The 72,089-nt window shown below is 41.3% G+C and overlaps 3 protein-coding genes and 1 long non-coding RNA gene across 5 annotated transcripts; 3 read left to right on the forward strand and 1 right to left on the reverse strand.

Moving 5' to 3' along the window:
- Positions 1-22,322: 22,322 nt before the first annotated feature.
- LOC121404384 lies at positions 22,323-32,494 on the reverse strand. Its single transcript, XR_005967950.1, has 3 exons — positions 32,245-32,494; positions 22,807-22,824; positions 22,323-22,655 (listed from the first exon to the last, which is right to left on the reverse strand). It is a non-coding gene; the product is annotated as an uncharacterized LOC121404384 (long non-coding RNA).
- LOC111081699 (cytochrome P450 307a1) lies at positions 32,089-38,098 on the forward strand. 2 transcript variants are annotated; one of them, XM_022377834.2, is made up of 2 exons: positions 32,089-32,738; positions 36,557-38,098. In XM_022377834.2, exons 1-2 carry the CDS (start codon positions 32,330-32,332, stop codon positions 37,861-37,863), a joined length of 1,716 nt encoding a protein of 571 aa, XP_022233526.1. In that variant the 5' UTR covers positions 32,089-32,329; the 3' UTR covers positions 37,864-38,098. The 2 variants fall into 2 exon arrangements, with proteins under 2 accessions (XP_022233526.1, XP_022233527.1); XM_022377835.2 differs by lacking the exon at positions 32,089-32,738 and adding an exon at positions 33,694-33,829 and having other exon boundaries at positions 36,557-38,097.
- Positions 38,099-41,034: 2,936 nt separating this feature from the next.
- On the forward strand, positions 41,035-41,586 carry LOC121404376. Its single transcript, XM_041593710.1, has one exon. The coding sequence runs from the start codon at positions 41,035-41,037 to the stop codon at positions 41,584-41,586; it is 552 nt and encodes a 183-aa protein (XP_041449644.1).
- A 5,281-nt stretch (positions 41,587-46,867) lies between these two features.
- Positions 46,868-47,888, forward strand: LOC121404377. The gene is made up of 2 exons (XM_041593711.1): positions 46,868-47,043; positions 47,252-47,888. Exons 1-2 carry the CDS (start codon positions 46,868-46,870, stop codon positions 47,886-47,888), a joined length of 813 nt encoding a protein of 270 aa, XP_041449645.1.
- Positions 47,889-72,089: the final 24,201 nt, after the last annotated feature.

Raw genomic sequence — 72,089 nt, forward strand, 5'->3', positions numbered from 1 at the left:
GTCTCTGTAGCTAGGGGCCTTGGAAACGGGGCGGCAGGAGTGCGGTATTCGGTGGCTGCGGGGACTCGTAGTCCGGTCTTAGGATCCATTTGGCGAGTGTCGGATGGTCCAGGAGTAGTGGGCAGTGGTGACTTGGAACGAGAGCGAGAGGCTGGCTTGGCATAGTGCCTCTCGAACTCTCCTAGGCGGACCCAGGCTTCTTGCGCGGGTGGCCCGGCGACTAGAGCGGCAAATTTCCTTCGGCGTTCATCGACCGTTCCTTCGCTGCCGAATCCGAATTCTTCGGCGAGGACTTCTAGTTCGTCCCGACGGAGTTTGTGGATCCAGCCGGTGCTGACCCCTGGATTGGAAAAGTGTCCCGCAGGGTATGCCTCCTCTGGTTGTTCATCGTCGTGATGTTCCATGTTGATTTCTGTTGATTTTTGGACAATGAGTCACTGTTAAACGGCACTTTTAGGATCGGCACTGCGTACACTTTCACGTTTGTTTTCGCGCCCGGATTATGTAATTTGCTTTTTGATGGCAGTGGGTCTTTAATCCACGAAGTCCCTGATTTCGGTTTTCTTGAAGTTTCCACGAAAAATCCTTTAAAGTCCCTGCTCGGGCGCCACTTGTAATGTCCTATTTCAGGCTGAGGTATGCATCAGCCTGTCCAGGTTCCTGAATCACAAGATATTTCTAATTCACGAGGACTTTATCGGGAAAACCAGGAACTTTGCCAGAAACTGAAATAGAAATCACAACACTTTTTGGTTCTTTTAATTTTAATGGTTTTCTTTATTCTTCCGTATTCTTCCGTATGATTATTCTACCCGGTTATGTTATGTTTTAATTGTGCTACGACGCGTATGGTAGTTTGATTCGACTGCCTCCCTACGATGGCTGGTGGACTGCCTCCCCCGATGGCTGGTGGACTGCCTTTTTATAGATCGGCCGGCCTTCCATAAATGTCTTATAGATATCTTATTTCTACTCCAGACCGTGGGAAGGGTTCTTACATAAATATCTATGGTCGAGGAATAGTCTGCGCGTGTAGACGGGCTAATCGGTAACAGAAGGTTACCTAATCATGTGCCCTGCAGTCAATGTCCAAGTTGGAGACTGCTGACTGGCTTGCGCATGTGGGGGGTTTTGCTCGGTAATCGAGAGTTACCTAAGCAATCGCCTCCCAATAGGTGTCCAATGTCCCCGGTGAGGTGATCGATATGCACCGGTACCGTGGGAAAGGAATGTAACTTTAGGGAAATTTGAGGTTCTTACTTGGCTTTTATTTATATGGTTATACATGTAGAGATATTTAAAGAGGTTTTACTTAGTGTTCAGTTATGCGATTATACTTGTAGAGATATTTAAAGAGGTTTTACTTAGTTGTGACGAACCATGGGGAACCATGGTTCGTTACACTTTGACAATTCCACATGCAACGGGATATCGAACGATACCGAGGAAATCTCTGGACCGGAAGATTTATACGCTAGAAAAGCCGGTAGCAATTCAAAACTGGACCAAAAATCTATGCCCAGATATAAGTCTTGCGCCAAGGATGGGACTATGAACAGCTATGAACGCTACAACTTTTGATCGCTCGCTTTTGCAGATTTGAGCAATCGCTGGCGGGATCGGTTTGGAAAATCGATTTTTCAGTTTTTGGAGGTAGCATACGCGTATGTAAGGCAATGTCTGTGAGTTTGGATACGACAGGGAGTAATGCATCCGTCGAAACGTCCCTTACTTTGCATTCTTACACCTAGGACACGACGGTTTGTAAGTATTCCGTTTGCCACATCAGTAACAATATACCGTTCGATCGCCTACGCAGTCGTGATAGCGATGACCCTGCTCACCACAGTTCCAACAGGAAAGGGTAACTGCAGCGATATCGAACGGATCGGATTCATCGCCATCAGGTTCATGCAATTTCATGCACCTGTCGTCTTATCGGAACACGTTTTGGTTCAGTACTGATACCGGGCTTAGCCACAGACTGCATGAACCTCTCTCGAGTGCGCACTATGTTTCGCAATTGAGCTACGGACAGAACCGAATTATATAAAATTTCATGTTGGATTTACACAGATTCGCCTTCAGCACTTCTAACAATGCCATATCGGACATGGGGTTGACTAATTGTCTGCCAATGCTACGATGACTTCGTAAAAAACGTCAAACAATTCGTTAGCCTTCTGTTTTCGTTGCACTATGGCCGTACGAATTTCTAAATCAGTACGCCCATTAATAAAACGGGTTTTTAAGGCGGTACTTAACTGTGGCCAGTTCACAGAGGGTACACCTTTGTAGTAGCGCCTAAACCACTCGCTGGCAATGCCTTCAAAAAGATAAATGGCATTTCTGGCAACCAGATCAAGATTTCCTTCTAATGTCTTCTAATGGCTTCTATGCGGTAAATAAAATCTTCTACCGGTACAGACGATTGTCCGGAAAAACGCACCTTCCATTCTGAAATGATCTGTCCAATTCTATCGGGTCGTAGTCCGGTAATCTGTTGTGATCCCAAAGGGTTTACCGATACTCTAGAGTCGTTTGCCTGATTAATTTAGGAACCTAAGGACTCTCGAACAGGTATTTGAAACAATTGTTCAAATGATTGGGTTCCTCCACTGGGTTGGGCTGCTCCATTAGCTTGGCTAGTGGGAGGGAATACCGATGGACTTGCCAAACGCTGGAATCCTACTTCCATTCTCTGCGTCATTTTGGTCATGGCTTGTGACATCAAGCTGATTTGAGCCGTGGCGTCTATCAACGCCGAGACATTTGAGCCAAGCCTGGGCTGGCTGCATCCGCTGGTTCACTTCTAGAAGCTGGCATTACGGTTGCGACGGCTTCAGAGAGACCAACAGACAAATTTTCAATCCTAGCAGCTGGATCTGCGCGCAATCCCTGTGAACGGGTTCTCATTAGAGACTGAAATGGATCTACACTGCAGCTTGTGCTATTGCTAAATCCTCCGCTAGGCTAGGACCGGCTGGTTGAAGAGGCTCGATGCAAGCAGGACACACTGTCTTGGCACCTCTTCTCGTATTGAAACACGCCAAGTGAAATACGTGGTTACAGCTAGTTCTTAGAAGCTAAGTATTCTACACGTCGTACGCATATACAACAAATAATATCGGAATTGTCGTTTTGATCGATCTCTTCAAAACTCCAATCTAAAGAAATTATTTTTCTAATTGACTAAAAAAAAATTTTTTTTTCAACTCTCGCTGGTTAACTAAAACGTTTGAGATATTCTAAATATTTTATCCACCAAATTCGGAAACCATGCAACATCTGTCTTACAGAAATGTGTCCCCAACTGACTAGTTGATGTTTTTATGTTATACGCCATACAATGGGTCTGAACCACTGTCGGATATCCGAGCAATCTGAAAAACCCTGACCACCCAATGGCTTTCTCGATCTACTGTGGGTTAACAAAACACAAGAAAGTTCTGGATTGCGGAACACCCGTTATCCAGAACCACGGTATCTGAGGGCCACGTAATCAGTAACCTTGATCAATATCCTAGAACACTCTTGAGACTCTCTCAAGGCAAAGTGGAATACAGTCAACACTGTTTACTACAATCAGAACTTGTAACATTGCAACCCAAATGCTACTTACTGTTGTCACACACAAAAAAAACGGAAAACAAGGATTATGCTAACACTGGGAATGTACCTTCACTGATGCTGTTGCTTTCGTTTGCGGGCAGGTCGTAGATCTAAGCCAATGAAAAACCTGATCCAAGCTTAACTTCAAACAATGATCCGCAAGGTACGAACAAGTTCCTCCCCTCACTAGCACATTCCTCTATTCTTGGGTAGGCAGTAGATCTAGTCCACTTGAAAACCTAAATCCAAACGACCTATTGGAAAACGCCATGGAAGCGGAGTTGCCTATCCTGTTAGATACTACATGTCCTCCATAATGTCCAGGATTGTGGGTGAACACGAGTGCGGGAGTTCCAGTTCTATTAGAAACTGTTACACAATCCAGCGACTCAACCATTTAGACAATAAACAGGCCATGTAGGTCTTTGAGGTATAACAGGATGAGTATAAGTCTCACGACACTGCATGGCTATGCAGCTCGCATAGCGGTTGATGACTTTTTATATTTTATTGGTCGGGGCAAGCCGAAATTGGGCCCCACGTTGGGCGCCAAAAATTTAAAAATTTTTTAAATTTATCAATTTCTCTTTACCTGTAGCATACAACGTACCGGTTGAGGTCGGATGAAAACCTAGACTGGAGGAGAGGTACGCGCTGGCTTCGGCTTTTGTCTCTGGTCGGCGGTGTGTGGGTATAAGGACAAGATACCACCACTCTAGTGCTCAATCAATTTAAGAATTTATTAAATTCGCGTACGAGTTGGGAAAAGGAACAGGAATAGGGATACGAAGGACTAGCGGGAAAGGCCAGCCAAGGTAGAGGGAGGAAGAAGAAAGGTCATCTATAGTCGGGTCATTGTTGGCTGCTTATCGCAAAAGTGCGAGAACGCCCACCCTACCATGATCCTTAAGGGCCGCCTATATTCAAGGATCCCTCCAACAACGACGACGGTGAATCACCTCTCTATCAGCAGACACTGCATGGTTCCGTCCGAAATTATTTAGCCTTGTTTCTTACTAAAACAATATTTATTTATATAATTCATGATGTTTCATTTGACAAACCTAAATCCCCTTAATTAATTAATAACCTAAGAAATCACTTGCAAACCTAGCTCCCGAATCTTCCAAGCTCATGATATGCAAAAGGGTAATATAATATAGGATAAGATATGTACGATATAAGGTAATATATGTATGTATATGGTAAAGAGGTATAGGTAGATAAGGCTAGGTAAGTATAATTTGCGTAAATATATTGAGGAATACGTAGATATGTGTATATATGTATATGTAATACTAATACCTGTATTCAGTAAGGTATTTTTAAATTAAATTATTAATAAGTAGAAATAGGGTAGGCGGAGAATTTCGGGTAATCTGAATGTCAGAGATAATTCAAAATAGTAACGGGCTTCCGCACTAGGCCATTAGGCCGGATAGCCTAAATTAACTTAAGTTACCTAAGATTCATTCTGTCATGTGACCTATCATAGGTACCGAAATCCTTACGGTTGTACACACTTACACATTTTTCTCCCACGCAAAAAGATCTTTCGTTGTGTAGACGGCTGGATGATTGGATGAATAGATGATTAGGTGAACAGATGATAAGATGAATGCGTGGTAGCCTATAAACATGACTGGAAAATTAATCTGAATTAGTACCAATTTACATGAACCCTATCTGACTTAAGCCATGTACAGGCTGATCCCATCTCGGTATATTGTGTTCAACTGTCATACCATATTTAGCCGTATAAAAAATAAATTTTAAGCACAAATCGGATAGACAGAACGGATTCTCATATCTGTCCTAACTTTGCAAAAATAACACGTAAAACTAAAGCAGCTGCTGGGTCGATGTCCCAAGACTGGGTTGTAATAAGGCGAGACTTCTGCAGTCGGCACCAGAGTACTTGGTCCAGGGCGAAGCTAGCAGCAACGGCTGACGGCAACGCCCTCGGCGGCGACGAAGATACTGGCCAAGTGGAACCCGCTTCTGGGAACGTATGCATGCGTAGGTTGGATCCGGACATCTCGACAGGTCCAAAGCTGGTCAAAATGGAGAGATCTCCCTTCTGGCTCACCGCGGGAGGCAATCCAACCTGACGGTCTCTTGGCGTTGCACGATTATGCCGAACGGCAGGGGTTAAATACCCTCAAGCGGTATGAGCACGCTGCCGTTCGAGAAGGGCTTCCGGAACGGTCCACTTAGTCCATCACGGTAAACCCTATGTCAGGTTATACACGCTTTTAACTGGGTTACACTAAATCGGTACTAGTGGTGCTAATCCTATATATAAAAATACACAATTCAGAGAAATCCTATACTGCGAATTAGCTAGATGGATATTTACTCCAGTGGGAATTTGCACCACTGTAATCAATGAAACTTTCGTAATTTCGTTGAATCTTCTTTCTCCAAGTGGGGCTACCAACGTTGGAAATGAGCGCACAGGTGCTGCCGTGGTCCTGGGGTTATGTTCACCCTCGAGCTATATCGAAGAACTCGAAAAATGCACTTGCTCAGAAAACTGGGTATTGACCTTATTCCTGGATCATACTCCCGGGTATGATCAGCTTATAAATGGTTGGCACAACTTATTTCTAACTGACGAGCACACAGAGCGCCAGCAAAACGTACTATTGCACACTTGGACGGTCACGAGGAGAAGAGACAGAATCCCGGAATGGCATGGTGCAGCAGCCCACGTTATCTTCAGGCGGTTATAATAAAATAAACCGTTGAATTTTGAAATATATGCAGCCTAAGGAAAACGCACGGCAAGCTATAGATATTAAAATAAGACTAAATCATAAAGTATTTGGGCTTGACTTCAAGCTGTTTTAATTATTTTTTCAAAATAGCAAATTTCTTTACAACCAGACGTAAGGTACTAGAGTTATGTGAAAAAAAGATGCGCTGAAAAAAGCCTAAAAAAAAATACCAGAATTAAAAAATCAGCCCCAAATCTTTGGGAAAAAGTTGGTTTTGTTCCTTGAGGAAAACTCGTGTCGAGTAGTGTTAGGGGACCAGTTCTGAAGCTTTTTGATCATTTGCTCGAAACGGAGATTCATACGGACGCTTCGAAATTCGGATTCGGGGCAGTGATGCTTCAGCGAGATTCAGATGATAATTTGTGGCATCCAGTTTTCTAAATGAGTCGTAAAACCAAACCGTGCGAGGAGAAGTATCATTCTTATGAACTCGAGGTGCTTGCGGTTATTGGTTCTTTGGTAAAGTAGCGGGTGTACGTCGTAGGGAAAAAGTTCAAGATAATTACGGACTGTAACGCTTTTACCATGACCATGAAGAAGAAGGGGATAACGCTCAGAGTGTCGAGATGGGCAATGTATCTCCAAGATTTCGACTATGAGATAGGGCATAGGTCCGGTTCTAAAATGATACTGATAGTTTGCTACATCGTTTGAGGGAGGTACAGCTGTTAGATGAATGGACGAAGGTGGTCAAAAGTGTTGTCGAGTCCAAAGGGTATGAAGATTTATGCATATTGAACCAAGTTCTGTTCCAAGATCCCAACTAGGAGTTTTTAGTTGTACCTTCGCTCATGGAAAATGAAATCATTAAGATCAACCACTAGCAAGGTAACTTTTCTTCTAAAAAGACTCAAGATTTGATCGTGAAGTCATATTATATTCCCAAGCTCAAGGAGAAAGTAGCGCGAGTAGTGGATAGCTGCGAAGAGTGCATTCTGGTAAATGCAAAGGCAGGTAGGCCAGAAGGGTTCCTCACATTGATAGACAAGGGGGATAAGCCGCTGGTTACCTACCATATTGATCATGTTGGCCCGATGGAGTTAACGAAAAAACGATATAATCACTTTTTTGTGATTTTGGATGGCTTTTCTAAGTACGTGTGGTTGTATCCTACTCGGAGCACAGGAGTTGAAGAAGTTATTAGTTGTTTGGAGCGTCAGGCTATTTGCTTTGGAAACCCGTACAGGATCGTTTCAAATCGCGGAGCTGCGTTCACTTCGCATCTGTTTAAGGCGTATTGCGATAGGGAGAAGATTCAACATTTGCTAATTGCAACAGGCGTACCTAGGGGAAATGGACAGGTCGAGCGTATCCACAAAATAGTTGTCGCAATGCTATCTAAAGAAAGTCATGAAATTCCGGATGCTGGAATAAGCATGTACCGAGCCGAGGAGTACTAAAGTTTCGCCATTTAAACTGCTAACTAGCTTAGATAGGCGTGTTTCAGGTAATGTGCAGCTCAGAGAATTGATACAGGACTGTCTGATTTCAGAATTAGATGATGAGCGTGATAGTTTGAGAAAGAAAGCAAGGGAGAATATGCAAGTATATGCAAGCTGAGAATAAGCGAGCTTTCGATGCCAAAAGAAAGGTAGAAAAGATGTATAAGATCAATGAGCTGGTAGCCATCAAGCGCACCCAGTATGGGACTGGATTAAAATTGAAGGGCAAGTACTTAGAGCCATATAAAATAGTCAAAGTTAATAACCATGGCCGATACGAAGTTAAAAGGGTCGGAAAAGGAGAAGGGCCGTTCAAAACATCGACAGTTGCTGAATATATGAAAGAATTCGGGACGAATCCGGCGTCAGGAGGGCCGATTGTGGGATGCGGTTCGAATTCTAACTCGGCGATCTGCTCGTCAAAGCTGGGATTTGTAGCATAAGTCATAATCCTCAATCTTCTGATTAAGTCTGTTTGAGAGGAATGCTAATGTACTTTTCCTACGCTGGTCTATTTATTTGTCGAACTCATCAACAATTTTTTTAAAGACTATCGCTTATTCTTGGCTCTGTATCTCTCTTCAAAGTCCCTACTGGAACTAACTTTGACATTCCTACTGTCCTCTTCCAATAAGTCTCCAGTAGACTTTAACAGATCATAAGTATACAGAAATGTCCTGAATGTTTTTTACAATTTTTTCCAAATTTATTTTTCGTTAAGTAGTTATGATAAACTACACCATAGGTTACTAAAGTAACATGATCAGCTGTAAACTAATTTTTTGTTTTTCTCCTAGCCTTTGGATTACATCACTGGACAAATGACCACCATCAATCCTTCTTATCTTAGCTACTATCGCTGACTGTACCTCTAACAATTGAATACTTTTTTCCGACAACATCTTGTACTTTATTAAGTTAAAGTAGTTTTAAAAATAAAATACGAGTATATCTGACTTAACTGAGGAATCTTCTTCTGCTGTTTAGGATACTGCTGCCGCTTTTTTCTGGTGTTGCCGCTGCTCTTGTTGTTGCCACCGCTGCTGATGTCACTGTTGACACTGCTGTTGTTACCGCTGCTGACGCTGTTTCCGCTGCTGACGCTGTTTCCGCTGCTGATGTCACTGTGTCCGCTGGTATTGTTGCCGCTGCTAATGCCGCTGCTGCTGTAGTTCCCGCTGCTTATGTCGCTGCTGCTGTAGTTGCCGCTGCTGGTGTCGTTATTGACGCTGTTGTTGATGAAATTGTCAATACTGCTTGTTGGCACTGACGTCGTATAATGGGCAAGAAAATTTGTATTTCGAAGATTATTTTTTTTTTTTCGTGTTTCTTTTTTTTTTAAGCACACAACCTTTTTTAATTTGGCTGCTTGGTTTTTCTTTTCAATTTGCCAACCTCCACTTCACTTAGTACTTTTGATTCTGCGGGATTTTATTTTTCACTTTCGATGTCTCGATGTCGCGTATTAATTTACACGACTACAATATACAATACTAGCAGATCCGCGCGCTTCGCTACTTACTAAAAGCATTTAATGTTTCATCGAAATTAAACAATGATAACACTAGTCAACACGATTTTTCCTCAAGGAACAAAACAAACTTTTTCTTAAAGATTTGGGGCTTAGAAATGGTTTGATGATATTTTTTTTTTTTTCTATGGCAGAACTTTTTTTTGAAAAATTTTTGAAAACTGTTATTTTTTTAAGCTTTTTTCAGAGGTAGCGATAGTTTTTTTCACATAACTTTAGTATCTATCTTTAGTATCTGGTGGCCGCCCAACCGAAGAGGCAGCGCTCTCAAGAGACGCCCGGACCTGTCGCGAAGCGATCCAGGGTTGCACCAAATGTATCCTTCGCGCAGATTGCCAAGGAGAGGACGCTGATAGGCGTTCTCGACAAAGGCAGCGCGGAGGGGAAAATACCCAGAAGCCAGTGGAAGTGGGTGGAAGCGGCACTGGCCGACCGCTGCTTCGAGCTTCTCGAGAAGGATCCCGGGCCACCCCCAGTCTGCAAAGACATGGGATGGTTCCAGGGGAGCATCAAGGTAGTAGCCTGCGAGGATGAGCGCTCCGTAAAGCTATACAAAGCTGCGGTGGCGCAAATCGGTGAGGTCTACGCCAGGGCAAAGCTCGTCGCTGTGGACTGGAGCGAGGTGCCCAGTAGGCCAAGGGCCCGTATATGGGTACCGGCCACTTTCAAGGAGCCCGAGCGGATCCTCACGATGTTGCAGAGATGCAACCCTACACTGCCAACCTCAGACTGGAGGGTGGTCAAAGTGGAGGCATCAAAGGGCCCCACAAATCAGGCAGTGGTAGTCCTAAATAAGGAATCGCTAGCCAAGATCGAGGCAGCCAGGGGAGAGCTTAACTTCGGGTTCAGCTCGGTGACCATGAAGGTCTACAAGTCGGACGCAGCGACCGAGGAGCGTTCTGTCAACAACCCAGTTGAGCAGGACGTTGCCTTGGAGATCGAGGCACCCGAAGTAGACCCGGAGCCGGAGCCGGCCCTGGAGAGCTACTCCTCGGAGACGGAGCTGATGCTCGATTTTGAGGCGTTGTGTCGGGACGAGATACTCGACGACTCTGACGCCGACATAACAGTGGTGGAGAAAGTTTCTAATGAAGTCTCTGAGGCTTCTGCAGATAAATCTCCACCACTGTAAAGCAGCATCCGCTGCCCTGATACTCCGCTTGGTCGCAAGCGGAGGGGATATAGTCCTAATCCAAGAGCCCTGGGTGGTAGGAGGCAGGGTCTGTGGATTAGCGACGAAGGACTACAAGCTGATTGTAGCCCAAACTGAAGGTAAAATTAGAACCTGCATATTAGCAAGGAAGCACCTAAATATCTTTCTGCTCCACAATTTTAGCAATGGCGACAATACGGCAGCTAGCCTAGAGCTAGCTAAGCTAGCTAGAGCTAATTCCCATTGGGAATTGGGATCGCGATCAGGTACCAAATGTACAACCCTTTTTTGTTTGCTTTGTTCCCAATTGGCAGTTGGGCCTGCAACCTTCGAAAAGGTATTTTTGGAACGACGCCAAATTATTGCACCTATACACAAAAAAAAATAGAGGACACAGGATATAATTTTTTTCGACTTTTCCTGAGTTTTTAAAGTCAAAATTTCGTAAAGAATACCGCACAAAAATCATCATTTTTGCATTTCAATGCTTTATATTTCCCAGACGGTAAGCTGTAATCACAAAGTTTTTAGGCTTAACTTCTAGCGGTTTTAATTATCTTTTCAAAATAGCAAAGTCCTTTACAACCAGACGTAAGATACTAGAGTTATGTGAAAAAAACAAGCGCTTCCTCTGAAAAAAGCTTTAAAAAAACATACCAGACTTCAAAAATTTTTCAAAAAAAAAGTTCTGCTATAGAAAAAAAAACCATAATTCTTTAAAAAAATTTAAATCTCCATATCTATCAGAAAAAGTCGGTTTGGATCCTTGAGGAAAAAAAAAGTTCGATTTTGTCGAGTAGTGTAATCAAAAGCAACAAATATACTTACACAAATTGCAATTGCAATGTTCTGTTCTACAGAATGACACAAAATAAAATAAAATGGGCGTTCAAACACACATTTTTAGGCCAAATTTGGGAATTGTTTTTTTCACCCTGTCACCCTGGCCCCTGTTGCTCAGTGGGAACTTTGGTCGGCTACATGATTTAATTTTAAAAAGTGTTGGTCTGACTTGGTCATGTTTAGCTTGCCGGGATATTGAGGCTGAAATGCGTACTTTTATGAGACAGACTCGTACTCGTACTGTCACTCTCAACGAAAAGTTCCTGACCTTATAATCTTAATTTCTTGACCTCAAACTTCTGAGTGAATCTCCTAGACGGAAAATCCCTAACAACGATACCAACAGCTTCTTGCAACCTATTGGAATCGCAACGCCTTCTTCTCACCTACATACATCGGAATCCTTGACTTAGCCGAGTGGTCATGCCTTGCCGAAAATCAATCCGTGCTTCCAGTGTGCGTATGCATGTTGCTGATGATGTCCCCACTGTTCTTGCCACTGTTCCTGTCCACCAGTATTTTCTGACGCTGCTTTCGTTTCTGCCCCGGGACTCACTGTTCCTGCCACCGTTCCTTTTCCATCCATTGCTTCTGCTGCTACCATCGTTTCTTCCCCGGGACTACAACTAAGAGCAGTGGTACCTCAAAAGGCAATCTTTGTCTCTCGCCCCCTCCCAGAAACCACACCGGAAGATATTAAACTACATCTTAGTTATTTCTGCTTCAGGTTGTGCTGATCAGATTATAGTAATGGGCGACTTCAACATACCATTTCTTTCTTGGCAGCAGGATGAATCAAACATGCTGCTACCTGGTAGTCAAAATGATTTTCTTGATGGGATAATGGATGTCTCCCTTGCCCAAATTAATTCCGTCAAAAACAGTAGAAGCAGACTGTTAGATCTCAAACACACGTCAGAGATGCTTCTCGTGCAACTGTTGTCAAAGGTAGTCCTATGTCTTTTCCTGAAGATCCGCACCATCCAACTTTGTCTATAGTTGTCTAGTTTTCGAATATTAATTCCATTAAACGTTCAACTAATCGAATAAAGTGTTTTCGTAAAACGAATTTCACCGATTTAAGTTTACATCTCTTGAAAATTGATTGGTCCTTTCTTCAGTCGGAATCAGATATAAATGGAATAGTCAACTCGTTTTATGACATTTGAAACTCTACTCTCAACACCTATGTTCCTGAAGTTACCGTTCAGGTATCCTCCAAACCGCCCTGGTTCTCCAAGTATCTCTCCTATCTAAAAAATAAAAAATCCCGGCTATATAAAAAGTAGCAGAGAACTGGTTCTTTATCTGACTTTGACTCAATACTCGTCTGTTCGCTCTAAATTTCTTACTGTCAATAGTCAATGTTATAACCTTTATCTTTCCCAATGTAGTACAAATTTCTGTACTGATCCCAAAAAATACTTTTCGTTCGTCAACTCAAAACGTAAGTCTAACGCGTTCCTCCCTTCTCTTCATTTACTGGATAAAACAGAAACTTAGGCTCAAGGAAATGCAAATATATTTGCCCCATTGTTTCAATCGACGTATTCATCAAATACCTACGACTCATCCACCCATTATCCATACAATCTTCCTCAAGTTAACAACGAAGTTCTTCTCTTATTCGAAGAAAGCGCAGGTTTTAAAGGATTGTCATCGATTGACATCTGTTTCTCTGCACGACCTGATAAAGTTCCGAGCTGCATTTTAAAGTCTTGCGCTCGAGCCCTATGCGAACCTTTGACCTTCCTGTTTTCCTCCAAATCTCGTAAATTGGATATAGTCGTATCTGTCAAACCGAACACAGCGTGTTGTGTTCTCCAATGTTTTGTCAAATGTTGTGAATGTAACCTCAGGTGTTCCTCAAGGAAGTCATTTAGGTCCGATGCTGTTCAATCTGTTTGTGAATGACATACCTCAAGTTATTTTGCGCTCAATTACATTAATGTATGTTGATGACGTCAAAATTTGTTTCTCGTATTCCGATTAATACTCGCACACTCGCCTTCCACTTGACCTTGATGAATTAAACAAGTGGTGTCTGTTTTTGAACCATTCTAAGTGCAAACTTATGACGTTTCACCGCCGTGAACCACATTTGGTCTCCTACTCTCTACGACATCATGCTCTGGATCAAATTTCCTCATCAAATGACCTAGGTTCCTGTTTGATCATAAGTTATTCTTTAACAGCCATATTGCTTTAACGGTGAACAAAGCTAAGGGAGTTTTAGCGTTCGTTAAGCGTTGGTCAAAAGAGTTTGATGACCCGTATATAACAAAATCACTGTACGTCTCATTGGTACGCCCGATATTGGAGTACTGTTCTTGTGTATGGAGCCGTCAATACACTGAGCAACAAAATCAAATTGAATCCGTTCAAAAAAATTTGCTATTGGTAGTTTCAGCTAAATTCCATCGGTATTCGCCCTGGGCGGAACGATATTCTGATTACTGATATAAGTCTGAATGTTACTCGGGATGGATTCTCCAACATAAGCTGGGCTGTTCTCTCGCATCCTGTAGCTGACGCTTCTAATTGCAGTTTCGTAAATACCATTCGTAAAATGCTACCGTGGTATATAAAAAGTTCTATAAACTTTTTGGTAGGACGCGTGCCCCTTTGATTGGGCGAGGTATGTGCAGCATAAGCGCGAGTTTACCTTTCTGAGTAAATTTGTTATATATATAATCAGTACATTTCGGCGCTTCGTAAGTTCCAAAAGATCGACGAGCTCTCTTCCTTCTACTATGAGCATGACCGCAAATAGTGATAGTAGGCAAACTTGTTTGCTTCTTTTTTCAGATACAATTTTGAGCCATATGTGGAAATCAGCCAGGCAGAAATAAACCGAAATATAGTCTCATTTTCAAAATATACCGTACATTGTTTAAACCATTCGACGGTAAAAACAAAAAGCCAGTTTCAATTTTTTTATGCAACAAAAAGTCAAGAAAATTTTAGTTTTACAATAAAGCTAAAATAGGCAACATTTATTTCCGAAATATGCTAAACAGCTTATATAAGCTATTTGCTAATTTTATGAGCTAGTCTACTTTTAAATATGATAGATCTAGCCTGAAATAGGCTAAACTGGCAGCACTGCTGAGGAGTTCAGCGCACCGTGGCCTTTGTTAGTCCAGCTTCTCACATCTGGGATGGGACGGTGGATCCACTGGCCGTCTTCCGAGCTGTCCCAGCGACTTTGCCACACACTGAGGTTCTGCGCTCTAGTCTGCTTTCGCGCCGCCTTCCGTTCGACTTCTGCCCAGGTGGCATGTGCTACGTTCTTATCCTCAAAGAAAAGGAGATCAATGTGGGAACTCCTGCTATGACCAGCGCGGCGTCGTCTGATATGGTCCGAAAGATCATCTTATATGCAGCGCGCAAAGACGATGTATCGACTTGACGCCCCTGGCGTAGCTGGCGATTTTGATGCCCATTACGCTCACTTTTAAGAAGGGTGCTAAGAATGTGATCTCCAATGATAGACCAATTGCCAAACTTTGTAATGTGTCGAAGCTTTTTGAGCGAATCATAGACAAAAAGATCACTTTCCTCATTAAGTCGTATATTAACCCATGTCAATACGGGTCTATGGCGGGTAGATCCACGACCACTAATCTTGTCGATTTTAGTAATTTTTGCACTCGTGACTCTGAATTGCATACTCACGCTAACGCTGTGTATACTGACTTTGCCAAGTCCTTTTCTCACTGTTCATATCTTGAGGGACGGGAGTATGTGGTGTTGATAAATAGAAAGCATTTGGACCAATATGTGGCTTCTTCCGGCCTTCCACATGGAAGTGCACTTGGTTCTCTGCTGTTCTTAATATTTATCAATGACATGTGTCTCAGCATTCAAACCTCTGAGTATCTCTTTGCTGATGATTTGAAAATTTTTCGTGCTGTCAAAACCGTAGGCGACAGTATTCTGCTGGATGGAGTTGCTCGTTGGTGCAGACTTAACTCGCTCCCTCTCAACATTAGCATATGTTATTCTGTCTCTTTTAGCCAGTGTGTCTTTAATGTGCTTGCATCAAATTCAATAGATGGCCATCCGCTTTTAAACCAGACGGAGATACTTGACCTATGGGTCTTGTTCGACTCAAAATTTCGCTTTATCGAGCATTTGAATTTTATTTGGCCAATAGCCTACGCCAGCGATGCCCAAAGTCAGCTTACGGCTGGGCACTTACCAATACTCCCAAACAAAAACACAAATAACAATGAGGGAACAATGCAAACTCGAAGAAAAGACAACAACAAAATCATAAAAAAAGTCGGTTTAACACCAATCAGAGAAGAGACAAAACCGGTTTTTGCTGGACGGATCGCATACACACAGAGATGTTTGCATGTGTTGGGCTTTCGGTATGTTGGTAGACAGCACAAACTGTGTATGCAAGTAATGTTTAAATACGACACGGGTATTTGATGTAAAGTATTATTTATTTCATGAATGTAATTAAACTTGCAAAAGAATACAATGAGAGATTAAGTACCCGCAAGGCGAGACGTTGATACGTGAATGCCACTCGGCCGGTAATTAACAACTAACTTAAAAACCTAAACTTCCCAGCTACGGGACCCTTGGTTGCCGGCCACGGCACTCGTCGCTGTCCAGCAAAAGTGCTGACCTTGCGCCTCGTGCGTGGTGTCCAGTAGCGGCCGGCATCCGGCGACCGCGACGACGGCGATCCCACGGTTGACGAAACTGCTTACCTTGCGATATCGCAGAATTCGTCCAACCCAATGGACAATCCAGTTAACTCTTGTTAACTCAGAATTCGTCCAACCCAATGGACAATTCAGTTAACTCTTGTTAACTACTCCCTCCTTCAAGACTTGACCGTCCTCGGTCAAGCCCATGCTCTTCAGCATCTGCTCAATCGCGACGGTGTTACCCTTCTGCTGCCTGCGCCGCATCCACCAGGAAACGCCGATTAAAGTAACGCACACGGCCACGCCCACGACAGCGGCCAGTGCGGAACTGATCACAAGGTTTGTTCGGACTTCGGTCTGGTGCTGCAGATTTTCCTCATTCAGCTTGTGAAGATACGGCAGGCTCAACAGTGTTTGGTGGCGGGTGACATTAATCCTCGCCGAGGTAGCTACGCCCGGGACTCTCTTTGGCGCATTGCTGAAGTTTGTGTATTTTGTCCCGTTGACGTGCGCGACCTGGTCAAAGGTTACCAGGTATGTTCCCGTAACAGTTCGCTCGGGGCCGTCATCGGTGGTCACAATGGCGGTGGCATCGTTGATTACCACAATACCCTCATCTATCTCCAAGATCGGGGGTAGGTTGTTTGGCTGGGTGCCGCAGTGGGCCACGGCGCCAAAATGCAGTTCTTGAGCGCAGCTGTTCGCCGGTGCCTCCTTACAGAAGGCCAATGATGGGGGCCCTATGCATGATGAGACAGCGATGACCTTGCTGCCGCATTCTGCTATGGTGTCCTCGGGCAACCGGATCGTTACCCCTTTGTGTGCGACTGGGAAGATGGTTATTTTCTTACAAATGAGCTTAGGTCATTTAGGCATTTCAATTACAAAGATGATCAATTCCTTATTAGCTAGTGCCCTCACATTTGCAGCGCCCAAAAGTTGGGTTACACTGATATCTGTGGAACCTTTCTTCAGAATCGCCTCTAAGTCATTACTATCGATAATAGCTGGATTTACTATATTTATTTTAGCCAGAGTAGTGGCGATCATTAGGTTCTGCAATTCGAGCGTCAATATCCTGTTTCTAGTTAGGAGGGTTTCATATAGATGGGAAGTGTCAATTTCTTCCTGCTTATTTACTTTCAATAATTGATTAACCGTTTGTGTGAGGGCATTTTTCTGTGTTTGAGTCCTTGAGTTTATGGTTATCTGTCTGTTGTTTGCGTTTATTAAATCATACTCGACCTGTCTCGTTTGTTGTAAGTCATCAAAGTCCGGGGTTCCTGCGATTACCTTCAGTGCAGACCCCAAGATATTCAAACTCCTCGCATGCCTGTGATGAACTCCCAAAGCCGCAGTCAACGTCAGTAGGTGTTTCGTGTCTGTTTCTAATATTTTCCTCATATGTGTCTGAGGGAACACGTCAGTCAAGTCTATTGTTTCCTGAATGTATCGGTCATACTCTGTCAAGTTCGTGGAGTGTTGTACGTAGAAGGTTTCGTTCCATATTACGGTCCGTCCGTCAATTATGGGAATGTAGTCCGCGTGCGTGTAGTCCGTCAGCTTTGAGTCGGTCATGGCTGTCAAGGCCAAGACTGTTAGGAGGCAGAGATACTCAACGGGTGACCTATAAGAAATGAGAGACACATCGGCTTATTAGCTATACCTTCTTTAATCCTACTATAATTTGTCCTAGTGGACCTGAACTTAGTGCTATGAATCCCGGTTTACTACACCTAATTCCTTACTTACCTCAAATTGTCTTTGTGGACCACCCTCCCTTTAATAAGAACGGTGGTTCCCAGGTCTGCCTCTACCTTTTGTTCAGCGCAGAGGGGAGTTAGCTTGTTCCCTAACCTCCTATTGGTTTTCACTAGGACCTGCTCGCCTACATCAAAGGTCCTATTTTGCCTGGTCGGGTTGTTTCTATCGAGCTGCTCTTGTTGGGCTTTTATTAGCTTTTACATAAATTCTTCCCCAAGGTCACAACTTGCGTGGACCACATCCAAGGTGTCCTGTTCGTGACGGAGTGGATGGTTCGATTATATTCGATGGTCGCTAGAATAACTAGTTCAACCGTATCGTCCACCTGGCGTTGCAATTTTAAGCACCTGGCTATTTCTAAGAGGGTGCTGTGGAAGCGTTCCACCTGTCCGTTTGATGTGCTGTGCAAAGGTGGGGCATTCGCTACATCAATCTCGAACTGGTTCTTTAATAAAGACCGAATGGTCTCCGAGTTGAAAGCTGCCTCATTGTCACAGTAGATGGTCCTAATAGCTGGGAAGATGTTTACCAATTGTAAAATAAGTATTTTCACGTCCGTGATCGTGCGTGAAGCAACCTGCTGCGTTATTGCAAACTTTGAAAATTTGTCAATCGCGGTAAGGAAGTACTTCCCTGCGGTGGAAAAGATGTCGATATGAATCAACTCGCCTACTCTTGCCGGAATTGGAGTCACCCCTAACTCTTGCTTCCTAGGGTGCCGGTTATACTTGGCTTTCTGGCATATCCTGCAGTTTATCACCACTTCTGCTGCGATTTTCTCCATTTTCGGGAAATAACAATCTCGCAGTACCTGCTTCATATTCTCCTGGGCTGCCCTGTGCGCCCGATTGTGTTCGGCTGTCATTATCTCTCTTCGCTCCCCGTCGTTGGTGATGTCTGTCACCAAGGTTTTGCAAAATCGAAATTTTGTGTCCGGAAAGGCTTTTACCAGATCGTTTTGCACACACGCCAAAGTTGGCAGAGTGCAATGGATGGCGTTAACGACTCCAGGCTTTACCGCTTCCTTGTTGGACGCAAGAAGTGTATCTCGACTGGCAAATTCGATCTTGTGACGGGTCTTTTCGGAGAAGAGGATGTGGAGCTGCTTGGAAGGAGTATTTGATTCTTCTAGGATTATCTGATTCCTGAAGCAGTTCACTGGTTTGTCTGCGGCTTCAATTACGTAAGTGAGCGATGCTTCACTATGAATTGTTGCTGCGTCGGATCGACTCTGACTTCCTAACGCATTGATGTTCTGTCGCGACAGCGCATCTGCTACGTAATTGTCCCTGCCTGGTTTGTATAAGACCCTTGCGCCGCACTCATCAATTCTCGCCTTCCAACGCTTTATCTTGGAATTGGGGTTTCTATCTGAAACCGCGAAAATCAGTGGCTGATGGTCTGTGTAGATGTTGATGTCACTCTTTCCATACAGGTAGTGACGGAGAGTGTCTAGGGCCCAGACTATGGCCAGAAGCTCCCTTTCATTGGTCGCATAGTTTAGTTCTCTGTCTTTTAGAGTCCTAAAAATCATGGTTATGGGTCTATTATTTTGTGACAGTACCGCCCCGATACCACTGGACGAGGCATCAGTGGTTAGGTCGAATGGTTGGTTGAAGTCTGGGTAGTGGAGGATGACGTCTTCTGACGCCAAAATGTTCCTAAGTTTATCAAAGGCCTGTTTCTGAACATCATCAAACTGTATGGGAATGGTTTTCGAGCGTTGTTTGCTGATCTTACCATTTTCTCCCTTCAGAATGCTAGAGATCGGTCTTGCTATCTGAGCGAAGTCCTTTATAAAACACCGGTAGTAGCTGGCAAGACCCAGGAATGATCTTACCGCAAACAGGGTGGAGGGTTGTCTAAACCCCTGAATAGCCTTGACTTTATCGGGGCTTGTTCTCGTGCCCTCGGTTGACACCACAAAACCAAGGAATTCCACTTGTCCCCTGAAGAACTGGGACTTTTCCTTTGACACCCTCATGTTCGCGTCGTGGAGGCTGCCAAGCACGGTGTCAATGTCTCTGACATGATCCGCCTCACTTTTTGAGAACACGATGACGTCGTCAACATATACGTAACATATCTTACCAATATGCTCCCGTAATACGTCATCGATGGCCCGTTGAAAAATGCTTCATGCATTCCTGAGGCCAAATGGCAAACGGCAGAACTCATATTTGCCTCCGTTTACCGAAAATGAGGTCTTTTCACGATCGCGTTCAGCTAACGTGATTTGATGGTACCCTGACTTTAGGTCAAGGGTAGTGAAGTATCTTGCCTTACCCAGATTTGAAAGTATCATGGAGATACAAGGCATTGGATACTTGTCTGGTATGGTCTTTGAGTTAAGCTTGCGGAAGTCTATGACTAGCCGCTTCTTGTTTGAGCCCGAGTCGTCAGTGCCTTTTTTTCCAACAACCCATATGGGGTTGTTGTACGGAGACCTGGAAGGCCGAATGATTTTGTTCCGCAATAGGTCCTTCACCTCGTCATTGACGAAATCAGTGGCTCCTACAGGGAAGGGGTACATTTTCGAGTAGATTGGCTCCTCATCCTCGGTCCTAATTGTGGCTACTACGGCTGTGTTGAAGGGTAGCATTTCAGTCGGATCTGCAAATGCCTTTATACCGCTGGACATCATTCTGAGAAACTCGTCCCTTACTGTTGGCGGGACCTCAATGTCGTCTACTTTTGTGAAGTTAACGCTGGGGCATTTGTGCCCCAGGTTTATATTGACGCCAGCTTTCGTTAGCGTGTCGAGCCCTACGATGCCATTAAAGGTTGATAGCTCCGGCAAGATAAAAAACGGGCATTTTATGCCGAATATGGTTAGGAGACATTTTTGCTCTACTTTATTAAACCCGTGCAGGGATTTTGCAACAAATGGGGCCTCTACAGGGACAATTCCCTTAAGTTCTTTTAAAGGTTTGATATAATTCTTCGCAGCCCCAGTGTCTATTAAAAGGTTAAGTGTCCTCCCTGCTACTGTTCGTTTGACGAACGGGAGCAGGGATGCTCCCCTAAAAAATTGACAGTGCTTTGAACTTCATACAAACCCCTCGTATAGCTTATAGGCAGCCTTTGCTGCCTGTCGCCAGGAAACATAATGCTCCTGGGCCCCGTTGAACTCTGGCAGCGTTTTTACCGCATCCAGAGCTTCATCACAACCTACCGCTCGGTCCAAGGTGACCGCCTCGTAGGCCTTGGCCTCGGGGGCCTGAACTCTCGCAGCGTGCAGCTGGTCAGTTACAGCCTGCAAACGCCGATTAAAGTCCGCTTTTTGTATTTCTAGCGCAGCGTTGACCGCCGCCTCTATAACAGCCTTGATCTGAACAGGGTCGATTTTTTCTACTCTTCCCTCGGGTTCTATTTCAAGGTCTACGCTGAGTCCGCCGAACAATCTGGCTAACTCGGAAATGGGCATAGACGGATTTTTTCTCGGTCGCCCCCTAACGTTTCGTTTGTCTTTGTCGTAGGTCAGGACCAGCTCTGCCGGGCCGTTGCTTCTGTTTATTTTCTTTAGGAATCAAATTCAAGCTCCCTCAAACACAGATCTCGTTGTTGTTGCCCGCCGACAACAATGTATTTATGGTGTGGTGTAACGTTTCTTGCTTGCGTTTATCGCAACCAAAAAAAAAAAAAGGGGGTTTTGTTTTTATTTTTTTCCTTTTTTTCTATTTTTTTATTTTCACTATAGGGCGATTATGAAGAAAGGTTTCACTTACATGTTCCTTCTTCTGGTGTATTGATTCTAGCTGGAAAGTTCTAGTTCTGAGTTGTTGTCTTCTCTCGTCGCCGCTGCCCAAAGCCGTCCGCTCTGGTGTAACGGTTTGGGGTTGATTAAATGCCTTTTATTTACACTCGAGGCTACGAGCTTTTGCGTGCAATTGATGTACGCGCCTTTCTTCACCGTGATTTTTGATTCCTGGTGGTGTGTTGCGGCGATCTATTTACCGATCTCCCGCGGGCGAGGCTTTTTGATAATAATCTTTGTGTGTTTTGAGCGGGCGTTGTCTCCGCACTCCACAGTTTCCACTTTCTTTTAGCTTGCTTTTGAGCGGGCTTTGTCTCCGCACTCGATGTTTTTTGGTCTTTTTGTTTGACCCTTCGTTGCACTTTTAGCCGATTTTCACTTAGCGGGCGTTGCTCCGCGCAAAATTACTCTCTCAGGGGTGGTTTCTTTTTATCGCGTTGGGCGCCAGTAATGTTTAAATACGACACGGGTATTTAATGTAAAGTATTATTTATTTCATGAATGTAATTAAACTTGCAAAAGAATACAATGAGAGATTAAGTACCCGCAAGGCGAGACGTTGATACGTGAATGCCACTCGGCCGGTAATTAACAACTAACTTAAAAACCTAAACTTCCCAGCTACGGGACCCTTGGTTGCCAGCCACGGCACTCGTCGCTGTCCAGCAAAAGTGCTGACCTTGCGCCTCGTGCGTGGTGTCCAGTAGCGGCCGGCATCCGGCGACCGCGACGACGGCGATCCCACGGTTGACGAAGCTGCTTACCTTGCGATATCGCAGAATTCGTCCAACCCAATGGACAATCCAGTTAACTCTTGTTAACTCAGAATTCGTCCAACCCAATGGACAATTCAGTTAACTCTTGTTAACTTGCATACAAGAATTGGTTTCCTATGCTGAGGGCAATTACAAAAAAAAAATGGGCTCCGTGGGAAATGGGCCTGGGCATCGCTGGCCTACGCTTTTGTTTGTCTTTTGCCAGGGAAGGGAGCCGTCAGTTGGATACTTTCAGACTTTATTCTTTTTCATGTATGATTTGTTATATTTTGTTATTATTTACGATGGAATGAAGTTTATTTAGCCAAATATCCTTAATTTTTAAATCTGCAAGCGAGTAGAAATCGATATTATAAATTTGTAAACAAAAATCTGTGTGTAAACAGCTATCTCCGCAACGCGAGCACCAAATTGCCTGCGGTTTAATTGATAGCCAGAGTATGTGAAATTGTTTCTACACTTTTGTATAGAACCTTACCTTTCTACAAATTGGTTCCTAGAAAAATAAAAATTAATCAAAAAAAATGTCAAATTTGTCTAAAAATGTGTGTTTAATTTCATTTTGTGTCATTCTGTAGAACAGAATATTTTATGATAGATTTGGTTTTTATACCTTTATGTATGAAAAATTGTTTTCTGAAAAAATTTTAATTTGTGTAAGTATATTTGTTGCTTTTGCTTGTTTGGACGTTGATATGCAATGACTGCACCATCAAGTGGCCCATGCGACACCAAGCCGAAGCCTGTTACGCGCGGAACCCAGGCAGAAACGAAGCCCCTCCTCCCGCCCAACATGACGCGCGACGCGTGTTACCGAACCGATCGCGAGCATGCAGGAAAGATAGGTGTTAGACTAAAATTCGAGGAAAATTAGAGCTAAACACAACTCAAAGAGCTAAACATGCAAAGATAGCTAATAAATAGTACTAATTACGGGAAAGGTATGTTAGTATTAGTGATTTAAGAAGAGGAAGGGAATTAGTAGTGGATAAGGTAGAGGGAATTGAAGTCCGAGCATAGGACCCTAAATGGTTCGGGCAAGGAATAATTCGATCTACAAAGCGGAAGGAACAAAGGAATAAAGTTTCTAGTAGATCTAACAGGAATCGTATAGTTTATGCGGCTCAACAAGTCAGGGCTATCTACGTCACCCTTGATCAGGTTGTGCATAAAAATCACACCAAGCATTTTTCTACGACTAACTAAGGTTGGAGGGTTTATTAAAAGCAATCTACGAGGGTAAGATGGCAGTCTCACACCTGCATCCCAGTTAAGGCCACGCAGAGCAAAAAATAAAAAGTTTTTCTGGACTGATTCTATACGGTTTTGGTGTACTTTGTACTGGGGGCACCATACACAAGAGCCGTACTCTAAAATCGAACGAACAAGCGAGATATAGAGAGCCTTCGTTTTATAGGCGTCGTCAGAATACACTGTCCTTATACTTATACACAGAGTTTAACATCATCCGCATACATGAGTACTCGAGAGTTTGTTAATACTAAAGGCAGGTCATTAATAAAGATTGGGAATAGGAGCGGGCCTAGATGGCTGTCCTGTGGTACTCCAGAAGTAACCTTAACAGGTGAAGAGAAGGAGTTTTTGAAGAGGACTCTTTGAGACCTAGAACGAAGGTAGCTAGAAATCCATCTCAAAAGATTAGGCGAAAACCCTAAAAGGTCAAGTTTTTGTGCTAAAAGGGAATGGTTTACAGAATCGAATGCTTTACTAAAATCAGTGTAAATGACATGCGTCTGCAAGTTACCTTGAAAGCCTTTAATGATAAAAGAGGTAATCTCTAATAAATTTGTGGTTGTTGATCGTCGCCTTATAAATCCGTGCTGGGACGGAGATATAAGTCATTTGCAGAGATGTTGCAAGTGCGGAGTTAAAATTTTTTCAAACATTTTAGGAATAGCGGATAACTTAGATATACCTCTATAATTATTTGCATCAGACTTGCTAACATCAGCATCAGACTTGCTACCTTTCTTATGGAGCGGAATAATAAAAGATTCCTTCCAGATGGGGGGGAAGCATGAAGAGTTAATGGATAGGGTGAATAGTTTAAGCAAGGGTCCACACAGAGCGTCGGCACAGTACCTGAGTACACAGCCGGGAACTCCGTCGGGACCTGGTGAAAACATCGGTTTAACTAGTCGAAGATCATGAAGCAGCTTTCATTTAAGAAGGGGCTGAAGATGCTATTCGACCTTGTAAACTGTATGGATACGGCTGACCAGAGTAGCTTTCATGAGAATAGGTTGTTTGGAAAAATTTGGCAAAAAGATCGGCAATTGCCTGATCATTGTTTGCTGACATATTGAGAAAAGATAACGAGGATGGATGTGCGGACGTTCTACGCTTACTATTTATGATTATCATTGTATAATTTCGAGGAATTCCTAAATTAAATTTTTCCTTTCTTTTTTGGTATGGGCTTCCAAAAATCTTTTATTTTTAAAGTAATTTCGGATGCTCAGAATGGAAAAAAAGGGATAGAGCTTCGGGCAATTAAAAGTAAAATTTAGGTTGAAATTGAGGGTCCCACAGCTTAATTGTATCGTGCGCTTGTCAAAAAATACGATGTCAGCGACAAAAATGTGAAAAAGTGTACGAAAGACATGGGAGTGTTGGGAAATGTTCTAAAAAAAAACCGTTCCTAAAGTCACAGAAGTACAGCGAGAGACAATATAACTTCGGCTGCGTGCGCTTTCTAGAAATTTTTTTTCTGTTAGCTGTTCAAAAGTTTTCATAATGAATGATGAGACAGTAGAGGGTCATGAATGGACTCCGAAATATTACTTTAAGCTTTCTAATACTAATAGCCTTTTTACACTGGGCGCGTCTGCTATCGATATCGGAAGGTTCGGGCAAGGAATAATTCGATCTACAAAGCGGAAGGAACAAAGAAATAAAGTTTCTAGTAGATCTAACAGGAATCGTATAGTTTATGCGGCTCAACAAGTCAGGGCTATCTACGTCACCCTTGATCAGGTTGTGCATAAAAATCACACCAAGCATTTTTCTACGACTAACTAAGGTTGGAGGGTTTATTAAAAGCAATCTACGAGGGTAAGATGGCAGTCTCACACCTGCATCCCAGTTAAGGCCACGCAGAGCAAAAAATAAAAAGTTTTTCTGGACTGATTCTATACGGTTTTGGTGTACTTTGTACTGGGGGCACCATACACAAGAGCCGTACTCTAAAATCGAACGAACAAGCGAGATATAGAGAGCCTTCGTTTTATAGGCGTCGTCAGAATACACTGTCCTTATACTTATACACAGAGTTTAACATCATCCGCATACATGAGTACTCGAGAGTTTGTTAATACTAAAGGCAGGTCATTAATAAAGATTGGGAATAGGAGCGGGCCTAGATGGCTGTCCTGTGGTACTCCAGAAGTAACCTTAACAGGTGAAGAGAAGGAGTTTTTGAAGAGGACTCTTTGAGACCTAGAACGAAGGTAGCTAGAAATCCATCTCAAAAGATTAGGCGAAAACCCTAAAAGGTCAAGTTTTTGTGCTAAAAGGGAATGGTTTACAGAATCGAATGCTTTACTAAAATCAGTGTAAATGACATGCGTCTGCAAGTTACCTTGAAAGCCTTTAATGATAAAAGAGGTAATCTCTAATAAATTTGTGGTTGTTGATCGTCGCCTTATAAATCCGTGCTGGGACGGAGATATAAGTCATTTGCAGAGATGTTGCAAGTGCGGAGTTAAAATTTTTTCAAACATTTTAGGAATAGCGGATAACTTAGATATACCTCTATAATTATTTGCATCAGACTTGCTAACATCAGCATCAGACTTGCTACCTTTCTTATGGAGCGGAATAATAAAAGATTCCTTCCAGATGGGGGGAAGCATGAAGAGTTAATGGATAGGGTGAATAGTTTAAGAAAGGGTCCACACAGAGCGTCGGCACAGTACCTGAGTACACAGCCGGGAACTCCGTCGGGACCTGGTGAAAACATCGGTTTAACTAGTCGAAGATCATGAAGCAGCTTTCATTTAAGAAGGGGCTGAAGATGCTATTCGACCTTGTAAACTGTATGGATACGGCTGACCAGAGTAGCTTTCATGAGAATAGGTTGTTTGGAAAAATTTGGCAAAAAGATCGGCAATTGCCTGATCATTGTTTGCTGACATATTGAGAAAAGATAACGAGGATGGATGTGCGGACGTTCTACGCTTACTATTTATGATTATCATTGTATAATTTCGAGGAATTCCTAAACATTAAATGGATTTAGAAAACAGCGATGCGAGCGGATCTGCTAGTAATACATAAATAAATAAATAAAAATGAGCTTTAAAGGTAAGGAGTAGTCGCGGTAATGTCTCTGAGCACAGCAGACCCTCGAAAATTGATATGCACATCATAACCCATCTCAGCCGAAAAATTAAATTTTTCCTTACTTTTTTGGTATGGGCTTCCAAAAATCTTTTATTTTTAAAGTAATTTCGGATGCTCAGAATGGAAAAAAAGGGATAGAGCTTCGGGTAATTAAAAGTAAAATTTAGGTTGAAATTGAGGGTCCCACAGCTTAATTGTATCGTGCGCTTGTCAAAAAATACGATGTCAGCGACAAAAATGTGAAAAAGTGTACGAAAGACATGGGAGTGTTGGGGAATGTTCTAAAAAAAAACCGTTCCTAAAGTCACAGAAGTACAGCGAGAGACAATAAAACTTCGGCTGCCAGCGCTTTCTAGAAATTTTTTTTCTGTTAGCTGTTCATAAGTTTTCATAATGAATGATGAGACAGTAGAGGGTCATGAATGGACTCCGAAATATTACTTCAAGCTTTCTAATACTAATAGCCTTTTTACACTGGGCGCGTCTGCTATCGATATCGGAAGAGACGCAATGAAGCAGTAAAGGCGTTTACATTGGCAGACGTGCGTCTTGAATTTTGTTTTGGGTGCTTGATGACAAGGAAAGTAAACAAATTTTGAGAAATCAACAGAATTATGCAAGACGACAAGAAAATGGACGAAAGAGAATTGATTCTTATATTTATTTATTATTTTCAGACATTTATTTGTAGAGCTTGTGGGAGTTCTTCTTAAAATTATGAAAACCATCGAAGTTCGTCTCCAGCAGTGTCATAATGGCATCAGGGGATCACACAAATGTTGTATGATAATAATACAATCAGTTTCAAGTATTTTATTTCATGATTTTAAGTATATTTTCACCTTTTTGCACAACCATTCATTTTAGCGCCAAAATTTGATTTTTTAACTACAAGTTTTTGTTGTTCTTAGCGGTGATAGTTGCGCTGATAGGCAGAAAAGTGCTAAAATGTGCAGTTAAGCGAAAAGCAATCGAATATATCGAATAGACGCACATGAATCAGAGACCGACGCAACTTTTTGCCACCACTAGGGCCCTATGCTTAACCTATGTAAAACAAACTGCGTCTTCGCCAAGACGCAAAGAAGCATGACGCAGTCCCAATGTAAACAGCCTATTAAATTACAAAAATAAAGTTTCCTAAGAAGGGCTTATTGTGGCTGGCCATAAGCGAGTGTGGAATCAGCGATCCTATCTTATTTATGGCAGCATTAGCTGTGAATGCGCAAAATAATAAGAACAATTGTCTACCGACGCTTAAAAAAATGTATTGATGTATCATGCAAATGATAATACGGTATTTTGGCCCGACTTAGCGTCTGCTCAATGCGCCACAGCAACTAATGAGGCTCTTGACCACTTGATCATTAAGTTTATGCCTAAGCTGAAAAACCCTCCGAATGTGCCTCAGTTAAGGCCAATTGAAAACTATAGTGCAAATTGAAAAGAAATGCTTGCAGCAAGGGATATAAGCTAAAAAAAATAATCACAGAAACCTTCTAAAATGGATACAAAGGGAATTCAGAAGGCTATGCGCAAGGTACTTTAAAATATAAGAAAGGCTGATATTACTTTAAGCTTTCTAATACTTAAATTACAAAAATAAAGTTTCCTAAGAAGGGCTTATTGGGGCTGGCCATAAGCGAGTGTGGAATCAGCGATCCTATCTTATTTATGGCAGGATTAGCTGTGAATGCGCAAAATAATAAGAACAATTGTCTACCGACGCTTAAAAAATGTATTGTTAAGTATCATGCGAATAATAATACGGTATTTTGGCCCGACTTAGCGTCTGCTCAATGCGCCACAGCAACTAATGAGGCTCTTGACCACTTGATCATTAAGTTTATGCCTAAGCTGAAAAACCCTCCGAATGTGCCTCAGTTAAGGCCAATTGAAAACTATAGTGCAAATTTGAAAAGAAATGCTTGCAGCAAGGGATATAAGCTAAAAAAAACATAGACTGCTTAACATTAATAATCTCAGAAATCTTGCTAAAATGGATACAAAGGGAATTCAGAAGGCTATGCGCAAGGTACTTTAAAATATAAGAAAGGCTGATAGCTATGGTCATGAAAGTTTTTTGTAAAACTTCAAAACTTCAGCTATATAAAAACATATGGAAAATTGAAGTTTATCAGACTTGGAATACATTTTTTATTTGTATTACAACGGTTGTTCGTATTTCATTGCTCATACCTTAATTTATTATATATTTTTTTTTTTATGGATTTATGACAAAAGTTAGGAGCATTTGATTTTAACTACGCCCATTTCAATCCACCGCTACTTCAAAGCTGATGCCATGTTGCAGGCTGATCACGTATACTGCACGGACCCAACCAACAAGGTAACAACCGCGGTCAAATTGTTGAAAAAATACCGCAAAAAATGATAAATTTTGATTTTGAATGCCTAATATTTCCCAGACAGTAAGCTAAACAGGATTTGGGTCCAATTTACAGCTGCAGTAATTAGCTTAGAATGGCAATACAAGAACGAGAAGTAGCGTGTGAGTCGCTTCTGGGGACGCGACTCTACTTATACCCGTACTCAGTTAGTATATACATTTTTGAGTAAATGATTTTTTAGAATTTTAGAATTAAAAAAAAATGTTACATTTTACATTTTTTTTTCTACATCTGTTATCTACATCTACAATGTATATTTTACATCTAACATGTATATTATAGATGTACTCGCGCACTGAACGCGGCAGAGTGTGCGAGCGAGAAAGAGAATGAAGAGCGTGTCTCTGGCTCTTCATTCTGGCTATAATTATGATCCGATCTGATTCAGATTCGGTATCTGGTAGATATGGGCGTTCTCTACGATACTGCGTTTTCAGTTTTATCGTATCTTTAAAATTGTGCCTGACACAGATTTTCGTCCGTCGTTGGAGTCGGAAGGAGACGGGGCGAAATTTTGAAATACACTTGTAGCAGTGTGATATCACATGAATCTGGAAATCAAATTTGGTTTTTCTAGCTCTTATAGTCTCTGAGATCTAGGCGCTCATCAAGACGGGCAGACGGACGGACAGACAGACATGGCTATATCGACTCGGCTATTGATGCTGATCAAGAATATATATACTTTATGAGGTCAAAAACGTTTCCTTCTTCTCCTTTACCAAAAATGTATAATACCCCTTAACTCTTTTTTGAGTACGGGTATAAAAAACATAATCTCGTATTATCTCCATTCTTTTCGTGAAACATTCACATCAGAGCATCACTGAGCTGCAGAACTCAACAATAATGTGACTGGTTTGCTTAGCAGATTAGAATATGGCACTACCTATCGACTGTCAATGTCTACGTTGATGATTTTTATCATGAATGATTGTACACAATTATCAATATTTCTTTTTCAATATATTGGATATTTATCGACGTTGGTAAAATCGCTTTGTAAATTTTCCATCTTTTATGGAAGGCGATTTGCGATTCTTATGACTGCATGGCCCATGAATTTTGTTTGTGGTAAGTATATCTAACTGAAGTTGATCAGTAGACGGATCTGAAATTTCCGCGGAAAAAAAACTGTCTATTTCCTCAGGGAGTATTTTGTCGATTAACCAAATTAGCATGTGTGCATCCTCATTTTTGCCGTTCAACTGAATACATCCAGCATTTTTTTTTGTCTGAATACGTGTAATTTTGTAATGAATCTCATTAAAGACTTAAATTTTTGTTTGAAGAATAATTTCAATAATTAATTGTGCTGATTAAGTAGTTCGTTCACCTCTCTAACTATGCGACTGGCTATTTCCAAATAAAGGCTATTGTAACCGCAACGTGCATCTACGCGATTGGCGAGTGCGCGATTTATGTCCTTACCACCCATGAAGTATATTTGTAAAAAATTATGCTTCGGTTGTCATTGGCAGCAATGTGCCTACTTTGTGGTACACTTGTCCTTTAATTTTAATTTTAATTTAATTTTCGAATAGACTTCAGGAAGATGTTTGAATCTGGATCCGTGGGGATGAGCAAGCTTTTCAATGGTTCCGGTGGTTTTTCAATTTGAGGTAGTTGCACTATTCCTGATGCAGCACATACCATTTGACTCATGTTAATGTTTGAGAGCGTGGCAATGGGAACATTCTTTGTCCTTAGAACCAAGCAATACTTTCTGATGTGCGGAATAGACGCAGGAACGAAGCAGATGTAAATGCTCTTTGTACTTGTTGGCGTTGTCTTTGTTCATTTCGTTGCACCGTCACACAAATCATGCAACATTATTGCGACAATATTATTTGTCACAAAACACTCTGAAAACTAAATCAAGGCACTAATTGTTCCAAAAACATTAAAACCGCAATTAGAAGTTAATTGGTGGTAATATGAAGATCAAAAATACTTTACTACCTATGCGCAGACCTACTTAATATACGACAAAAATTTCAAATAACACTAGTCAACACTAGAATTAGGCTGTGGCCCAAAATTTATATTCTTATAGATTTCGGGGTTTAAAAATGTTTAACGAATTATGGTTTTTTTTATGGTGTAGTTTTTTTTTAAAGAGTTTTTTAAAATCTGGTATTTTTTTTCAGAGGTAGTGCTTCTATTTTTCACATAACTTAAGTATTTTATATCTGGTTGCACAGAACTTTGCAGTTCTGAAAAGCTGACAAACGCAGCTATAAATCTGACCAAGACTTTTTGTATCTGCAGCTTAACGCCTGGAAGATATTAAGCTTTCAAATTCAAATTTCATCATTTTTTGCGGTATTTTTTTTTCGAAATTCTGTCTTTTAAAACTCGGGAAAAGTCGAAAAAAAATTATTCTTGGCCAACATTTTTGGTTTTGGATAAACGCATTAATTGGGCGTTTGAGGTATTGCTCATTAGAATCTATGGATAAACGGTCAATTTGGAGCCGTTTGACCAAAAAACGTCGGATTTGTAGCTGCGTTTGTCAGCTTTTCAGAACTGCAAAGTTCTATGCAACAAGATATAAGATACTAAAGTTATGTGAAAAATAAAAGCACTACCTCTGAAAAAAACCAAGAAAAAAATACCAGATTTGAAAAATTTTTAAATCCCGAAATCTATCAGAAAAAGTCATTTTGGTTCACAGCCTAAATCAAAAGTTAAATTTTGTCGAGTAGTGTAATCGGTCCAGCCGTTTGAGAGTTTTTTATATATATATATATAACAATTTCTTTGCTCAATCTTTGGCATTAAGTAATATCAACATTTAGCACCACCTTAAGAACACCTGAATACGTTCATACATCAATATACATACATGTTCGAGTGTGTAATCGTGTGTATGTATAAACATGTCAATACGTATGCCCATGAATATATGTATTTGTATACATATGTATGTACTTTTAACTTCCTAGGTTTGAGTTGGCTCACGTTGATCGGATTTACGTACGTTCATACATACATGTATGCACATTCAAATAAGAATGATATATAACTTTGCGCTTTAACTTTAGACATTCAAATGTGAAAACTAAAGAAAGTGCTTCGAATAACAAGAACGTTAAAAATGCGACTCAATCTTTGTCGCTGAGAGTGCATATAAATACCTGGCACAAACAGATATCTGGTTTAGTCGAGAATATTGAGCTAACTAGTAATTTCTTTGAGCGAACATTTGCGCAAGAAACAAGCATGTTTTTCTCGGTGTGCTATTTGATAATCGCTATTGGCTTTATATCGATAGTGATTTCTTACGTATTAATAATTTTTAAGTGCAATCGAAAAGCCACTATCAGAATCGGTATTTCTAATCCTGAAAAATCAATTAGAAAATTTGATCAGGCTCCTGGTCCGCAACCCTGGCCAATTATCGGGAACCTCGATCTATTAGGTCGATTTAAATGCAACCCTTTCGAGGGTCTTGGAGCATTAACACAGCAATATGGTGATATATATTCATTGACCCTTGGTCACTCAAGATGCTTGGTAGTAAATAGCTTAGATTTAATTCGAGAAGTTCTTAATAAAAATGGTAAATTTATTGGCGGACGTCCGGACTTTATACGATATCATAAACTTTTTGGTGGTGATCGAAACAATTGTAAGTATAAGCAAAATACAATGTAAAGTCTTAAACGTTTTTGTTATTAGTTTAAACAAATTTCTAAAAGAGGTCGACTGTTCATATCTACATATAATACATACATAAAGTCATGGGATTGAAATAATTTTGCAGCTATCAAAAATAACTATAGCTTGTTGAAAAAAGTTTTACAAAGCCTTTTATTACCCGTTTCCATAGGCGGTATTGATTGCACTGGCAGATTTATCAAGGCTTTGTTTGCTGTTCTTTACTCTTAGAAGGCCTTTGGGAACTCGTGCACCCACAGATAACACTATTCGACAAAATCGTACTTTTTTTGAATTTTTTGAAAACTTAGAGGTAACGCTTCTTTTTAATCCCGTACTCAAAAAAGAGTTAAGGGGTATATTTGTGGTAAAAGTGGATGTGTGCAACGCAGAGAAGGAAACGTTTCCGACCCCATAAAGTATATATATTCTTGATCAGCATCAATAGCGAGTCGATATAGCCATGTCCGTGTCCATGTTGTGGACGTAGAATATAAACTGTAGATGAATTATCTACATTGTTGATGTATATTCGCCATTGTAGATGAATTGTAGATGAAACGCCACATCAAATATTAAAAGTTTCACATAAATCATAAGCTCACATACATATATACTGACTGAGTACGGTATAGTATATATACTATATAGTATAAAAGTAAAGTCGCGGCCACAGAGCGATTCACAACGTTCCTTCTCGTTTTATTATGTTGTAAACTAAACTGTGTTCTACGTATATGTCTTAACAATCTCTTTCTGAAGCTAACATAAGTTTTTTAATTTTATTTTATAATGTACTAGCGGTCCGTGCGAACGTTGTCTTGCCATATTTTCTTGCCTTCAGATAAACTCCAGATTGATAATAAAAAAAATAGTTCAAATTTCAATATTAAAAATTTCATAGAGCAACGAATACAATGGTTTTGGCGAATGAGTCAAAACGGACAATTTTTACCATTCCACCAACGCAGCATATGCCGAGGTTTCCGATTGAAACTTCAATGCATTGCAATGCTGGTATACGACAGACAATGACCCGATATCAACGCAGCAAAGATCTGGGTAAGCTATTTCGCAATCGTATTCTAAAGCAGCGCGATTCAAGTCTACTGGTCGAATACCTCAGAATTGTGCAGCGCGAACCTGTGCAACCTGTGGAACGTCTCCAATTATTTACTTCTACACGTTCCTCCAGCGTTAGATTAATAGAGACATTCCAATTACCTATTTCACGACGTGTACGTCGGCCAAGGTTTGATCGTCTAGTAGCTGACATTGTATAACTCGATTGATGAATAATATCTTGAGTTTAGAACTAATCTTCGACTATGTTAATTGCCTCTTCGCCTACTTAACAGGCATTAGTCAAGCAAATAACTCAGTTGATTAACATTAACTGTAGCTTAGAACTGATCTTCAACTATAAAAATTGCCTCTTCGCCTACTTCCACACTTTTGTCGCGATCGTAGGTTAATTTTCTGAAATTTTGTTTCGTAAGAACAACTGAACAAAATTTGTTCGCGATCGATGTATTTTTTTAAGTAAAAACATTCTTCTGGCAAATACAAACAACTGAATAAAAATTTAAACCAAATCTGCCCAGCCGTTCTCACGTGGTAATGCACTATACATTTTTATCTTTCCATTTTTATACATATGTATAGATTTAAAATTAAAAATTATCTGCTAATATATATTACGAATGTTTATAGTATAGTATATAGTACAAAAAGATTAAAATTAAAAGAACAATAACAGTTCGATAAAAAGAAGAGATAAAATAAAAATAATTACAAATTAGAAGATTGTAGGTATAGGTGTATCTAACAGGCACAAGTATATTTTGTAATTTGTCAACAGAAACAGAAGACCGACAGATAAAAAATGAAAAATTAAAAAGAACGAGAAGCAACGTGTGAGTCGCTTCTAAAGACGCGACTCTACTTATATCCGTACTCAGTCAGTATTTACATTTTTGAGCATATAATTTTTTAGAATTTTAGAATAAAAAAAAATTGTTTTGGTACATCTGTTATCTACATCTACATATATTATGTATATTCTACATCTAACATGTAGATTATACATGTACCTTTTAGATTCTGCATCTCCTCCGCTAGGGGTTGCTCGCGCACTGAACGCGGCAGAGTGTGCGAGCGAGAAGGAAAATGTGTTGCGTTGTTGTTTGCCGGAGGGGGCAGGGGAAGCAACTGAAAATGAATTTCTTCATTCTGGCTATAATTATGATCCGATCTGATTCAGATTCGGCAGTCTGGTAGATATGGTCATTAGTTTAGTTTTATCGTATCTTTTAAAATGTGCCTGCCACAGATTTTCGTCCTTTGTGTTGGCGAAAGGGGGCGGGGCGAAATTTTGAAATACACTTGTAGCAGTGTGATATCACATGAGACTGAGATCCAGGCGTCAAACAAGACGGACAGACAGACTTGGCTCTATCGACTCGGCTATTGATGCCGATCAAGAATATATATACTTTATGGGGTCGGAAACGTTTCCTTCTCTGCGTTACACACATCCACTTTAACCACAAATCTAATATACCCCTTAACTCTTTTTTGAGTACGGGTTTTTGTATTCATTTAATGGCTTCCTCAATAGTGCTTATACCTAAGAGTACGGGTATAAAAATGTATGTGCTAATGTGCTTCCCTCGTCCATTAAATATAAAATAAAATGTGTGTTTGATGCCAGAGTTTTATTGACTTTATTATAGTCTAATTTTACTGGTATTCGGTATTCGATATTCGGTATTCAAGTTTCACTTGAAATCTTCACTATTCCTAGGTCCGAAAAGGTATATGTAAAATGATTGAAATTGAACTGATTAATTTTGAAACGCAATAGTTTACTGAACCTTAAAATAAATTATGGGCTTTTCTTGTTAGCGAACAGGTCACCGTACTCGTTATTTTAGTAACAAAAATCGATTTAAAACTTTGGAAAAGTACTTTGTACTTTGTCAGTACTTTGTCAATTATAAAACACTGATTTGGTGAACAGAAATTTTCCTCAGCATAAAACGAAAATTGCTTAATTAGCAGTACATTGGCCCTACTAGTGCCAGCCGTCAATCCACAGCTGAAGGTGAGCTGCCGGTAGAAGGAGAGAAAGTGCTCTCTTTTTGCAAATATAAAAAAACATTCATCAGGCACCGGGTTTCACATGCACTTTGCGTTTTACTTTTTAGCAGAAAGTCATACTTTTCATTTCAAGGCGCTCTAGAACCCAAAAAAGTTGATTTATTTACTCCCTGTACTGTTATGCGCCAAATTGTCTGCTGTTATACTCACGCGTTAGTGCCAGCCATACAAAAAGGCCCCTAGTATGTTTAACAGAGATTTATCGATAGCCAAATCGGGCTGCCACAGCTGTTCGGAGAAATTCACTATTTGTTGTTACCCTGACCAATTTTTTATACCCGTACTCACAAAGAGTTAAGGGGTATATTAGATTTGTTGTAAAAGTGGATGTGTGTAACGCAGAGAAGGAAACGTTTCCGACCCCATAAAGTATATATATTCTTGATCAGCATCAATAGCCGAGTCGATAGAGCTATGTCTGTCTGTCCGTCTTGTTTGTCGCCTGGATCTAAGCGACTATAAAAGCTAGAGCAACCAAATTTTGTTCCCAGACTCATGTGATATCACACTGCTACAAGTGCATTTCCAAATTTCGCCCCGCCCCTTCCGCCCCCACAAAAGACGGAAATCTGTATATATATATATATATATGTAAAACTTATTTTTTATCTATTTTTTATTTTATAGCACTTGCGCTGTGCGACTGGTCACACTTGCAACAAAAACGGCGAAACTTAGCTCGACGGCATTGTTCTCCGCGGGAATCGTCTCCATATTTTAATAAAATGTCTCAAATCGGCTGCAATGAGATCAACCACTTAATGCGTGAGCTAAGCAAAGCCCAACCTGGAAAACCCTTCGATATAAAAAAATTAATTCTTGGAGCTAGCGCCAATATGTTTTGCCAATATATGTGCTCGATACGGTTTGATTATAGTGACAAGGAATTTCGACGAATAGTGAGATACTTTGACGAAATTTTTTGGGAAATTAACCAAGGATATTCGCTAGATTTCCTACCATGGATGCTACCTTTTTATAAGAATCATACCAAAAAAATAGTGCAATGGTCCACAACAATACGTAAATTTATTTTGGATAGGGTTATTCATCAACGCGAACAAATGATCGATTTAGACGAACCTGAAAACGACTTTACAGATGCCTTACTGAGAAGTCTAAAAGAAGACCAAGATGTATCGCGTAACACGATTATATTTATGCTCGAAGATTTTATCGGTGGGCACTCGGCTGTCGGAAATTTGGTTATGTTAGCACTTGCCTACATAGCCAAAAATCCAACGATTGGTCGTAGAATTGAACATGAAGCTGATATCGTTTCAAATAAAGGGCGTCGCAGAATAAACCTTCATGACATGGACGCAATGCCCTATACAATGGCTACCATTTTTGAAGTCCTCCGATATTCGTCATCTCCTATTGTTCCCCATGTAGCAATGGAAGATACAGCTATTGCTGGATTTGGCGTCACGAGAGGCACAATTATTTTTATTAACAACTATATGCTAAACATGAGTGAAAAGTATTGGAACTCTCCCGATCATTTTGAACCGAAACGATTTCTGGATGAAAATTATAAAAGAAACACCTGGAAATATGTAAAATGCAACGACAATAGACGCAGTTCGGAGGAGTCTGACTCCGGTATAGAGTTTGAAAAAGAAACGGATGTACACACAATAATTATTGATAAGCTTTCAAGTAAAAAATATTCAAAAAAAAACAAAAAAACATATAAAGAGAAATGTGGATACCAGCTGAAAAAAAATATTCCTCACTTCCTCCCTTTTAGTATAGGCAAGCGCACGTGTATAGGACAAAATCTGGTTCGGGGATTTGGGTTCATTTTATTAGCAAATATTGTGCAGTCTTATAACGTCACCAGTGCTGATATATCCAAAATTAATATTAATCAGGCCAGTGTGGCCTTGCCGGCCAAATGTTTTCCCCTAGTATTGTGGCCAAGAACATAATAGCTTTGCAAAGACTCGTACCGAACATACATATATAAATACATACAAAAAATACCCTTATACCTCTTACAGTAATACCGCTGGATTAGGTCTTATAAATATTTTTAAAATTATTTATGGACACAAATAAGTCTAAAACTTAGTATAAACCATTTTTTAAAAGATGAATGCATGAAAATAGGCATAGTTGAATAAATCATTTTTGTAGAAGACTGAAAAATGTACTTAACTATTTATTAAATTATTAAATTTTTCTAATAAAATGATACTTGTTTATTTTTTAAATATTCCATCGGTTTTCTTATCTGCTGAATGTTATGTAGTTTTCTGTTATAGAAATAAAGGTCAACCGTTAGTAGTAGTGTAGTGTCATGCACTCATAAGTACTCCCCCTCTTATTTTCATACTCTGCTCTGTGGATTCGCAACTCAAACTGAACACCTGCGCTAGTGTCAGAATTTATGCTGAACTGCGCCTCGTATCGCTTCATCTTGCATTGCTTCATTACTTACTCAAACATTCATTTTGTAACGAAATATCGAATTCAAAGTTTTGCGCCCTTAGAGCCCTTGATCCGGGCTATCGATAGTTAGCGGTCATCTCGAACGGGCAGACGTAGGGCAGAAAAGAAGAAGAAGAAAGCACATGTATGAAGAAAAGATCAGGCACGAAGGTTATGTGCTAAGAATAAACTGGAGAAATAAAGAGAAGGTGTGTTATAATTTCACAGAATAGGACGGCTACCAAGTTTGGGCTGCTGCCTTCGTTAAAGCTCAGCCCCCCAATCTGAAAGGAAAATCCGCTCGGCCCGCCGCGTAACACAATTTTGTTACATTGGTGTCAGGTGTGGGGTTAGCGATCAGATCGGCAACGATCTCAAGCCATAATGTCAAAACGAGAAGCAAAAAAACGTGACCGTTCCGTGAACCCGGAGCCCGAGGTAGTGACGCCAGCTTCATTGACGGCGATTTTAACCGCTTCCCAGCACCAGATGGATCTCAAAATAGAGAAGATGTTCGATTCGTTTCAACGGCATCGCGATGCAACGTGTAATTTAGGCCCCCCCACGAAATTCGTCGGTCCCTTCCCCAAAAACAGTGGCCAGACCACCCGCCGCATGGACGTTCGCAGTGGATGCAGGGGAAAACGACGCGGTGACTGTGTTCCCAGAGAGTCCACAGGCCGCCTCTACCCTGCGACCTTCAAGCGGCCGAGTAACTGCCTTTCAACCTGGGACACTGCCTTCGTACGACGAAGAACAGGGCATCGAAAGAGGATCCAGCGGACGAGGCCCCATAGATTGGAATCCTCTGCTAGATTACGTCGAGCTTGGCGTCCGGAAGCCGCCTGTGAAGTTGCTCTGTCGTTATCGCAAATCATTTGCCAGAAACGACGACGAGACGGGCAAGACCGACATCACGCACCATGTCATAAACACGGGGCAAGCACGGCCCCATAAGCAACCACCCCGGCGGTTGGCGCTAGCGAAGAGAGAAGAAGTGGAGCGCCTGCTAGCGGAGATGCGCGCCAACGGAGTGATACGTCCTTCCAACAGCCCCTGGTCCTCACCTGTAATATTAGTCCGTAAGAAGGATGGTGCGACCAGGTTCTGCGTGGACTACCGAAGGCTCAATGACGTCACGATTAAAGACTCGTATCCCCTGCGCGATTAAGACTGAGCCCAAAGAAATGTCAATTTTTGAAGAACGAGGTCAACTTTCTAGGAGACGTGGTGGGCAGTCAGGGTCTGCGGGCTTGCCCGGAAAAGATAACTAAAGTCACTGACTGGCCAAGACCGCAAAACCAAAAGGAGGTGCGCTCATTTGTAGGGCTCTGCTCTTATTACCGGAAATTTTTCAACGACTTCGCAACGATCGCCAAACCCCTCCACGAATTGACGGAGGCTCGGCGCACCTTTACCTGGAGCACAGCTACGGAGCAATCTTTCGACACGCTGAAGACTAAGCTAACTACAGCTCCGATCCTAGCCTTTCCAGAACCAAAAGAGCTTTTCGTGTTGGACACGGATGCCTCTGAAAATGGGGTAGGCGCCGTACTGAGCCAGATGCAGAACGGTCAAGAGGTGATCATCGAATATTACAGCAAAACTTTTAGTCCTGCAGAGCGCAATTATTGCGTAACTCGAAGAGAACTGTTGGCCGTAGTTAAGGCCACCAAACATTTTCACCACTATTTCTACGGACAGAAATTTGTCGTACGGACGGACCACGCGTCACTTAAAAGGCTCTTCACATTTCAGGAGCCGGAAGACCAAGTAGCAAGATGGATCGAGAGACTGCAACAGTACGATATGGAGATACAGCACCGACCTGGGAAACTCCACGGTAATGCAGACGGACTATCTCGCCGTCCCTGCAACGATTGTCGAGTTTGCGAGCAGAAGAAAAGGCGGGTCGAGTACTTTTCCTAGAAGCAGTACCAGAACCTCTAAGCGAACACCAGAAGAAAGACACGGAGCTAACAGTCGTCTATGTTGTGGTTGTACGGTTGTGCGAGTAGAGAGGCCGCCGAAGAGTACAATTTGCGGTGAGAGTCCCGATGTGAAAGCTTATTGGCACCTATTTTCTCGTTTACAGCTGAAGGAGCTAGTGCTTATGGTCCCCAACCGAGATGGCGAGCAGGTCCCTGTCATCCCGATCGCAGTACAGCCGCAAATCCTGCAAGCCGTCCACCAATCTTCCACCGGAGGCCACTTCGGTATAAGGAAAACTCTGGCCAAGGCTAAGAAACTGTTTTACTGGATTGGGCTAAGCGCGGGCGTAGCAATATACTGCGCTCGTTGTTTGGCGTGTCAAGCCAGAAGCGGTCCGGCCAGACGAACGGTCGGCAGGCTCCAGCCCAGTGCCATAGGTGCCCCATTCGAACGAATCGCCATCGACATACTGGGCCACCACCACCCGGGATAACCGATACATAGCTGTCGTCTTGTGCTACTTTACCAAGTGGCCGGAATGCTTAGCTCTACCGGACCAGACAGCAGTGAAGGTGGCGTGCGCCCTAACGGAAGAGGTGTTCTGCCGGTATGGAGTCCCCTTTGTACTTCATTCGGATCAAGAAAGGAACTTTGAATCGGAAGTTTTTCGAGCCTGCCTACGATTAATGGACATCGAGAAAACCCGCACCACCCCCCTCCACCCCCAATCAGATGGAATGGTTGACCGTTTCAACCGCACGCTGCTCATCTATCTGGCTAAATTCGTAGATGACCATCAACGGAACTGGGATGAACGACTGCCGTGGGCGCTGTGGGCCTACCGAGCAGCAGTTCACGAGGCTACTGGATTCTCGCCCGCGAAGTTAACCTTCCGCCGGGAGGTGCGATTGCCGTGTGAACTGCTGTATGGCCGCCCAACACCCGACACAGAGAGCTACCCGGCCTTTGTAGGTAAACTACAATCTCATTTGCGAGAAACGCATCATGCCGCAAGGGAACACCTGAAGGCCGCGGCAGACCAGCAAAAGGACCGTTACGACCTACGCTCCCACACCGTCCAGTTCGAGACGGGTGATCTCGCATGGCTGTATGCACCCGTTCGGAAAGTGGGACGATGTCCGAAACTCCAATCAGACTGGATTGGACCCGCCACCGTGATCCGCAGTTCTTCCGACCTAGTCTACGAGATACGCCTTCCCGGAAAACGCGCCACCAGGACGGTACACGTAAACCGACTAGCGAGCTACAAGGAACCTGTTCCTGAATAAGTCGACCAGGAGGCTCAACTCTAAAAGGGGGGCAATGTAACGAAATATCGAATTCAAAGTTTAGCGCCCTTAGAGCCCTTGACCCGGGCTATCGATAGTTAGCGGTCATCTCGAACGGGCAGACGTAGGGAAGAAAAGAAGAAGAAGAAAGCACATGTATGAAGAAAAGATCAGGCACGAAGGTTATGTGCTAAGAATAAACTGGAGAAATAAAGAGAAGGTGTGTTATAATTTCACGGAATAGGACGGCTACCAAGTTTAGGCTTCTGCCTTCGTTAAAGCTCAGCCCCCCAACCTGAAAGGAAAATCCGCTCGGCCCGCCGCGTATCACAATTGTGTTACAATATCGACTTCGTCAAGGCTTCACCGACTTACGCTGCCAACCTTCGATGGGACCCATACGTACAAAAACTTTATCGCATCGTTCATACAGCTTATGGGTCGGGAGAAATTGTCACACATTGAGAAATTTAATCATTTTCTTTAAATATTAAAGCATTTCCGGTTACAAGTGAAAATTATTCCAAAGGCTTGGATAAGCAGCGTTCCCGCTATGTCAAGCCTGCGCTAATCTTCATGGAAACGATATTATCAATTTTCCAATTGCAGTCTGCCAGTCCTTTAAATCCTCAGCAATTACGCAGTTTAATTGATAATGCTGCGGCATTGTTTAGCTCCCTGTGGTCCCTAGGTACTGCAACGCAAATTCCCGAAGGAATGTTGATCTATATCACTAAACATACAGTATATAGATGTGCCAGTTCATACACCAACGTGTCGCAGCTGAATTTTCTGTCCCAGGTCCCCAGGTCTTCGGCTGTTGGACCTGAGACGTTCGGCATTTTTTTCGACATGACGAGATGCGAAAGCAAGCCGAGAATTGAAAATGTATGTGTGTACACAGGCACGACAAAATATTTATCAATTCTTATTTTCCGAAACCGTTCTGAGTTAGTTTTGAGTTTCGTTTCCAGGCTACTTAATTGTGAGTGTGCCATGTATTTGTATTGTATACTGTATGGTTAGTGGCGCAGTGTTAAGGTCGATATTTTCTAAAACTATCGATTCTTGACATAGTGTGCGACAAAAATATCGTACCGATATTATCGTATCAAAAATAAAAAATATCATCTATATCGATCTAATATCAACAATCCTAAATCGCTTGCATTCTCTGCTCTAATCTTGGAGACAGGCTGATGGCGTGCAAGCAGTTCAAGGTCATGGAGGCAGTTCAATGGTTGTAGGAAAAGGAAAAGAGAAAAGGCATAGGCTCTGCCTCAACTGCCTTTCTAAAGGTCATCAAATGGCTACTTATGCCTCAGCTTATCGCTGTCTGAACTGCGGTCAATCACATCACACTCTATTGCACCACAGCAACACGCTGCAGGCCACATCGTCACAGAAAGTAGATTCCTAATTTCAGCTGATCGAAGCCGCTGCACATGCCCACGCTCAATCGGACTCCGTCAAGGGAACGCAGGTAAGCTTCATTACCAACGTTATCGCGCAGAAGCTCTGCCTTCCGCGAGAGAGACACGACATTCAAATTCGCAGCATCGGCGATTCGCAGACGTGCATCAAGTCTCTCACAACAACGCCGATCAAATCTCGCACTTCGCCGTTTGAGTTTTCTTGGATCTCAGCATATCAACCTGATGCCGAGATTGATATAACTGCTTGGAATCTCCCACCCAACATTCGGTTAGCAAATGAAAGATTCTACCAAGCTCGGAACGTTGACATTTTGTTTGGCACTGAAGCACTCTGAATCATTCACTGACATACTTGCAGTGGGCCAAGTCAAACTGGGTCCTAACTTGCCTACAATTAGCACCCCAATCAAAAAGCTCAAACCTGAGCATAAGATCTGTAAGGAACGCTTTCTACAATCAACTCGACTCGATGAGGATGGGCTCATTGTCGCTAAACTGCCATTTAAGGATAATCCATCCCCACTCGGCAGCTCACTTGAGATCGCTCGTCGCAGGTTCATAGGTGTGGAACGCCGAATCTCACGCTCTCCTGGGTTTATGAAGAAATACAAAAGTTTGTGTCACATGCCTCATTACTCATTATTAAGCTGGGTACCAAATCCATAAAGCTAAGAGTGGTATTTGATGTCTCTTGCCGCATGTCCAACCAAATTTCGCTAAACGATATCCTGCTTGTTTGTCCGACTCTGCGAAATGAGTTATATATGTTGTTGCTGCGCTTCAGGCTATCCCGTTATGCCATCAAAGCCGATGTCACCAAAATGTACAGGCAAGTAAAGATTGATACCAATGATCGCAAATATCAGTACATTCTTTGTACATACCAGCTGAAAACCGTGACCTACGGAACGGCCTCGGTGTCATACCTAGCGTACCACAGTCTCCATCACTTGGCAGACCTTCATCGAGCTGAGTTCTCCCGGGGCGAGGATATCATCAAATCCTCATTCTACGTTGATGACCTGCTTACTGGAGCTGATGATCTCGCGAGTCTCCGCTCTATCAAGGACGAAGTCATCGAGATTCTGAATCGGGGTCACTTCCCTCTGACAAAATGGCATTCGAATCCTCCCGACAGTCTCGACGCCAAACAATTCAACTCATGCGCAGATGGGGTAACCACTGCCCTCTGTCGGTACCACGGTATTGCCTCAAAGTAAATTGCCAATCGATCCAAGTGCACGGATTCTGTGACGCCTCTATTCGAGCGTACGGCTTCTGCATCTATCTTCGCACCGAAGTTGCTGGTGGCTTCATTGCTGTCAGCCTCATAACGGCCAAATCAAGAGTGGCTCTGGTCAAGAAAATGTCGTTGCCTAAATTGGAATTGTGTGGAGCAAACAGGTCAAACATTACTTGTCGATAAGCTGCACTCTACTCACTTGTGGTCAGACTCACAAATAGTCCTAGACTGGTTGAAGGAACACGCTGTGACCTTGCTTGTGTTCGTTGGGAATCGAGTCTCTGAAATCCAGGACTTAACGTCCTATGCCTACTTCCTCAAATCCTGCCGACATCGTCTCACGAGGAGCCACCACCCACGAACTTGAAACCTCAATGTGGTTTGCCAGTCCACCTTTACTGAAGCCGCCTGCTGCGGACTGGACAACAAATCAGTTTATCAATCTAGATACAGAGGTGATCAACACTGAGCAGCGGAAAAGCACTTACAACGCATTCATTATCGCCAACTATTTACTCAAGAAATTGATCAGCATAAGCTCCTACACTCTCTCACTACGTATTGTCACCTGGATGTTTCGCTTTTCCTACTCAACACGGAAAACAGGCAAACTTCAAACAGGGCAGTTGTCAGCTGTGGGACCCACCTGAGACGCTAAAACATTGGTCCTTCGAGCCGGATATTTGCCTTCCCTATAAGGAAAATCCAGCCTTCTAGCATTGGCGCAGCAACTTCACCGCAAGATGATCTTAAGATAAGTATGACTTTCGTTTGCAGCAAATCTCTTCCATTTGCGATTTGTGTTCCCAATTTCTTCGCTTCTCATTTCGACACCGCCATATTATCGGCGATTCCGGCCGTTCTCCATTTCTTCAACTCCAACTACCAGTGCTACGGTAGTTCTTCAATTCCGTCTTCCGTCTCGTCTTGCTCGGTGGCAACATTGTTTTTATGAATTGTGTGGCAACTCTTAAAGCGTCGCGTCTTTGCTTTGAATTGCAAATTTTAATACAAAAAACTAAATGTCTGGTTTCCCAGCCTGATATTCCCCAATAAATTCCTCAAAATAGCCAGTGGAGCAAATTAACGTAATCTCACCTTTGTTTTCTATTTGCATTGCCCACTGCATATATATATTGTAACCGATTATAATTACTCACGGCAGCGGCCGTTCTTTCGCCTCTTTATATCTCCTTCTTCATTTGCTACTGCTACTTTCGCATTCTCCCTCTCTATCTATAGCTCGTGCTCGGCTCAGCAGCAGCCGAGCTTCTATTGCTTCTTTCGTTATCTCTCTCACTTGTATTAGGGCACGCGCAATTCGGTCCGCCTGCCCTCTTTTAGTCTTTAATTGATCGTCATCATTATCGCACTCACGTTCTACCGTCTTGATCAATCACTCACTTCTCTCGCATATTGAACAGACCCTGCGTCTTCAATTCTCGCTTTGAGTTGATCAACCGCCACCTCTCGCTTTATTTCGCTACACCTACGCACCCTATATTTCGCCTACTTAACAAATAAACTGTACACACATAAAGTATATTGAATTGCTCGACTTCTTAATTTAATCTAAATTCAACAGCTAGTGAAAAAGCTCGCTAGCTCAACACTAAATATGTCTCTTAAACGCAAATTAAGTTCGATATGGGATCATTTTGAGCATTTTGACTACCAAAAGGCCAAGTGTAAGATCTGCAAAGTAATTTTGTCTTGTGTATCGCAGACTATTCTTGAACAGGGAAAAACTGAACAAGTGAGTGAACCACTGAACAAGGAACAACTGAACAAGTGAGTGAGCAACTGAACAAGTGAGCTACTGAACACAAATTTAGTGAACATGTTCAGTTCACTCAGTGAAGTGAACAGCTCTTTTTTGTTCACACACTATACAAACATACATACTCCACGCATACTGACATATATTTAAAATAAATTCCGCGATTCCGAACAAGTATTGCAAGTATTTCGATCGCCACATCACCTAAGCCATTCTCCAGGTACCAAATAGATTACTACCAAGGCACGACGCGTTTTCAGTAATTAGTTGGCCTTTTACATTCCCAATTGTCAAATTGGTGTGTCGGGGTTTTTTTTTCGGGAATTAAAGGTGGCACAATCCAAATACTATCAGTATTGTAACCGACCCTTGCGTACATCCGAATAAGATAAACTCTCTCGTGTTTACCTTGCATTTTGGAGCTGGTCGTCGGTGAAGGCGAATGAGCAGAGGCTTTGGGCCAGCTCAATTATCCCAAATTTCCAGGCAGCCAAAGGTGGAAAGGGCGAAGCTAATGCCCCAACCAAGCGGCAGCGCTCAGCAGATCCTGAAGATTCTGCAGCTCTGCAGCCCACACCTTCTTACAGCCGATTGGAAGGTGGCCAAGGTGGATGAGGTCACTGGACAAAGGCGCCAAATAATCCTCGTCCTCAATGAGGAGTCCCTCGAGCTCCTCGAAAAGTCGGAAGGAGTAGTGGACTATGGCTACCGGAAGGTGAATCCGACTCTAAGGGCAGGCAAGCAGAGATCCAGCCAGATCCTGAGCTGCCAGAGGTCCCGAAAGCAGAAAGCTATACCGCGGCGTCGGACGTAGCGTCGGAGATGTCGGACGACATCTTTGACCGCTACGAGTCTGATGCAAGCGACCTAGCTAGGGTTCTTGGACGCCTCGATGTCGGAAAGGACATGGAGTGCTCCGATTGCGATGCCGACGACACAATGGTGGAGGCGAGTCTCAGGAATGTCCCTGACACTCCTGCAGATAAATCTCCACCATTGTGAGGCAGCATGCGATGCCTTACTGCTCCACCTAGCCAAGGGTGGAGCCGATATAGTCCTCATTCAGGAGCCCTGGATCCTCGGAAACAGGGTTTGCGATCTCAGGACTCAAGACTATAAGCTATACGTAGCTGACACCACAGGTAAAATCCGTACCTGCATTCTTGCAAAAAGAGAGTTACACTTATTTTTGCTCCCAAATTTGAGCGATGAAGATCACACAGAGGTGAGCCTCGAAGGCCTGGACAGCTCACTGAGGATGTGCGCCACATATATGGGTCACGACCAACCTGACCCCCCTCCACACGCACCCCTAAGGGTTCTTATCGCAGACTGCGAGGCCAAGGACATCGGGCTAATTGTGGGATGCGACGCCAACGCACTCCACAGTCAGTGGGGAAGCACCGACACCAATGAACGGGGTGAGTCCCTTTTCAGCTATATACTGACCACTCAGATGGTCATATTAAACCAGGGCAACGATCCCACCTTTATTATTACAAATCGCGAGGAGGTCCTGGACCTCACACTTGCCTCTCACACGATACAGAAAAACATAGTATTCTGGAGGGTCCTGGAAGAACACTCCTTCTCGGACCAGAGGTACGTGGAAACTGTTTTCTCATTCGCCATACCGAGCCCAGTGCAATTCCGGAACCTCAAGCGGACAAACTGGATTAGTTACTCAGACCACCTTGGCCGTATTTTCGCTGAGTTCCCACCCGGGGAAGACATCTCACGGGAGACCATGACCGATCTGGTGAAAACATTTACCGACGCCTGCAATGCGGCGCTCGACAAACCTTGTCCCCCTAGTAAAACTAGGGGTCGGGAGAAACCTTAATGGTGGACTCCGAAACTGGGGGAACCCCGAAAGCCTCCCGGTGACTCTTCAACAGAGCAAAAGCTATCTATATATGTACCGTTGTCTGCTGTAAAAGTCGTTACATTTCTTGATTGTTTCTCTAGTTAAATTTGGTGGAAACCTGATGTTAAATCCAAACAAGAGAAATACTTTACCCTTCCCAATCGATCCAAAATATCATATATTCTGGGTAGTGGAAATTTATCGGCTACAAGTTTTTTGTTTATGCCCCTATAATCAACTACCATTCGCCATCGTTTTTTGTAGGTAGTATCTATTTTTTTTTGAGGGGGCCCTGTTTACTTGATCCAGTAATATGGCCCGCTGTCGTCGAAATTTTGCGAGTTGACCTCCTCGGGTCCTGACCTTGGTAGTGCTGGGTATGGTGGTCAGCCGCTCCTTTAGAAGCCTTTTTCTGGCTAGGGCTTGGACGGCGGCGGTCTGCTGCTGGGCACTCTTTTAGCGCCTTCCTTACCGCTGCCTGATAGCTTGTGCTCATCCTCGTTGAGTCCTTGTGTCATAGTAGTCAGTATCTGTTGCCGTATTAGGTAGGATCTGTTGACGTGTTAGGCACGATCTGTGGCCTTATTAGGCAGGATCTGGTTTTTATTTATTTATTCATTTTTTTTTTAGATTGCTGGATTAGGCAGGATCGCCATGATATGAAAGGCTTGCGTTCTGGTTTATTAATAATAGTTTATTGAAAGCAAACTTATATTTATATGAAATTGTGAAGAGGCGTTACCTCCATGCAGGTGACTCACAGGTCTGCAATATGACGCGTCGGATTTCAGACGGTGGCGGTAGCTGTTAGTAAAGTACTCTAGCTAGATGCAGACTAGGCTGGGCCAAAATTTGACCAAACAATTTTTTTTTTGTTTTTTTAAGGGGATTTTTGTTCTTTGTTATTCAATAAAATACAATTTTTTTCAAACTTTTAGTTTAATGTTTGGGAGTTGCTACCACGGAAAGAAAATAAAAATTGTTGGGTAAATATACATTAAAATAAAAATTGAATTCGGCGGTTTTTTCAAATAATGTTGAAACTGCCAATAACTGATTAATGACGATATGAATGGTATTAATATATATGCAATAGATTTAACCAATTATCCAACTCATTCAGCAAACACTTTTTTTTAAGTTTTCTTGATTAAAATTTTTTATAAAGTTCGGTATCAACCTCTAAAAAAAAAAAAAATTAAATAAAAACATGTAAATTACTCTTAAATCCAAGATAACAAAAGTAGGGGGTGTCCCGTTTCAATTTCGAAAAAAAAAATTTTTGTCTAATGCAGACGCATTACTTTTGGGCCACGACAGCGACCGCCATATTTCAATCCGTCTTTAGGGTGGTTCTTAAACACACTGCATGAATACACTACACTATAACAAGGAACTTAGGAAAGCCAAACGCGCCTCATGGCGTAAGTTCTGCAGTGAAATCGAAAGTAACTCCGAAGCTTCATGCTTGCGCAAAGTACTATCGAAGTCGACCCCAACTTTGGGTTACCTGGAGAAAGCCGATCAGTCATGGACGACGTCCAGCAATGAATCGGTAAACCTTCTACTCAATACACACTTCCCAGGCTGCGTTGTAAACAGACCAAATTTTAGCGTACCTCCTTCTTTTGCCTAAAGATCAATTCTAAACCTTTCGTAGTGACCAGACGTGTTTTTGTTTTGCGCTCCGCATTTTCCTTTTGTTTAACATAAACAGCCGGTGTTTTTATCTATCATTTAACTCTCTAACTAACTTACATTAAAATCATACTTTTACCGCGGGTGCATGCCTGATAATTGTGTAAAAACACAACTTATTTAATAAATTTTGTGCGTCGGTTAGTCGTGTGTTTGTGTTGTTGCTTTTCGTAAGTAAGCCCTCTCATTACATTTAGCCGCTCTTTGTCGTAGCTTTTGCCGTCTATCACTCTCTCTTTATCACCTAACTCTCAATAACTGTTCTTTCTCTCTCGCTCTTGTAACTTTTTGTGCAGTAACGCTCTCACCTATAAGCTGTTGCTGCAACCACTCTCCTCTCTCATCTTATTTCTACCGATTTCGCTTTAAGCATTGCTCTAAGCATCTGCTCTGCACACTTGGTCTGACTGCTATTTGTTTTGAACTTTTTTTTCCTCGAATTAAAAAAATAAAAGACATAATGGAATTATCTGTCGTCTGTGCCAAAAAAAAAACCTGCAAGAAGCAGATCACCCATGACCAGCCCAATATCCCCTGCTGGCTTTGCGAAAGCGTAGTGCACGCAAAATGTGTAGGGATCTCGGGCCGCGTAGGAGACGCCATTTCCCAAAACAACGGCCTACATTATAGTTGTGAGGAATGCCGTGCGAACGACATGCGTTCGTTCATGAGGCAGACGCGGAGAGGCTTCAAAGAGCTGATCGTAGGCTTTAAACAGCAATATGATCGGCTCTTGGCCATGAACACTCAGTTCAGCAGTTTACAGCTGCTGGCTGAGTCTCCGAGGCGCAAGAAGTCTACTCCGCGGGACTTGCAAGTGCCGACTGCCTCATGTCCGCGGCATCTGAAAAACTTACTCCGACCACTCCCTTGATGCAGCAGATGATTACGTTTGCTACTCCAAGGGCAGCGATCGCTGCTGGTGATGCAGATTCAGGAGCCGAATGCTTCGCATCGGAGAGTATGCAGTTAGAAATGTCTGTAGAGTCCGTGTCCATCGAGTCCGCACCCAACCCTTAACTATCCCCTCAGTTTCGCTCCCACCAGCTAAAAGATGTCCAGGACCACCGGATACTGGCATCACAGGTACTAGGCCTGTGGTGCCAAAACCACTGGTGGGAGTCCCAGCAAAGCGACAAGTTTTTGTCTCGCGGCTAGCCCCTGACCTCACATCCAATGATGTGACCGCTTTTATATAAAGCAAAATAAAAGCCGTCGGCTTAAAGGTGGAAAAATTTAACTTTTCTTACGCCAGAGAGATATCTTCCTTCAAGATAAGCGTCTCCCCACCTCAATTTGAAACCATTTGTTCCGCCAAGTTTTGGCCGGAGAATTTGGTCGTCAAAGAGTTTAAGGCTAAGAGAAAGAATAGGCCCCCCATAACTCTTCCTAGCATTCAGACCAGTGCTCCATCTCCATCCTCATCTTCCACCTCTACTTCCACCCATCCAAAAAACTAACTTCCTCTCTTGTAATTACCTACCAGAATGCTAGAGGCTTGCGTAGTAAGCTCAGCACTCTTTTCCTTGAGAGTCTCGCATCTCATCCCACGTTATTGTGTTCACCGAGACCTGGTTAAAGCCGGACATCCTTAGTTCCGAAGTTTTGGCAGGTCGGTACACAATTTTTAGCAATGACCGTTCGTCTCGATGTGGAGGTGGGGTCGTTATTGCAGTGGACTCAAACTTCACGTCGGAACATTTCATGGTCCAGGTTCAACAAGACCTGGAATTCCTGTGCGTAAAACTGATTCTCCCAGGCTTTTCCATTTTCATTACTTGCTCGTATATTCCACTTTCCTCAGAAAGGTTTCTTCCTCGCTATCAGATAAAGAGCATATGATAGTACTGTTTGTCTGTCTTCGGTAAACGAGTCTAATAACCTTGTGCCCAAATTTTTCCAAACAACACATTCTCATGAAAGCTACTCTGGTCAGCCGTATTCATACAGTTTACCAAGATCGAATGGCATCTTCAGCCCCTTGTTAAATGAAAGCTCACTGCTTCATGATCTTCATGATCTTCGACTAGTTAAGCCGGTATTTTCACCAGGTCCCGACGGAGTTCCCGGCTGTGTACTTAGGTACTGTGCCGACGCTCTGTGTGGACCCTTGCTTAAACTATTCACCCTATCCATTAACTCTTCATGCTTCCCCCCCATCTGGGAGGAATCTTTTATGGAGGTATATATAGAGGTATATCTAAGTTATCCGCTATTCCTAAAATGTTTGAAAAAATTTTAACTCCGCACTTGCAACATCTCTGCAAATGACTTATATCTCCGTCCCAGCACGGATTTATAAGGCCGTCGCCTCAACAACCACAAATTTATTAGAGATTACCTCTTTTATCATTAAAGGCTTTCAAGGTAACTTGCAGACGGATGTCATTTACACTGATTTTAGTAAAGCATTCGATTCTGTAAACCTTTCTGTAATATTTAATAAACATTTAACGTTTGAATAAGAATAAGTTGTAATAGCGAACCAAGACATCCGTCTTGGTTCAAGTGATTTTATTGACTCCCGTTGGATCTCTTACATGAAGGGTTCTTAGCTAGGGCCGCGTAGCTTCGCTGTCGGAGACGTCGGCAGCGGAGCGGCCGCTTATGTTTATTCGTATTATATGCCCAGCGCTTCTAAGAGCGGGGGGCGCGAGGGGAATATGCACATGCTTGTGTGGATCATATTCAAGTGCCGTCGGCTATGCTATACATGCCGACGCTGCACTAATGTAGTACCAGGCATATATGTGTGATCGTATTTCGTCGCACTGAATATGCCTGGGAATGTTTATTGCATAAACACTGCAACAAAGTGTTACAGTTTTTGGTTTTTTTTTTTTTTTTGTATATGTTATAGTAAAAAAATTAAAAAGATTTGATATATTCCTATGGATATACTCATGTATGGCCATACTAATTCTATCTATGAGTTAAAAAGTTTTAGTCTATCCTTATGGACTGTCTGAGTTTTCTGTTTATTATCGGAGATTGTGACGTTATCTCTTTCTCCGATATTTTCTACTCTATATGGTCCTTTATATTTATAGTCTAACTTGTGACCAGTTTCATTTTTTAATAAAACCTGGTCTCCTATTTTTAGTTCAAAATCTAAACTACTAGCGTCGTACCTAATTTTTTGTTTCTGTTTGCCATCTTCTAACATGATTCTGGCTCTTTTATATGCTACTTCTAATCTATATTTGCTTTCTTTAGCATAATCTTCTATATTATATATAGGTTCTATATTACCTATGCTATTAAAGTACTTTGGTAGATTACTAGTCTTGCCAAATACTAACTCGTATGGGCAATAGCTATGCGAAAGGGATGGTGTTGTATTGAAACAAAAGACAAAATATTTAAGCCATACGTCCCAATCAGTTTTATCAACTGATATATACGAACGTATATACTCATTAAAGGTTCTGTGACTTCTTTCTACAGTTCCTACGGTCTGGTGGTGATTTGCTGTGGAAGTTATGTTGTTTATTTCCATATATTTACACAAGTCGTTAATGATTGAGTTTTTATATTCTGTTCCCATGTCCGTAATGAACGTCTTCATTGGACCGTACTTCAGAATAAATTCTTCAAATATAGCTTTTGCTATTGTACTAGCATTTTTGTTTTCTACTGGTATCGCAACTAAATATTTGGTTAAATCACATATTAAAGTAACCGCATATTCGTTGCCGCTTTCTGATTTGGGTAGTGGACCTATTGTATCCACGATTACCCTGTCAAATACCGTTTTTGGGGTTTCTGTTGTTGTTAAAGGAGTTTTTGTATGTTTAGTCGTTTTCGATTTTTGGCATTTTTGACATTTACGAATGTACTCTGTTATTTCTTTATTCATATTTTTCCAAAAGTAATGTCTTTTGACCTTGGCCAAGGTTTTTGTTATGCCTGTATGTCCTCCTTGAATTGGATCGTCATGTAATGTAGACATTATTGCTTCTTTTTCTTTCCTTTCTTTTACTAGGGTCACCGGGTTGAGTAGCGCTACTCTTAATGTTTTTAATATTTTATTGCCCATTTGTTTAAAATTATCTATTGAAACTTGTTCAAAGATATTTTCCCACGGTGCCACTTTGAGTTGGCTGATGTTGTGTATACCGGCTTGCTTTTCAAGCCTTTGGAAGAATTGACCTAAGTCAAGAATTCCATTAGTATATAAATCGCTAACTTCATATCTTGCTGTAATTTTCTTTCCATGTTTGAAAAAACATAAATTATTGTTTACATGCAAGGTCACTACTTTTCGTACTTCGTCGTTATTAATGACGTTATATACGTTGGGCTTTGAAGCATTTTCTTTAGATTGCGTTTGCAATTCTATTTTCTGTTCTCCTGCGCAGGATTTTTGTCTACTTTGATATCTTGTAGTGACTTTTCTTATATTGGTTGTTATATTTTTGAGTTCTGTTATTGTTATTCGCGAAAGTGCATCTGCGACAAAATTATCTTTACCCTTTAGATATTCTACTGTGAAGTCATATTCTTCTAGTTCGAGCCGCATGCGTGTAAGTTTAGAACTTGGGTTAACCATCGAAAATAGATACGTAAGCGGTCTATGGTCAGTTTTCACTGTAAAATGTTTTCCATAAATATATGGTCGAAAATGATTAATCGCCCAGTGAATGGCTGCTAATTCCTGTTCTGTTGTACTCTTATTACTTTCACCCTTGGTGAATGATCTGGACGCGTATGCTATAGGAAGTTTGAGGTCTTTATGGTTTTGAGTTAAAACCGCTCCACACGCTTGCTTACTTGCATCCGTTATTATACAAAATTCCTTTGTGAAGTCTGGGTATTGTAATAGAGTTGGTTTTATAAGTTGATCTTTTAGATGCTGGAATGCATTTTGACATTCATCTGTCCACTCAAATGGAACATTATTTTTACATAATCTAGTTATGTGCCGGGAATAGTCGGCGAAGTTTCTAATAAAACGTTTGTAATAATTGCAGAATGCAACGAATCTTCTAGCGCTGTCCGCGTCATGCGGGACTGGATAATTGTTGATGACGTCATATTTCTTGTCATCTGGCAAGATTCCTTTATCAGTGCATTTATGACCGAGAAAGGTCACTTCATGCATACAAAATGAACATTTTTGTGGATGTAATTTCAGGTTGTGTTTCTTGCATACCTCAAAAATATCTTGTAGGTTTTTGAGCATATGTTTTTCGGAACAACCAATGACTATAAGATCGTCCATATATAGGAATTCTTGCGAAGCTTCAAGTCCAGAGAATGCAATAGTCATCATTCTTTGAAATGAATTTGGCGCTATTTTTAAACCAAATGGTAATCGCGTGAAGCGATATGAGCCATTGCTCGTTGAAAAAGACGTTATGTTTCTTGAACTTTCTTCTAGTTCAATTTGCTGAAAACCTGACATTAAGTCAAGGCATGAGAAGTATTTCGCTCTACCTAGTTGATCCAAAATGTCGTCAATTCTAGGTAACGGAAATTTATCGGACAGAAGTTTTTTGTTTATTTGACGATAGTCAACTACTAATCGCCATTTCTTTTGTTCAGTGCCCGGAAGGGCTTTCTTTGGTACAAGCAGAAGGGGGCTGTTGTATTCTGACACTGATGGTTCGACTATTTTGTCGTCTATTAATTTCCCTACTTGTTTCTGTATTTCTTCAACTTGGCTATGCGGGCTTCGATAATTTTTTATATATACTGGTTCGTCATCTTTCAATCTCAATTTTTGTTTATAAAAGTTATTTGTTGTTATAGATTCGGTGTCAAGTCCGAATATGTAACTATATTTAGAACATAGTTTCGTTAATTGTGGTTTAAATTGATTTGGGAAGTTTTTTGTAAGTTGAGCTAAAACAGTTTCTTCTCTTACTCTAGGAGAGGTTTGAAATACATTGTAATTCAAAAGTGGTTCATATTTTAAATTATTTATATTGACCAATTGGTCGGTATTAGTTGTATTTAATAATCGGACGAATGCATTTTGCGTGGTTGCAACAGTGTTTGCAACATAAATACCAGTTTGGACTTCCTGGTTTGGTATTAGAACACTATCTTCAGTTGAAGTTAGCTCTATTTTTCGGACAACTTGTGATCTTGCTGGTAGAAGAATGGTATTGTTACCAGCGCTGTATGTTATTGGAACATAAATTTGGATATTGATATTATTTGGTCGTATTATGAACCAATCGTCTGAAGGTTTAAGATCAATTTGACAATTTAAATCTTTTATGAAGTCAATCCCTATTATTCCATCACATGGGATTGCGAAATTTTTTGTTACTAAATGGAAATTGTGTGGAATTATATATTTGTCTGTCTGAAGCTCTAGTGCTTGCCATCGCCTATACCTTGAATATCTATTATTGTTTCTGATTTTATGTCATTAAAGACATCAGAATTTTCTTTTATTAGCGATATGTTCGCTCCTGTATCTACTAGGAATTTTAATTTTTTTCCTGTGTGTGCATTGTTAAATGACACGAAAATATTAAAATTGAGATTGATGGTATGAACCGTTGTTTTTATTGTTGAATATCTAAAGGTGCTTGGGAGTTTCCCGAAGCCGTTTGGGTAACACGGACGTTGTTTTGTCGTGTACCTCTATTATTGTCGTATTGGTTGTTATAGGAGTTTCCGTTTCCACGGTTATTTCCTCTATAACCACCACGACCTCTATAGTTATTTGAATTGTTGTTGTTGTTATTTGAGTAGCTACTGTTGTGGTTGTAGCCACGACCATTTCCTCTACCACGATAGTTACCTCTATAGGTACTACCGCGGTATGCCTGACCTCGTCTGGTATACAATATGGAACTTGCATTACCAGTCATGTCAGTAGAACATTGGATATATTTGGTTATGGCATCATTCATGGTAGGGAATGTGCCTGCTTCTAGAATGTTCTTAAGTCTGCCATGCTCACATGGTTAAAAACCATTGTGCTAATGGCTTCTTTGCTGCTGAATTTATCAGCGTGCTCAGCTGGCAGACCCTCATCGATGTATGATGCTTCTAGGAGTTTTCTCATCTCGTCGATTTCTTTTGTAAATTGGGTGGCTGTTTTGCCTTTTTGGCATATTTTTGCCATTTTGGCCTTAACTACGTCAGATGTTTCACCGACAATTGTAGTTTTCAATTTTCGAATGATCGATTGGATGGTCGTTTCATCCTGGACTTTGTATAGTGTAGAGCCGATGATTTTGGATTTTATCACTTCGACAGCTAGAGATTCACAACGGGTTTTATTTCTGTAATGTATTGACACTAGCAGTTCAATAGACATGCGTTCATTTCAAGTCTCTTTTATTGAATGTCTTTCTCATCTCCTTAAACTCTACTCTTATATGTTAGGTGTGACCGTAAATTGCTCTTAACATAATACCTAACACGCCTCTCCTTAGACTTTTAATATGTACATGATTAATGTGACAAGTTTTCTTATGATAATTTTATTACAATTTCTATTTTAATTAATCTAGATACAATATATATGTTTGGTTACGCAGCCAAATAGTGGCCAAATGCATAGATTATAGCCAGTGGTGCAGCAGTAGAGTAAATCCTTATTATTGTTCGTTGTTTGCACTGCCCACTGTACTTAATTGTCATTTACCTACAAACTCATGCACGCATTCATGCTCCCTCACGGCAGCAGCCTATGCAGCCGTTCTCTTTTCGCCTCTTCATCCCACACCTTTCTTTCTATCGCCTTTCGCTATTACTCTCTCGATCTTTCGCTCTCTCGCTCGCATTAGGGCACGGGCAATTCGCCCGCCTGCCCTTTGAATTAGTCTTGATCTTGCAATCACTGCGCATCGTCTTGGAATCGAGCTATTCAATCCGACACCGTCTTAACCGACCCCCGCGTCTTCAATCTGACCCCGTCTTGAATCCAGCTAACTATCCTTTCGACTCTGTATCGCTTATTTACTTCACCACAATAAACTGTGAATATATATATTGAACAATCATCGCCTTTTTAATAGTATCGCATACAACGCTACTGAAGAAGCTCAGTAGCTCAACATTTGGTGACCCCGACGTGATATAAACATAAACTCTTTAAATTGTATCACAAAAAACATTTTCGTTGGATAAATTCGCTTTGAACCACGGTGTTTCGGTTCATCGTTTGTGCACAAGCAACAGAAACGGTTCTCGCGTCATCTGCTTTGCGGTCTGCTTGCTTGCTGTTGTTTCGTTTCGGTTTCGTGCTCTCAGTGTGCATGCCTTTGTTGTTGTCGGATGCACAAGTGCAGTGCGTTTCAAACTGTTAGCTCTCGCTGCTGCTCTGTAAAACTGCAAGACTGTGTGGTTTTTAAACGCTGCGATCGATTGTACAGTTCGTGTAAAACTGTTCGAGGTTATTCACCGGCTGTTAACCTCTACACTCTCTCAGTGACTCTAAGCCCAGCTTTTCTATTGAACATACACGATGGCTTCTAATAGCACCCCTTCGATCCCCCCCTCACCATTGTTGTTGATTCGGAAGCTGCATTCTACAAGCGCAAGGTGCAATCCATGCTAGGGGCGGCACGGAGAATCGAAACGGCCGTCGGCAAGGAGAGGATTGGCGAGCTCAGTGAGGAGGAGCTGAACGTGAGGCTGAAGCTGCTAGCGGATCTTGTAGCTTCATTCAACGAGCACCATAATGCCCTGGAGAAGATTGATCTCGATGAGATCGGTAGTCCCTTGAGGGATGAGTTTGACGAGTGCGTGGTCATGCTGGAGATTCGCATGAAGCGAGAGTTAAACAAGCGGCAGCCCACAATGCTACCATGTTCAACAATGCGGGCGGACCATGTAGGAGAGGCCCCAACTACGGTCGTCGTGCAAAGTCGGCCACGCCTGCCGGAGTTGAAGCTACCTGAGTTCGGTGGGGGCTACGCTCAGTATTCCTCGTTTTGGGGCATGTTCTCCTCCATTATAGATAAGGACCCTGACCTTACGAATGTCGAGAAGCTGCAGCATTTACGATCATGCCTAAAGGGACCAGCGCTGGACACGATCTCGTCGCTGGAATTTAGCCACGCCAGCTATCCTATTGCTCTAGATTTACTCAGCAAACGATTTAATAACAAGCGTCTCATCTTTCAGGCACATGTCACAGACATTCTGAGCTTGCAGCGTGTCGAGGCCTCATCTGTTTCCCAACTACGGTCCCTTTCGGATACAGTTAATGCCAATCTGCGAGCGTTACAAAGTATGGGGACAAAGGAGCAGATTGCTGACTGCATCCTAATACACAGCCTACTACAGAAGGTGGACAGCGCCACACAAACCAAGTGGGAGGAATGCTCGTCGTTGGATAGCATACCCTCCAGCCAGCAATTCGCCACGTTTCTGGAGCAGAGATGCCAGAGGTTGGAAACCCAAGAGCACGCAAATGATATGTACACCCAGAGCAGTCGGAAACACTGTCTAATCGCAACCAGCTCCAAGGTCTGTACATTCTGCGGTGATCCAGGACACTCCATTTATGCGTGTTCACAATTTGGGAATCTTTCCGCTCAACTTCGGCTTCAGGAAACAAAGAAGCTGTCACTGTGCACCAACTGTCTCCGAGCAGGCCACACGCAGGGTGCATGTCATTCTCGATCCTGCCGAATATGTGGTGCCAGACATCACACTCTACTTCACTTCGAGTCCCCGTCTTTCGGTTCTCAATCCATTCTGCCATCACTGTCACATTCTACATCAGCTCCGCAATTGCCCGCGGGACCCTCTGGCGTTGTACATACTGCAACAGCGTCAGCCACATCGCCTTTGGCCCAGAGTCACAGGCAGGACATCGTTCTTCTTGCCACTGCCATAATCAGCGTAAGGAATCGCTCTGGTACACTCATTCCATGCCGTGCCTTGCTTGATTCTGGATCGCAGGTGCATCTCATTACTTCTCGCCTGGCTCAGCAGTTGCAGCTTCAAAGGAAAGTGTCGGATGTTTTGGTGTCTGGTCTCGGCGAGTCGCGTGCCACATCGGAAGGATGCTGCGTAGATATCAACCTGGAATCACGCACATCAAGTTATGCCACGACCATTTCGGCAGTAGTTGCTCCCACCATTACGTCCAGTCAACCTAACTGCAATATCGACCTAAACAGCTGGAACATCCCTGCAACACACAGTTAGCGGATCCCAAGTTCTACAAGTCTCAACCTGTGGACATTCTTATTGGAGCGGGACTGTTCTTTGAGCTTCTCTGCATTGGCCAAATCCAATTGGGAGCTGGTCTGCCACGTCTTCAGGAAACCAGGCTAGGATGGATAATTGCAGGAGAGGTGTCTCAGTCTCGCGCATCAGATCCACGTTCTCCTGTGTTATTTTCAGTTAACCAGTCTAAAGTGCCCCCTCGCACGAGTATTGGACCTCTTCGTCGAGTCAGGCATGGTTTCCGGAGTGGCTATACTAAAGACGTCACCTGGATCAACAAAGGAAATGTGGCTGCGAAGGAAGGATGTTAAAGACCCGTGATCTTCAACGGGGGGAGTATGTTTGGTTACGCAGCCAAATAGTGGCCAAATGCATAGATTATAGCCAGTGGTGCAGCAGTAGAGTAAATCCTTATTATTGTTCGTTGTTTGCACTGCCCACTGTACTAAATTGTCATTTACCTACAAACTCATGCACGCATTCATGCTCCCTCACGGCAGCAGCCTATGCAGCCGTTCTCTTTCGCCTCTTCATCCCACACCTTTCTTTCTATCGCCTTTCGCTATTACTCTCTCGATCTTTCGCTCTCTCGCTCGCATTAGGGCACGGGCAATTCGCCCGCCTGCCCTTTGAATTAGTCTTGATCTTGCAATCACTGCGCATCGTCTTGGAATCGAGCTATTCAATCCGACACCGTCTTGAACCGACCCCCGCGTCTTCAATCTGACCCCGTCTTGAATCCAGCTAACTATCCTTTCGACTCTGTATCGCTTATTTACTTCACCACAATAAACTGTGAATATATATATTGAACAATCATCGCCTTTTTAATAGTATCGCATACAACGCTACTGAAGAAGCTCAGTAGCTCAACAATATATATATTTCATTTTTGTTTCAATGTTTACGAATGTTTTTTTTTAACTTCATTTACTTTCATATTTGACAAGTCAATTTTATTTTATTTAATTTTTAAATACGCTTTACTACTTTCCCTTCCATACGTGGTCTTAACTCTCGTCTGGTTGGTGTTAGTTGAGGAGAAACAATTTGTTCATTTTTGTTGTTAGAATTTACATTTACTGAACAATTGCCTTTGACATCAGGTTCCTTCACTTTAGGTGATGTAAGATTGTCAGTGCCTTGATCTCTAATTTGATCCAAGTGACGTTTTATTTCCCGATTATTATTCGCCAAAATACAACAATACGAACGAGGGCCCAGTTGTTGTTTAACAGTTGCCTGAGTCCAGCTTGCCTTGTTAGGATTTTTATAGTCCCTAACCATGACTTTCTGGCCCTTTAAAAATTCTGTGCTTCGTCTGCCTTTATGATTAAGGATACTTTCATTCTGTTTTCTATTTATTATGTTTTCTACCGAAGGTGGTTTCAACAAAGAAAATCTTGTTTTTAGTGTCCGACCAAAAAATAACTTAGCAGGAGGCTCTCCCGTAGTACAATGAATCGTGTTTCTGTAATCTATCAAAAATCTATTCAAGATTGTGTCAAATTCTTGCCTTTCATTGAATTTCATATTTGCGTATAATGATTTCTTAACCGTCTTTACGAAATTTTCTGCTTGACCATTTGTTGCTGGATGTCCTGGTGCTGTAAAAATGTGATTAACACCATTGTTTTTCATAAACGTTTGAAAATCATCAGAAGTAAACTTTCGTCCGTTGTCACTAACTAAAACGTCCGGTAAACCATATCTGCAAAATACTTCTCTAAGCTTGTTGATTGTAAACGATGAAGTTATGTCTTTCATTTTGAATACTTCTACCCATTTCGAATATGAATCTATTATAACCAACAAATAAAAACCTTTGATTGGTCCTGCAAAATCAATGTGTATTCGACTCCATACCTTTCCTGTAGATTTCCATGGAATTAATAAACTCTTTTCTGGACTTGATTGTAGTTCTTGACAAGGAATACATTCTCGAATTAACTTCTCAATCTCAGAATACATACCAGGCCACCACACATAAGAACGTGCTAACATTTTCGTTTTTACTATTCCCAAATGCGATGCATGAAACTCCGCTAGAATAACTCGTCTCAGCTTGGTTGGAAGTACTACTCTATACCCCCATAAGATACAATCGTATTCCACAGAAAGTTCATTTGATCTGCAAATGTAACTAGAATATTCGCTGCCTTTTAATCTTGACATCGAACCATTTTTAATTGCATCACAAACTTTTGATAATATAGGGTCGCGTCGTGTTTCTCGTGCTATTTCTTTGAAACCTATTTTAAACGCCTTATCGGACTGTATAAAATTTATGTAGTTGTACTCTTCGTTTGGTACTGCCGTTTTCCATTGAGGCATTCTAGAAAGTCCGTCTGCTATGTTCAACGTCCCCTTAATGTGCTCGACTGTGTATTGAAAACCTGACAATGTCAGTGCCCATCTTTGCATTCTTGCAGATGCCATCAGTGGAAGTCCTTTCATATCACCGAATATACTTAATAATGGTTTGTGATCAGTTCGAAGAATGAACTTGTTTCCCAAAAGATACTGTTTTAACTTAGTCACGCAAAAAACTATGGCCAGTGCCTCTTTCTCAAGAGTACTGTAATTATACTCGCTTTTGGACAAGGCTCTCGATACAAATGCTATTGGTTTGTTACCTTCATCGCATTTATGTGATAAAACACCTGAGACTGCATGGCTGCTTGCATCAGTTGTTAAAACTATAGGTAAATCTGGGTTATAGTGAACTAAAACTTGTTCAGAAGTTATCTCTGCCTTAATATCCTTATATGCACTTTGAAATTCCCTTGTCCAATTAAATTTCGTGTTTTTCTTTAGCAATGCATATAAAGGACTCATTATTTGGGCGAAATTATTGACAAATTTTGAATAATAATTTACCATGCCTATGAAAGCTCTCAGCTCAGATACATTTTCTGGAGTCGGTGCAAACAAAACACTCGAAACTCTGTCATTATTTTTGCTCAGTCCTATTTTGTCAATTGAAAATCCCAGGTAACAAATTTTGGATTTGAAGAACTCACATTTCTTGTCATTTAATTTTAATCCAACTGATTTCAGTTTGCTTAGTACTGCTTTTAAGTTTGAAATGTGTTCCTGAAGATCTCTTCCTGTAACTGTTATGTCATCTTGATAAACGACAACTCCTCGCATACCCTGAAACAATCCTTCCATTGTTTTCTGAAAAATAGCTGCCGCTGTTTTTATACCAAATGGTAAGCGTTTTACTTTTAATAGCCCAATATGTGTGCTCCAAGTGCACAACATTTGAGATTGCTCATCTAAATTTAGCTGATTGTAAGCATTTGACAAATCTAGTTTGGAATACAAGGTACCCCCTTCAAGCGCTGCAAAAATGTCGTCTATTCGAGGAAGTGGATACTTTACATCGACTAAGGATTTGTTTAATGTAACCTTGTAGTCACCACAAATTCTAATGTCACCGTTTGGTTTTAAAATTGGTACCAAAGGTGTTCCCCATTCAGAACTAACAACCTGCTCTAAAATTCCATCTTCGATGTATTTTCGCAGTTGAGTTTCAATTTTTTTCTTCCACGCTAATGGTAATGGTCTCGGCTTGAAAAAAACTGGTTTTGCTTCTTCTTTCAACAATAACGATACCGTGTTCATGTTATATGAACCTAAATAGGGCTCAAAAACATCATAAAATTCCGATCTAATCTGTTCTATAATTACAGAATTATTTTTGTCTTCATTTACATTGTTCACTTGCATTAACTCAAAATTAAAAGCTCTCAGAAATGTTCTTCCAAGTAAAGGTGGACTCACTGTATTCGTTACAACAACAACAATTTCTTTTTTTATACCTCGATATTCGATTGCTGCATCGTACTCACCAATTACTTTAATAGAATCTCCATTGTAATCTACATATGGAATTACGCATTTTCTAAGTGGTCTGTAGTTATTATGTCTTTCATAAAATGATTTTGGAACCAATGTGCAAGGTGCACCTGTGTCGCAAGCAATTTTCATATATGCTCCATCAATATTTACAGGTAAATAATAAACTCCACCAGTTGAGGTCGTACCAACGCTATATACGGAAAAATCATATTTATCATTATCAAAATTATTATCAGAATATGCGTTATAATTTGTTTGAGATACATAATTTACTGATTTCTTTACTTTATTTTTACATATACTCGCTAAGTGACATATTACCACAGCTGTGACATTTGCACGCCTTATACTTGCAGTTATTTGATACATGATTCCGCCAGCCACAATGTGTGCATGGCTGCTGCTTCTTTTCTCTGCCAGCGCCGCAGTCACCGTCGCCGTCACCGTCACCTTCGCCTCTGCCGCTTCTGGAACCAGCATTTCGGTTGCCCTTGAAATGACTTCTGCCGTTGCTTATCGGTTGATCTCTATTGTCGGTCCTTTGCTTATGCCAGTGACTAGTCCCGTTCTTTTGGTACACGTAGTTGACGTTGTGTTCAGTCTTCTGTATGCTCATCTTTGTCTCCAGTATCATTGCCTTCTTAAGTGCATCAGCAAGAGTTAGTTTTTCGTCTTCTTAGCACATTCTTTCGTATATGGTGTTTGGGAGACTCATTACAAATTGGTTTAACACAAATGCTTCTAGATTTACTCCAAATTTACACTGCAATGCCAATTGTTTAACTCGAGCATACCACTCCGCTACAGTCTCATCTTCACTTATAGTGGACACGTGAAATTTTTTCCGCTCTCTAAATATGAGTGTAGGTGGTGTGTAGTGTGTCTTTAAAATTGCACATAGTTCTTTGTATGTTTTGGACACAGGTGATTCCGGACAACACAAACTATGTAGTACAGTGTAAGCCGCTGTACCGATCGACTTCAACAAAACTGCCTTTTTTTGTGTTTTCCTCTTTCACATTCAATTCGCACAAATGTATGTCGAATTTTTCTTTCCAAATGCAGAAAGTTTCTTGATGTGGCGAAAACTCAGCAATTGCTGCCGTTTGATAAAATGTTGGAGTTGTATTATTCGTCATTGCGTGTTCGTATATTATACGAGTATGCACTTCTTTGTATATTAATACGTTTTTATTTCCTCGTCGCCAATTATGTAATGTATTGACACTAGCAGTTCAATAGACATGCGTTCATTTCAAGTCTCTTTTATTGAATGTCTTTCTCATCTCCTTAAACTCTACTCTTATATGTTAGGTGTGACCGTAAATTGCTCTTAACATAATACCTAACAATTTCCGTTACACTATTAAAAGAATCTGAGTCCGAAAAGTCTAGCTCCTTTTCCTCTACTTCTGGTATTTTTAGTACCGCGAGGATTGTTAGATCGTGTAGATCTTTTTCTTCAATTTCCTGTTCTTCTACTGATTCCTCAGCTGGATCAGCAAGGTCAATTTCCTTGTCTTGGCTTGATCCTGGTTTTTCAATGTCTATATTTAGAGGAGTATTTAGTATTGTGGGGATTGAAATATCCAATTTGAATTTATTTTGGATCGTTATCAAGTTCGATCGAAGTCTGATCAAGAGCTTTGATACTTTCGACCAATTTGTATCTCTGATATTTGTCCTATTTATGTGGATTAGCTGGCGTGCTTCATTAAAGCAATCAACTATCATAAACGCATGTTTTTCAATTGTTGCCTTTTGTATCTGCCTGTTTTGCGTAATGGACTTATAAGATTTATCAAACCTATTTTTGATGTCTAATAGTGAATTAAGGATTTCATTCCATTCCATTATTGGGATTTAATTTCTAAATACTACAAAGTCAATGACTCTGCCCAGAATAGAATTCTCAGTAATGATTGACTTAACTATTATACCTGGAATGGTAGTTAATACGATTGCTTTCTGTGTTCTCGAGCAATCGATTAAAGGGGAAAAATCTAATTGATATGTATCCATGTACATATATTCGAGCTCTAATATGCTCTTAGGGGTCGTTGAGACCAATTGTTGGATTCTAGCCGAAAACTGTGGGTCCCTAATGTGGACTTTCCTAATGGCCTCTAATGTTGGCATTATTTTGTTTGATAATTAATTCTGTTTCAATTTAAAAGTTTTTATTTAATTACCAAAAATTTTTGTTTTTCTGATTTCAAGCCCTGTCTAAATCGTTTGCCCTACTCATATATCTTTTCTTGATAATCTTGTTATGTTTAACATACAATGTTAAGAGAAACTGCAGAACGTTTACGATCGTTAAGATCAGCAACAAAAGCCATAAGGCTTGAATACCATCTGTGTGATCACACACACATGATACGTTGGCCGTATTGTCTTTCGTCTGACTATCGTCAGACCTGAACCAACCCATGGTTTTTTGCATTCTTGCAGATGCCATCAGTGGAAGTCCTTTCATATCACCGAATATACTTAATAATGGTTTGTGATCAGTTCGAAGAATGAACTTGTTTCCCAAAAGATACTGTTTTAACTTAGTCACGCAAAAAACTATGGCCAGTGCCTCTTTCTCAAGAGTACTGTAATTATACTCGCTTTTGGACAAGGCTCTCGATACAAATGCTATTGGTTTGTTACCTTCATCGCATTTATGTGATAAAACACCTGAGACTGCATGGCTGCTTGCATCAGTTGTTAAAACTATAGGTAAATCTGGGTTATAGTGAACTAAAACTTGTTCAGAAGTTATCTCTGCCTTAATATCCTTATATGCACTTTGAAATTCCCTTGTCCAATTAAATTTCGTGTTTTTCTTTAGCAATGCATATAAAGGACTCATTATTTGGGCGAAATTATTGACAAATTTTGAATAATAATTTACCATGCCTATGAAAGCTCTCAGCTCAGATACATTTCCTGGAGTCGGTGCAAACAAAACACTCGAAACTCTGTCATTATTTTTGCTCAGTCCTATTTTGTCAATTGAAAATCCCAGGTAACAAATTTTGGATTTGAAGAACTCACATTTCTTGTCATTTAATTTTAATCCAACTGATTTCAGTTTGCTTAGTACTGCTTTTAAGTTTGAAATGTGTTCCTGAAGATCTCTTCCTGTAACTGTTATGTCATCTTGATAAACGACAACTCCTCGCATACCCTGAAACAATCCTTCCATTGTTTTCTGAAAAATAGCTGCCGCTGTTTTTATACCAAATGGTAAGCGTTTTACTTTTAATAGCCCAATATGTGTGCTCCAAGTGCACAACATTTGAGATTGCTCATCTAAATTTAGCTGATTGTAAGCATTTGACAAATCTAGTTTGGAATACAAGGTACCCCCTTCAAGCGCTGCAAAAATGTCGTCTATTCGAGGAAGTGGATACTTTACATCGACTAAGGATTTGTTTAATGTAACCTTGTAGTCACCACAAATTCTAATGTCACCGTTTGGTTTTAAAATTGGTACCAAAGGTGTTCCCCATTCAGAACTAACAACCTGCTCTAAAATTCCATCTTCGATGTATTTTCGCAGTTGAGTTTCAATTTTTTTCTTCCACGCTAATGGTAATGGTCTCGGCTTGAAAAAAACTGGTTTTGCTTCTTCTTTCAACAATAACGATACCGTGTTCATGTTATATGAACCTAAATAGGGCTCAAAAACATCATAAAATTCCGATCTAATCTGTTCTATAATTACAGAATTATTTTTGTCTTCATTTACATTGTTCACTTGCATTAACTCAAAATTAAAAGCTCTCAGAAATGTTCTTCCAAGTAAAGGTGGACTCACTGTATTCGTTACAACAACAACAATTTCTTTTTTTATACCTCGATATTCGATTGCTGCATCGTACTCACCAATTACTTTAATAGAATCTCCATTGTAATCTACATATGGAATTACGCATTTTCTAAGTGGTCTGTAGTTATTATGTCTTTCATAAAATGATTTTGGAACCAATGTGCAAGGTGCACCTGTGTCGCAAGCAATTTTCATATATGCTCCATCAATATTTACAGGTAAATAATAAACTCCACCAGTTGAGGTCGTACCAACGCTATATACGGAAAATCATATTTATCATTATCAAAATTATTATCAGAATATGCGTTATAATTTGTTTGAGATACATAATTTACTGATTTCTTTACTTTATTTTTACATATACTCGCTAAGTGACATATTACCACAGCTGTGACATTTGCACGCCTTATACTTGCAGTTATTTGATACATGATTCCGCCAGCCACAATGTGTGCATGGCTGCTGCTTTTTTTCTCTGCCAGCGCCGCAGTCACCGTCGCCGTCACCGTCACCTTCGCCTCTGCCGCTTCTGGAACCAGCATTTCGGTTGCCCTTGAAATGACTTCTGCCGTTGCTTATCGGTTGATCTCTATTGTCGGTCCTTTGCTTATGCCAGTGACTAGTCCCGTTCTTTTGGTACACGTAGTTGACGTTGTGTTCAGTCTTCTGTATGCTCATCTTTGTCTCCAGTATCATTGCCTTCTTAAGTGCATCAGCAAGAGTTAGTTTTTCGTCTTCTTAGCACATTCTTTCGTATATGGTGTTTGGGAGACTCATTACAAATTGGTTTAACACAAATGCTTCTAGATTTACTCCAAATTTACACTGCAATGCCAATTGTTTAACTCGAGCATACCACTCCGCTACAGTCTCATCTTCACTTATAGTGGACACGTGAAATTTTTTCCGCTCTCTAAATATGAGTGTAGGTGGTGTGTAGTGTGTCTTTAAAATTGCACATAGTTCTTTGTATGTTTTGGACACAGGTGATTCCGGACAACACAAACTATGTAGTACAGTGTAAGCCGCTGTACCGATCGACTTCAACAAAACTGCCTTTTTTTGTGTTTTCCTCTTTCACATTCAATTCGCACAAATGTATGTCGAATTTTTCTTTCCAAATGCAGAAAGTTTCTTGATGTGGCGAAAACTCAGCAATTGCTGCCGTTTGATAAAATGTTGGAGCTGTATTATTCGTCATTGCGTGTTCGTATATTATACGAGTATGCACTTCTTTGTATATTAATACGTTTTTATTTCCTCGTCGCCAATTATGTAATGTATTGACACTAGCAGTTCAATAGACATGCGTTCATTTCAAGTCTCTTTTATTGAATGTCTTTCTCATCTCCTTAAACTCTACCACTAACCATACAGTATATAGATGTGCCAGTTCATACAACGAAAGGGGCGCAAGCTGAGTGTTCTGTCCCGGCTCCCAGCGCTTCGGCTCTGTGAGGCTGAGACACTCGGGTCGGGAGCCAGGCCATTCGGGTCGGGAGCTGGGCCGTTCGGCATGTATGACTCATGTCGAGAAGCGAAAGCAAGCTGAGAATTGCAAATGTATGTGTGTAAACAGACACGACAAAATTTTGTATCAATTCTTATTTTCCGAAACCGTTTTGAGTTTCGTTTCCAGGTTACGTAAATGTGTGTGTGCCATGTATTCACACATACTGTGCTTGTGTGTGGGCTCTACAATTGTTGGCCGCTTGAATTGGTTTGTCGTTTTGTTTTGAGGGCTGATGTGATGTAGCGACCTATTCAGGGCCGGATCAACCCTGAACCGGGCCCTGGGCAACCATTATATTACTATTATATTATTATATTATATATATAATATATATATATTATATATATACTATATTATATTATATATTATATTATATTATTATATTTTGTATTCAATATTTGGAGTTTTGTCTTTTCAACAAAATTTTTTTTATTTCTAGGAGGGCCCTAGGCAACTGCTAATCCGGCCCTGGACCTATTCCCGTCGTAAGACTTCATATTTTCTTGGTGTGTTCTGTCGCTCGACTCGACGCGGGTCGGGTCGAGGCATTGACGAAGCCGTTCATAAAATATTTTTTCGTTTTGTTTTGAAAAGCTGTTGTTGCGACGGGCGCGCGGGGTATTTCTTCCATTCTCCTTTCGGCTTGCCTCTGCTTTCGGCTTCGTCAATGCCTCGACCCGACCCGCGTCGAGTCGAGCGACAGAACACACCAAGAAAATATGAAGTCTTACGACGGGAATAGGTCCAGGGCCGGATTAGCAGTTGCCTAGGGCCCTCCTAGAAATAAAAAAAAATTTTGTTGAAAAGACAAAACTCCAAATATTGAATACAAAATATAATAATATAATATAATATATAATATAATATAATATATATATAATATATATATATTATATATATAATATAATAATATAATAGTAATATAATGGTTGCCCAGGGCCCGGTTCAGGGTTGATCCGGCCCTGAATAGGTCGCTACATCACATCAGCCCTCAAAACAAAACGACAAACCAATTCAAGCGGCCAACAATTGTAGAGCCCACACACAAGCACAGTATGTGTGAATACATGGCACACACACATTTACGTAACCTGGAAACGAAACTCAAAACGGTTTCGGAAAATAAGAATTGATACAAAATTTGGTCGTGTCTGTTTACACACATACATTTGCAATTCTCAGCTTGCTTTCGCTTCTCGACATGAGTCATACATGCCGAACGGCCCAGCTCCCGACCCGAATGGCCTGGCTCCCGACCCGAGTGTCTCAGCCTCACAGAGCCGAAGCGCTGGGAGCCGGGACAGAACACTCAGCTTGCGCCCCTTTCGTTGTATGAACTGGCACATCTATATACTGTATGGTTAGTGACTCTACTCTTATATGTTAGGTGTGACCGTAAATTGCTCTTAACATAATACCTAACAATTTCCGTTACACTATTAAAAGAATCTGAGTCCGAAAAGTCTAGCTCCTTTTCCTCTACTTCTGGTATTTTTAGTACCGCGAGGATTGTTAGATCGTGTAGATCTTTTTCTTCAATTTCCTGTTCTTCTACTGATTCCTCAGCTGGATCAGCAAGGTCAATTTCCTTGTCTTGGCTTGATCCTGGTTTTTCAATGTCTATATTTAGAGGAGTATTTAGTATTGTGGGGATTGAAATATCCAATTTGAATTTATTTTGGATCGTTATCAAGTTCGATCGAAGTCTGATCAAGAGCTTTGATACTTTCGACCAATTTGTATCTCTGATATTTGTCCTATTTATGTGGATTAGCTGGCGTGCTTCATTAAAGCAATCAACTATCATAAACGCATGTTTTTCAATTGTTGCCTTTTGTATCTGCCTGTTTTGCGTAATGGACTTATAAGATTTATCAAACCTATTTTTGATGTCTAATAGTGAATTAAGGATTTCATTCCATTCCATTATTGGGATTTAATTTCTAAATACTACAAAGTCAATGACTCTGCCCAGAATAGAATTCTCAGTAATGATTGACTTAACTATTATACCTGGAATGGTAGTTAATACGATTGCTTTCTGTGTTCTCGAGCAATCGATTAAAGGGGAAAAATCTAATTGATATGTATCCATGTACATATATTCGAGCTCTAATATGCTCTTAGGGGTCGTTGAGACCAATTGTTGGATTCTAGCCGAAACTGTGGGTCCCTAATGTGGACTTTCCTAATGGCCTCTAATGTTGGCATTATTTTGTTTGATAATTAATTCTGTTTCAATTTAAAAGTTTTTATTTAATTACCAAAAATTTTTGTTTTTCTGATTTCAAGCCCTGTCTAAATCGTTTGCCCTACTCATATATCTTTTCTTGATAATCTTGTTATGTTTAACATACAATGTTAAGAGAAACTGCAGAACGTTTACGATCGTTAAGATCAGCAACAAAAGCCATAAGGCTTGAATACCATCTGTGTGATCACACACACATGATACGTTGGCCGTATTGTCTTTCGTCTGACTATCGTCAGACCTGAACCAACCCATGGTTTTTTTTTTTTTTTATATATAAAATTTCTTTTGATTTTGAGAAAAAACAAATTCTGCACTACTTGGACATATACATATGTATGTATTTTATTAAAATATCTTCTTTTTTTTTTTGAAATTATAGGAAATAGTGAATTAATGAAGATAGTAGTTAGGGCATATGGCTGGTTTACATCGGTAAAATTAAAGTTAAATTACCAGCCATATGTATTAGTCAAAGCCTATTTGTTTGGTTAGTTTGTTCAAGTAGCGTTTTCACGCAGCAACTTGAGTGGTTTTAATTAAGATTAATGGTAAATGAAGGCAATGGCAAATGAATGCAGCCTTATTTACGATACTTTGCTCTTGCAAAGTTCTTTGTCGATCTTGTTGATTTCCTCCTGGTGTTGCCTTTTCTCCTCGTCTTGCGTTGCGTCAGCTAGCATCTCTTTTGCCAGCCGTTGTTTGGCGGAGGAGTTTAGTTCGTCTCCCCCCCCCGCTTCTTTTTGGGTTTTGTTGGTTTTTGCTGCCGTGCCCGGTACTCAGCTATCGTGAGTGGGCGTGGTCCATCGATTGGACAAGCCTCTAACGCCTCCTGTAGGCTTGGCTTGTCCCTTTGCTCGATAGGAGCAGCGT

Source organism: Drosophila obscura, unplaced genomic scaffold (genome assembly GCF_018151105.1).
Source record: "Drosophila obscura isolate BZ-5 IFL unplaced genomic scaffold, ASM1815110v1 contig_195, whole genome shotgun sequence".
In the NCBI taxonomy this organism is placed as follows: Eukaryota; Metazoa; Arthropoda; class Insecta; order Diptera; family Drosophilidae; genus Drosophila; species Drosophila obscura.

What these genes read in the sequence shown, in the direction of transcription:
- LOC111081699 (XM_022377834.2), top strand. Translation starts at nt 32,330, where the DNA reads ATGTTTTTCTCGGTGTGCTATTTGATAATCGCTATTGGCTTTATATCG. An exon ending in TGGTGGTGATCGAAACAATT is followed by an intron (nt 32,739 to 36,556) that starts GTAAGTATAAGC and finishes TTTATTTTATAG; the next exon opens with CACTTGCGCTGTGCGACTGG.
- LOC121404376 (XM_041593710.1), top strand. Translation starts at nt 41,035, where the DNA reads ATGGTTGACCGTTTCAACCGCACGCTGCTCATCTATCTGGCTAAATTC.
- LOC121404377 (XM_041593711.1), top strand. Translation starts at nt 46,868, where the DNA reads ATGTCGGACGACATCTTTGACCGCTACGAGTCTGATGCAAGCGACCTA. An exon ending in GCAGATAAATCTCCACCATT is followed by an intron (nt 47,044 to 47,251) that starts GTGAGGCAGCAT and finishes CCCAAATTTGAG; the next exon opens with CGATGAAGATCACACAGAGG.